At 41.4% G+C, this 72089-nt stretch overlaps 3 protein-coding genes across 3 annotated transcripts; 1 reads left to right on the top strand and 2 right to left on the bottom strand.

The window, feature by feature from the left end:
- Positions 1-14600: 14600 nt before the first annotated feature.
- Positions 14601-27105, bottom strand: LOC128735010 (tubulin beta-1 chain). The gene is made up of 2 exons (XM_053829462.1): positions 26745-27105; positions 14601-16014 (listed from the first exon to the last, which is right to left on the bottom strand). The coding sequence occupies exons 1-2, from the start codon at positions 26799-26801 to the stop codon at positions 14728-14730; spliced, it is 1344 nt and encodes a 447-aa protein (XP_053685437.1). The 5' UTR covers positions 26802-27105; the 3' UTR covers positions 14601-14727.
- A 15840-nt stretch (positions 27106-42945) lies between these two features.
- LOC128734990 (uncharacterized) lies at positions 42946-45613 on the bottom strand. The gene is made up of 3 exons (XM_053829434.1): positions 44836-45613; positions 44505-44753; positions 42946-44404 (listed from the first exon to the last, which is right to left on the bottom strand). The coding sequence occupies exons 1-3, from the start codon at positions 45104-45106 to the stop codon at positions 43890-43892; spliced, it is 1035 nt and encodes a 344-aa protein (XP_053685409.1). The 5' UTR covers positions 45107-45613; the 3' UTR covers positions 42946-43889.
- Positions 45614-54052: 8439 nt separating this feature from the next.
- On the top strand, positions 54053-68150 carry LOC128737672 (uncharacterized). The gene is made up of 3 exons (XM_053832363.1): positions 54053-54435; positions 67196-67933; positions 68008-68150. Exons 1-3 carry the CDS (start codon positions 54053-54055, stop codon positions 68075-68077), a joined length of 1191 nt encoding a protein of 396 aa, XP_053688338.1. The 3' UTR covers positions 68078-68150.
- The last annotated feature ends 3939 nt before the right edge of the window (positions 68151-72089 follow it).

Here is a 72089-nt window from a genome sequence, read left to right as displayed (position 1 = left end):
TGGACCGATGTCGTTGGCCGAACGATGAGCAATCAAATACAATCTAACCGCAACCGCGGACAATCTCTACCTTAGAGGTCACACGCGCTCGTGCCAAAGGCGGTGACAGGCTTGGATATAACAACGATCCTGTTACAACCGGAAAACTTAGCCCGCAATCGCGGACCAACCCCACCTGTGAGGTCACTCGCACTCCAGACAGAGGCGGTGATGGGCCTGGATTGATTCGAAGCCGAAATCCTGCTGAAGATAAACGCCTAAGCAAGGCCAGCAGTTCCACCCCGCCTTCGAGGTCACGTGCACTCGCGCCAGAGGCCGGGACGGGCCTGCGTACACCAGAAGCTGCTGTCCGATCCCACACAACCGTCGCAGTCCACCGTAGTACGTCGAGAATATTTCATCATCAAGTGAATGGTCGGCCGACCCCGAAGAAAAGAAAAGTACAGTGAGTTTGTAATTTAATTAATAAAATTTAGTATTGTAAGCAGTAAGTAGAGTGATTTTGATTCCGTGATCGAAAATTAGACCCGGAGCCGACTCTGAGAGCCTTCGTGCTCCTCACAGGCGAGCAAGCCAGCGAAGAAGCCGTGAGAGCCCAGCCCCTACACGCTTCCCAGTGGATCGACCAGGAACTTGGGGCGGACTCAGCTGATGCCCCTCTGGCATCTGTAGATGCTGTTCGAAGCACTGATTCCACCTATCGTGCACCTCGCCCTCGTTCAAGATCAGGTTCCTTCCTCGTCTCTGAACATTGCAGGTTTTACTACTAAGCATTGGCGTAGCGACGTGGGGGGTGGGTTTGGGGGTTCAAATCCCCCCAGAAGAAAATTTGTTCCACACTTTTAAGCTTGAAATTCAACCAGCTGTTTAGAGCACATGAAAATGTTCGAGGCTGGTTGTACAATCCTCGTCGGCGTCGTCAGCAGCTTAGAACCAGAATAGTTCGTGCTGTTTTAAGCTCCATTCAACTCGATCTTGGATTATTCGTCGCCCATTTCCCAGCGTCTCTAAATTCGCAGCTTTTTACTAAATAAATGTCGCTTTAGGCCTTTAGGCCATCTCGCACGTTGACCCCCTCTGTGCCGATGCCGGCAGGGTTCTTGTGTAGAACCGTTTTCCTTACGACGTGTCCGGTTCACTGTAGTTTACCGACTTTCGATAAATGTACGTTGGTAATCTCCCCAAGCAGAGCCTGTACGATTGATTCCTCAAAGGCCAAAAGGTCGTCCTCAAAGGCGCGTAAGACCTCCGTGAGCTACTTTACTCGAAAATGGAAACAGAAATCGATTTGTATTACTGGTGACGACCTTTAAAATACAAATCGAAACATGGAATATACTACTCTTTGCCCAGCAGGGTAAGCCTAACTTGCAAGTGAAGCTAGCCGCCTGAAGCTTGAAATTCTGAGTCTCAGCGAAAACCGTTCGCCGGATCGTCGGGGTAATTCTTGCTCTACTCTGGCATACGAGGTGAAAATGCTACTCGAGAAAGAGGAGTTGGATTCCTACTGAGCCCAGGGGCACATGCGGCTCTGATGAAGTGGGAATCAATAAATGAGCGAATAATCGTTGCCAGATTCAGAACACGGGTTAGGAACCTTACAGCAATCCAGTGCTATGCGCCAACAGATGCTGCCGACCTGCAAGGAGTTTTTACAGCCAGCTGAACAGCGTGGTTGAGAAAATCCCGAAGGGGGACATCCAAATCCACATGGGCGACCTCAACGCGAAGATTGGCTCAAACAACGCGGACCTTGAACGCCTCATGGGACGTCATGGCCTAGGAGAGATGAGTGAAAACGGGGAGCTGTTTACAGAATTCTGTGGTAATAAAAAATTTGGTCATATCGATCGCACTTCCCCCATAGACCAGTATATAAAGTCACGTGGGTTTCCCGCGACGGCCGAACAGAAAACCAAATCGACCACATCTGCATCAGCCGGAAATGGTGAAGGAGCCTTCTTGATGTACGCAGCAAACGCAGCGCTGATATTACATCCGACCATTATCTTGTTATCGCTGAGAATACGTCTGCGCGTCGCACGTGTCCAACGACGGGAGGAAAAGTTGAGTGCCGCTACGACGTTCACCGATTGGAGAATCCTGAGGTGAAAAGGGCCTTTGTCGTGCCTAGGAGCTGCCACCTGGTGGAACCGTCGAAGAGCAATGGACCGGTATCATCACGACCAGTGATGAAACCCTCGGCAAAGCGCGCAGCGGGCGGAGGAAGTGGATTTCGGATGAAACTTGGAGGAAGATCGACGAGCGGAGAGAGGCGAAAGCCGGCATTGAGCGAACGCGGACCAGATCGGCTAAGACAGCTGCCCGTCAAAAATACGCCGAACTGGAGAGGGCTGTTAAACGTGCTTCTAGGCGGGACAAGAGAGCCTGGACTAACTCCCTAGCCGAACAAGGAGAAACCGCCGCCGCCAATGGTGATATCCGTTTGTTGTACGATATTTCTCGCCGCCTTAGTGGTGCCAGCATGAATACAAAGATGCCGCTAAAGGACAGAGCTGGTCCGCTACTGACTGACCGTACAGAACAGCTTAAGCGATGGATTGAACATTTTGAACAACTCTTCCGAGTTTCAAATGTCAGAGGCCAACAAAACCAGCAGCGTACAACGCCTACAATTCGTCGAATAAATCGCGTCAACGCTGGATGAAATTGTAGCCATCATGTATGAAATCCAATAGAGCGCCAGGGATAGACTGTATTTCAGCCGAAATGCTCAAAGCTGACCCATCCTTGTCAGCCCAGATGATGTATCAGCCTTTCAGCAATATATGGGAAACCGTAACTTTTCCGGTGGACTGGATACAGGGCATATTGGTCAAAGTCCCTAAGAAAGGAGACCTAACTGAATGCGGTAACTGGCGTGGCATCACGTTGCTCTGTATTACTCTCAAAGTACTCTGTAAGGTAATCCTCAACCGGATCCAGGAGAAGTTCGACGCTACTCTCCGGCGGCAGCAAGCTGGATTCCGTACTGGCCGATCATGTGTATATATTGGAGCATTATATTGGAGCAGATCAACGAATTCCAGGACTCTCTTCTGCTGGTGTTCGTTGACTTCGACAAGGCGTTCGACCGACATAATCACGAAAACATCTGGGGCGCACTTAGGCGTAGAGGAGTTCCAGATAAGCTAGTCCATCTCATTGAGGCTCAGTACGAGGCGTTCTCGTGCAAGGTTTTGCACGACGGCGTCTTGTCCGATTTCATCCTTTTTTCTGCCGGACCGGCGGACATGGACACATAAATAAGTAAGTTAGTATCGTTGTTCAACGTTTGAAATTGGAAATTATCATCAGTCATCATCATAAACAGTATGATTTATATAGTAAGAATGTAGGTGGACCAGTTTTTGTACAAAAGCAACAAATCTTAATAACATGTTATGTTTAACTATTGTCATGTCATGTCTACCTTATGCCAGATGGTAAAAGTTATTGTCAAACGAGGTTAACAGCTTGCAAATCGGTCAAAACAAGCACACGTACAGACAGGGATGGCACGATCACTTTGACTCAATTCGCATTCATTTGATAGTATCGTCTCAGCCAAGCAAAATTTGACAAAGTGATATTTGGGAAATTTGTAGAACTTGTTATTAGGTATCTACAATTTTGCTGAATGAATTTTCGATGTATCTTTTGTATTTACGGTGCTACAATGCTAGTACCCCTTTAGTAACTAAGTGAACGTTCATTTAGCCACTAATGAGTTGCTAGCATTGTAGCGCCGTAACTACAAAAGATGCAGCAAAACTATATTCAACAAAATTGTATATAATAACTAGTTCTACAAATTTACCGTACATCACTTTGTTAAATTTTGCTCGGTTGAGGCGGTACTGTCAAATGAATCAAAATTGAGTCAAAGTGATCGAACCATCCTTGCATAAGGGTACTGACTAAATTATTGTATACTGATGAAAAAAAGCGTTTTCAGCCAAATTTTATTTGTTGTTGTACGTATAACATAAAAAGTCTTGTGGCATCCAAGGCCAGTATTCTAAATAATGCGAAGAACTCCAAAATAAGCAATCTGCCTCCTAACACCTGGAAGTAGCAAGCAGTATAATATATATTGCTTCCCACATACTGTCTCGATGCGATGAATCCAAATCTAGTGAATATAATTTTACCTGTACATGAGCCGGGATTGTCAATCCCGAAAATTGCCCAAAATACGTGCCCAAGCTAAGAACTTTTAGCGTACCCCAATATCTAAAAATCACATTAATGGAATACATTAACGTTGCATTAATTTTCTAGTTAAAACGTGAATACAATACAAATATTGGATCAAACAACCTCAAATCATTCATCCCCTCCAAGAAGGCAAAGGAGAGTTTTTTTTTGGTTTTGCACGTCACACCCGCCCATTCTAAGTAGGTAAAGGTAGCAGCAGAGAACCCGCCAGCCAGCGAACCAGTAACAACGTAGGTAAATCGGACCACTCCAGCCGAAAAAAATAAACTTTGCCGCCTCACTGACTGCGGGTTATTGTATGGCCCATGCTGGCGGGCGGCGTGGCGTGTATCGATTTTGTAATCATACTCAAGGTAGGCTACCGTAGCGTAGAGAGGCAAATATTCTACACTCCAAGCACCGCGGCTGAGATTTCCATTCGTGATTCCATTTTAAGCCCGGTAGGGTTGAATGACTTCCGTGCGGTTTCAATATTTTGTCGTAGGCACGATAAACATCGCATAGTTCTCCCGAAGCTATTATTATCGATTCTATGTGCTTCTAGCTTCCTATATAGGAATACCATACGGTTGCTATTAAAAATGCATAATACCGAGATAGTCATTGCTTGCAAGAGAGCTTGTCGAGCGTCGAACGACAGTAATGATGATAATGGTTTCCGTTTCGAATTTTTAGGTCTTCAAAGAGTCCAAAAAGAATAACATCCCAGCTATTTGCGTTTGACTCACGCCTAAGACTGCACTTTGCATAATTAAACCATCTTTTATTTTTGAACCAGCTGAACATCTTCCGAGCATATTACTATCTAAGCCGCTTCCAATTTGACAAAAACGAAATTCTGCTGCCCAAAACGATGGATTGGAAAACAGATGGTACCTCTCGATGCCCATAGTTAGTCATTTTTTTCGTTCTGAGACCGGCTTACCCACGGCAGCGGTAAACCTGGCCTGGAAGGTTATTTAACTAACGCCTCCTCACGACCATCGTCGTGTCGCCAGCAGGAAAAAAAAGATCATATTAACCAGACGAAGAAAAAAAAAGATATGCACCGGGTTGAATACACAAACAAACATTGTCGATCAAATCACCGCACGGCCGCCGCTGGAAGGCATCCGGCACACTTGTACCTGCCTACCCAGCTCCAGCTCCTTTGGTGGAAGAGACCGGTTTTTGCTACTCACTGAAAGTGGAATATTTGTACAGTCGCATACATATACGTGCATACACACACGCAATTGATTGTCACCCACGCCGTCAGGTCGGAGTGATCAGCCACCGGTGTCTAGTCGGTAGTACGGGGTTAAAAGTAAAAAACTTGCAACCGGTGTTTTATATCAATGACTTGAACTTATAGGCAATAGGTTTTAGTTTGGCTTTTTCTATGATTTTTATATTTTCATCTAAACCAAACAAAATATTAAAAGACATCAGTTAGCTGAAAAAAGGATTCTCATAAATATAAAATATTAGAATGACGTTGGTTCTATGACTAATATTCAACTTGCTTTTCGCAGTTTAATTCATTTCAGAGTACCGCAAGGAAGCATTTTGGGAACCCTTGTTTTTGTCTTGATTATTAATTATTTACTGGTTGCATTAATCCGTCGATTCTTGAAATGTAAACAAACTGAGGGAGAGTATTTATTTGTACGCCATTCCAACAAAGCCAAAGTGGTTGCCCATTTTAACTGTAACCGAGTCTATATCGCGGTCCTAGTAAGGTAACTTAGTTAAATACAACGACTGCGAGCAACGACGAAAATTCGGCATGGAGCCTGGCACAGCTTGTGATTTATTCTTCTTCTCTACACACCGTCAAAAATAGTCCAAAGCACACGACTTTCAAGAACGGTCAGTGCTTTGAAGTCCCCATCGAGTATTGTCCACGTTTCGTGCCCGTAGCGGACTACTGGTCTTATTAGTGTTTGTACATGGTACATTTTGTGCGGGGTAAACCTTACCAGACCTTAGGGGCTTGTTCGTAGTTCGTAGTAAGCACAACTTCCGGCAAGAATACGGCATCAACGACACAAGGTATACAAGTTGGTTCACCATGAAGCCTTTTAAACTGCTTAGTGGGAAGGGAAGTAAGGGAATAGATATTAAAACGGCTGGAAACGGCAATTGCTAGATTCAATTCGTATTTTCGTCGCAAATAGAAACCGCTGTAAACGAACCACTAATCAGGATAATATCACAGCTATTGATATTGCCAGGAACTCAAGGATCGAGATTATATGAAGGTCCAAAGAAAGCTGAAAGATCTGGACTGAAAACTTCTTTCGAGTTCAACCACGAAAGTTGCAAGTGAAGCGGAGACAAAATTTCAGGATAATGACGCTGTCGAAAAACCTTGATTTTACATATAGCTAAACGGTTTATTTCCTTTTTCCCAACAATTTTTACTTAGAAATAGGTTACTTGCGCTTATCTAAGGCTGATGTATCTGTCTTATCCTCGACCATGATAATTTCGACGATCTAAATGGCCTCGGCCACTGTAGTTAGATAGCACGCGGTGTGCGGTGACGTGCTTCTCTCGTCATGCCAAAATCGACGACTAGGCTACCGATTACACTCTACTACGATTCTACTTGCAGGCGACAGTTAACCCACATTGGGGCTTTTGCTGCTAGTACTAGAAGCCGGATGGTACTGGGTCTTGGTTTCTATCCTAGAACCGATGGCAAAGAACACCGATTCTATCGCGCTGCGTCGAATGTTGACTGGCACGCAGTGCATTTGAATGTACATTTTACAATAGACTATTTATTTTACACAATACACTTTTTTTAATTTAACAATTACCTAGTTTAGTATAGACCTCCCAGTTGGCTTCGAGGTATGACGCTGGTCTAATAAGTCAGTCGTCGTATGTTCGAATCTCGACTGGGAGAGGCTGTTAGAGTCAATAGGATCATAGCAACTGGTCCTGCAATTGTCCTGCACTCTAACAGCTGGCTGCGGAGTCTGTCGTATAAAAACAGGAAGTCAAGTTTCGATAACGGAATGTAGCACCTAGGTTTTGCTTTACTAATTACCTAGTATTTTCCTGTTAACTATGCACAACAAACGACATTATATTCATTTTATCTCAACAATAGAAATATTAATTCTTTTAAAACAAAAACAAGTTATACGATGCACCCCCACCGATCGTTGAGCTTTCCAAACAACGAATGATATCCTTTTATCGAGCCTGAGCCCTTTTATAATTTCAGTCAGTTAAAAATTGGAATCTCTTAAAAAATTCCACTTTTTAACAATCTTTTGAACTGGCAACCATCATTTACTGGATAATACCCTATGGCTTTGGATACCTTGGTTGTATTCCTCATGGTATCTGTGAGCAACCCTTTAGAGGCGACCGCTCCGTCTATGGACGTGGAAGATTATCACACTTGCAGAGGAATCTTCTGATTGTATTCGAAAAGGCCTTCCCGAGAGAGTCACTACTTATAGACTTAGGAAATTTTTGGATTGAGAATTATGAGCAGATTGAAAATATGTAACCAAATGTTACAACCAGCTCGAACTCATCCCCGTCGGTTACCACAAAATTGCTATGCGAGTTTCATCACGCCCGGTTGCTGCTAATAAGTACTTGGTTTTAGACGTATTCACCACTAATTTAATCTTCATTGCAACCGTCTGAAACGTCCTTCCGTAATCTCCACGTCTTCATCGAAATAGATAAATTAGAAATTAGAAATCTTGTCAGCTTCCTGGGAAAGTCGTTTTCGTCCATAATTTTTCATTGCTCTTCACAATCTACAGTATCGTAGACGGCCTTGAAATCTATGAATAGATGGTGCATAGGGATTTCGTATTCGCGACACTTTTGGAGGATCTGTCACAGCACAAAGATTTGGTCCGTTGTTGATTGCCCGTCCATAAAATCGGATTGATAACATCCGATGAAACTACTTGCTAGGGGCGATTGACGGCGAAAGATGATCTAAAAAACCACTTTATAAAGAAGTGGCGTATCGCGTATGAAAAGAACGTAATATGTTTAACAAATGTAACCTGCAAAATACAGTGATGCTAAAGCCAATATTTGTCTAGGTATTCTAAAGTTTTTTCGTGACCACTAATTTTACCAAAACAATGGAGTTTAGAACGAGTTAGGAAACAGGTTTATAGTGTTGGGTTGAAAACAAGTTCGCATAACGGACTTGAAAGCGATCGATGAGAAAATGTGTTTGTTGAGAATAAATAGACGTTTGGTCAATTACAGTGAAGTGAACGTTCCTGGCCACATGAAGATAAACTCAACGACGAGAAGAATGCATTCTACATGCAGCTGGAAACAATAAGCAATAGCCACGGGACTTCAAGATCGTCATTGGGGATATGAACGCTGAGGTCGTCAGGAAAGCGATGTATACATGGAGATTGGGCTCATAGACTACACACCGATGAAGCAAATCGATTATGTTTTCTTCGATGGCCGGTTATTTCTCGAACATCACCAACATTAGCTCTAAGCATGGTGTGGACATTGACCTTGACTAGACTTTCGATGGCTGGTAAACGGCTGAATAATGCGTACCGACGGTGCTTTATGCACCTGTAGGCATAAAATAGACCCTACAGTGGTTCATAGCATCTTATTCACCAAATCCTATCTCTACCTCCTCGTGGTACCAGCCGGGATACGAGCAACCTTGGTGGAGATCGGGTAACCAACCCCGGTGGAAGCTAAGGTCGTATACCGACAGGGAAGAAGCGCTCTTTCGAGCTTCAGGGGGTTGGTGTAGCAGGCTTTGCAAGCCGCCACCACGAAAAGTACTAAAGCACGAAACGAAGAACAACGAAATTCTTACTGGAACAATTGAAATAGACCCACGCGACGAAAAATGACTATGGATTGGAAACTCGGGACGTGGCACTGCAGATTTCTCAACTTCCAAGGAAGCAATCGAGTGCTCTCTAACGTATTGAAGAGCCGTAAGTTCGATGTCATTGCGTTGCATGAGGTGTGCTGGAAGAGCTCAACGGTACGTACGTTCAGAGATGAACATATCATCTACCAGAGCTGCGGCAACATACACGACCTGGGTACAGCTTTCATAGTGATGGGCGAGATGCGGAAACGGGTGATTGGGTGGTGGCCAATCAACCCTTGAGTGTGCAGGTTGAGAATCAAGGTCCGATTCTTCAATATAAGCATCATCGACGTGCACAGCCCTCCCCTCAGAAGTACCGATGAAGACAAGGATAAATTCTACGCGCAGTTGGAGAGTGAATACGACCGCTGCCCGAAACATGATATCAAGATCGTCATCGGGGATTTCAATGCTCAGGTCGGCCAGGAGGAGGAATACAAACCGGGGATTGGAAGGTTCAATGCACACCAGCGGACCAATGAAATGGGCCTAAGACTTATCGACTTTGCCGCCTCCAAGAATATGGCCGTACGTAGTACCTTTTTCCAGCACAGAATCCACCATAAGTACACCTGGAGGTCACTAAATCACACAGAATCACAGATCGACCACGTTTTGATCGACAGTCGGCAATTCTCAGGCATTATCGACGTCAGATCCTATCGAAGCGCTAACGTTGACTCGGACCACTAGCTAGTAATGGTTAAGATGAGCTCAATCTCTGTTGTGAACAACATTCGGTACCGACGCCAGCCTCGGTTAGATCTCGCGCGGCTGAAGCAGCCAGACGTCGCCGCAAACTACGCGCATTCACGCGAAGCTGCACTGCCGGAAGAGGACGAGCTGGACGAAGTCCCTCTCGAGGACTGTTGGTACACTATCAAAACAGCCATCAGCAGTATAGCGAAAAGCTCCTTCGGGCATGTGGCCCGGAACCAGCGGAACGATTGATTTGACGATGAATGTAGGAGGGTGATGGATGAGGAGAACGCTGCACGGGCGGCCAAAATGCGCAGTGCCACACGTCAGAACGTGGAAAGACACAAACAGAAGAAGATGCAGCGAAACCAAATCTTTCGGGAGAAAAAGCGCAACCTGGAAGAGCAGGAATATGCAGAGTTGGAGCGGCTGCATCGTCCTCAGGAAACGCGGAAGTTCTACCAGAAACTGAACGGATCCCGCAAAGGCTTTGTGCCGCGAGCCGAAATGTGTCGGGATAAGACTGGCAGTATTCTGACGGACGATCGTGAGGTGACCGATAGGTGGAAGCAGCACTTCGACGAACACCTGAATGGCGCCCAGGCGGAGAGCCATGGCGGCGGGGAAAGCGATTTCGACGGTGCAACAAACGGAGAAGAGGTGCCAGCCCCAACGATAGGCGAAGTTAAGGAGGCCATCATGCAGCTAAAGAACAACAAATCAGCTGGAAAAGATGGCATCGGAGCGGAGCTTATTAAAATGGGACCAGAAAAGCTGGCCGTTTGTCTACACCGACTAATTGTTAGAATTTGGGATACGGAACAGCTACCGGAGGAGCGGAAAGACTGGGTTATCTGCCCGATCTATAAAAAGGGCGACAAGTTGGACTGTGAGAACTATCGAGCGATCACCGTTCTCAATGCCGCCTATAAAGTGCTGTCCCAAATCATTTTCCGTCGACTATCACCAATTGCGAATAGATTTGTGGGAACTTATCAAGCCGGCTTCGTCGAAGGTCGGTCTACAACGGATCAAATATTTACACTGCGGCAAATCCTCCAAAAAGGCCGTGAATACAGAGTTCCCACGCATCATTTATTCGTTGACTTTAAAGCCGCATATGATACCATCGACCGGAAAGAGCTATAGAAAATCATGGACGAGAACAGCTTCCCCAGGAAGCTAATTAAATCTACGATGGATGGTACACAGTGCTGTGTTCGAATTTCGAGTGGATTGTCAAGTTCATTCGAATCACACAGAGGGCTTCGTCAAGGTGATGGTCTTTCAAGCCTGCTGTTCAACATAGCGCTTCAAGGTGTTATGAACCGAGCGGATATCAACACACCGGGCAGGATCTTCAACAAATCTAGTCAATTCGTCTGCTTTGCCGATGACATGGATATTATCGGCAGAATATCTGTGGCGGTGGCTGAACAGTACACCAGACTAAAGCGCGAAGCAGAAAAGATTGGGTTAAAGGTAAATACGTCTAAAACAAAGTACATGCTGGCCAGCGGAACCGAGGCCGAACGACACCGCTTGGACAGTAGTATATTGATCGACGGCGATGAGTTTGAGGTAGTCGATGAATTTGTCTACCTTGGCTCACTGGTAACGGCGGACAATGATACCAGCCGTGAGATTCGGAGGCGTATTATCAGCGGAAGTCGTGCTTACTATGGGCTCCATAAGCAATTGCGGTCGAGCAGACTAAGTTCCCGTTCAAAGTGCACCCTGTACAAGACGCTTATTAGATCGGTTGTTCTCTACGGACATGAAACATGGACAATGCTCGAGGAGGACCTGCGAGTGCTCGGAGTTTTCGAACGACGAGTGCTAAGAACGATCTTCGTCGGCGTACAGGAAAACGGAGTATGTAGGCGGAGTATGAACCATGAACTCGCACAGCTCTATGGCGAACCCAGTATCCAGAAGGTGGCTAAAGCTGGACGGATACGATCGGCAGGGCATGTTGCAAGAATGCCGGACAACTACTCTGCAAAGATGGTGTTCGCCTGAAATCCGGTAGGAACAAGACGACCAGGAGCGCAGCGAGCAAGATGGTTAGACCAGGTGGAGCGAGATCTGGCGTAGAGTAGTCGGTGTCCGAGGAATTGGAGAGCGGTTGCCCTCAACCGAGTTACATGGAGAAACTTTGTTCAACAGGCTTTGTTTTAGGACGGCAAGCCACCTAAGTAAGTATGTATACTATAATAACACCAAATCAGTTTTTCAACTTTGAGTGCGATTTTCTCATTTTCGTGTTTTGTAACATGGGACAGATATGCTTCTTCCAGGGGCAGGTTAAGCTATAAGTAAAAATGCCTAAAATCTATATTTTTTTGCTCGATTAAAAAAATTTCTTTGTTTTTTTCGCCTCCCCACCAGGACAAATACTTTATAAACACGGAGAACATATGCGCGTTCTTGCCGTGTTCACGCGGAAGATACTGCGGATGATATTTGACGAAGTACGGTAGGCTACCGTGGACCGGACACATCGTAAAGATGCCGGACGACAGTGTGACGAAAATAGTTCTCTTCAACACCCCCTCCGACACCAGGAACAGAGGGGCTCAACGTGCAAGACGGGTCGAAAGTGACTTCTGCGACGAAATTGGCGACGAATGACCCAAGATTAAGTTGAACGGAGACGATGCTTGAAACAGCACGAGCCACCCGAGCCACCCCGGCTCTAATCAGCTGACCAATTTATGTACGGCAAGAATACATTTTGTTTTTGCTAGTTTTGCACCAAAACTAGGTCGCATTTCGCAAAAAAAACGCGGATACGATACAGTTCCGGATACAGCGGCTGTGCGCTGTTATAAGAGAAAACAGAGAGAAAAATGTGTGTTGCTTGCTGAAAAAGCATCATAAAAAGGTTGTGATAAAATGGAATAAATGTTGCTTTAGTATCAATTAAATGCTTTACATTCGCTGAATAAACATTTTGAATAACGTTATATGCCTAGCGCGCTTGGTTAATAAAAATGGCATAACATATCGCATAATGATAGACATTAAAGAGTTAAACGTTTCATAGGAATGCGTGAACATGATTTCACTAACGTTTTTACTAGTCGAATCGTTGACAAATTTGTTGAATAATCATCATCATTTGCGGTTTGCACGTGCAGTTTGTTGCGTTGGTAGAAGTAACCTAGAGCTTATATGTATTTGATACATTTATTTATTACAATTAGGCTTGATATGCTCATTTTAACTCGATTTTGCTCCTTTGTAAAAATAGTTAACTGTAATTGTAGTGCGAAGTATGCACTTATGTCTTTTATATTTATGGTGTTGTAAGACTGCAACCCCGTTCGTCGGTAGTAAAATGGGCGTTCTGTAAAATCAAACAATCCAAATTGAATTGAAATGAGTGTTCAAATCCGGATCATAGCAAAAAAAGCTCTACGACCCAGGTGCAGTTATTCTGCGAGCATGCTCCTGTGCGAAGAGTGTACAAAAGCCCGAAACCTTATGCTCCACCACCAACTAAAAAGCAGGAATCTCCTTAACAGGCTTTCGCACAAATCGCACACCTTCGAAAGGTGCGTCACGCAATGAGACGGCACCCGCGCCCACTCTCTGATATCTGCCGAAAGGTCACCAGACTACTGAGGCACTTCATCGAACGGCTTCGTAAAATCGCAACACCGGAGAATCAACCCAGCCAACTTACTTACCTACTAGCGAACAAACCAGCAGCAACCAGCGAAGCGTAGAGCATGATGCTAACCCAACCGTTACGTTACTCGCCGAACCGGGATCGATCCATCGACCGAGTTCGTTTGGTTCGTTGGAGAGCGATAGTATAGTGGAAAGTGGAAAGGAGGAGAAAAAAAAACTTTTGATTTGATTTCTGAGACTGTTTTATTCTACCATCATTTCTGCGCTTCTTTTATGCAGATGTTCACTTGCGAAACAAACGGTACAAATAAGCTGCGGACACACTGTTTTTTTTATATATCCACTCTTTCGTGCGGCAAATAAGTTAAACTTTACGGCAATCCTTCGATTTCAATTGATCGGTTTCGAATAACAATAGTTAAAGCATTTTTTATTTCAATCGAATTGTTTGTTTAAATTTAGTTTTAAATATTTTTTTCCTTATCGATAATATTAAAATTAGCATTAGAAAGGTAGTTTTTTTTGTTTGTTTTGTTTGTCAACGAGATTCATCGCGAAACGCGCAGCGTTAACAGCGCGAAGCGACGACAGGCAGATAAATACTTTCGAACCCATGCATGGCGTAAAGGTGAAAACGTAACGAAACAGAAGTGAAGGGAATGAACGAGAGATTGCGTGGAAGAAACTAAAAGTACAACAACCGGAGAGCCGCGATAATGATACACCCCGTATCGGATAAAAAAAAACATTCGGGAGGTGAAATTGTGGAGAACAAAAAAAAATGAAACAGAACAGAGGCTGATTTTAGTTGCCGTTTTTGACATATCTGCAATTGTTTTATTCTTTCTTTTGCTGAGCTGGCAGTGGTTACTAGAGTTTGCGACTTTTTCCTGCTTCTGCTGGCTTGGCTGTTGTTGTTTGTTGTTTAGTTTTGCATGCTATCTCTCTGCTTCTGGCTTTTTTTTTGTTTGTTATATCCGGCTGCGCATTTTGTTCTTCACTTTTGTCTCTTATCTACAATCTGGCCTGGTGATACTTTTCGTTTTTCTTTCCGAAAAAAGAACGGTTCATTTTTCCATTGACGTAACTTTACACCCTAAGGTGAGAGCGGGAAAAGAGAGGGGGAGGAGGATTAGTTTGCATTGCATTGGTGGCAGAGAGCACAGGAAAAAATGTTTGGAATGAGCGAAAGTTCTGTAAGAAGATGGGAAGGGGGAAGTTTGGTGTAGAAGGAAGTCAGGTTCGTTTGAGTGGGGGGTTTTGCTGGAGAACTAGATTTAGTTTTCGTCAACTTCAGCCTCCTGCTCTTCGTCAAACTCGGCATCCTCGTCGGCCGTGGCCTCCTGGTACTGCTGGTACTCAGACACCAGATCGTTCATGTTGCTTTCCGCCTCAGTGAATTCCATCTCGTCCATACCCTCGCCAGTGTACCAATGCAAGAAAGCCTTACGACGGAACATAGCGGTGAACTGTTCGGAAATACGCTTGAACAATTCCTGGATGGCGGTAGAGTTGCCGATGAAGGTAGCGGACATCTTCAATCCTCGTGGAGGAATATCACAGACGGCGGTCTTGACGTTGTTCGGGATCCATTCCACGAAGTAGCTGCTGTTCTTGTTCTGGATGTTCAGCATCTGTTCGTCGACTTCCTTCATCGACATTCGGCCACGGAAGACGGCGGCAACTGTTAGGTATCGGCCATGTCGTGGATCGCAGGCAGCCATCATGTTCTTGGCGTCAAACATCTGCTGGGTCAGTTCCGGAACCGTCAGGGCACGGTATTGCTGCGAGCCGCGGGAGGTCAATGGGGCGAATCCGGGCATGAAGAAGTGCAGACGTGGGAATGGTACCATGTTGACGGCCAGTTTTCGCAGATCGGCATTCAACTGACCAGGGAAACGCAGGCAGGTAGTGACTCCGGACATGGTCAGCGAGACGAGATGATTCAGATCGCCGTAGGTTGGAGTGGTGAGCTTCAGGGTGCGGAAGCAGATGTCGTACAGGGCTTCATTGTCAATACAGTACGTTTCGTCGGTGTTTTCGACCAGCTGGTGCACGGAGAGGGTGGCATTGTATGGTTCGACGACGGTATCTGACACTTTTGGCGACGGGACAACGGAGTATGTGTTCATGATCCTGTCGGGGTATTCCTCGCGGATTTTCGAGATCAGCAGTGTTCCCATACCGGATCCGGTACCACCACCAAGCGAGTGCGTCAGCTGGAATCCTTGCAGGCAGTCGCACGATTCGGCCTCCTTGCGGACGACGTCCAGCACGGAGTCGACCAGTTCGGCACCCTCAGTGTAGTGTCCCTTGGCCCAGTTATTACCGGCACCGGACTGTCCGAAGACGAAGTTGTCCGGGCGGAAGATCTGTCCGAATGGGCCGGAGCGCACGGAATCCATGGTGCCCGGTTCCAGATCGACTAGCACGGCACGTGGCACATATTTGCCGCCGGAGGCTTCGTTGTAGTACACATTGATGCGCTCCAGCTGCAGATCCGAATCGCCGTGGTACGCGCCGGTGGCGTCGATGCCGTGCTCATCGGAGATGATTTCCCAAAACTGCGGAAAATAGGGTAAACGGAGAAAGAAAAGAGCAATTAGAAACGGTACATTGGATTTAGCGATTTAATCGCGTTAGGATGCGTGTGCTTGTGTCCCACTTGAAAAGCTTTGCTAACGTTGATTGGATTTTGGCTTAAGTTATTCGGTTAATTTTTCATCTCTCTATACTAAAGCATTTCGCGTTTTACGATTGTTTCTGTGGTAGACCAAATTTCTAAAAGCTTCGTCCTTGGAATCAAATAACACTTATCCAACGAAAACTTTCGGAAAGTCCTTCAACCTGACGCAGCGGAACCACGATGATTCATCGCCCCATCCCTGCTCATATCCTTGATAGAAGTACAACACGCGATCGGCCAGATAGGAGTCTAACCAACTGGGCCAGTCCAACCCCACCCATTCACACGTTTTTCTTTTACATCCCCCCCACCAGGAGGAGTAACTTGGCTGAGGCTGATGTTATGAGTCATGAATTTTTCATGTTTTCTTTCAGACAACCCCGTCCATCACCTTCTCCTCGCACTTATCCTACAACAACAAATGGAGGCCGGTATAAGAGAACTCGGTTTGGTCGATGAATGTCGCATCTCAACTCCCTTCTATGCCCTCCCGCCCCCATCCCTTGTTGGCGCGCCACCAGTTAACCAACAACTCTGTAGTTCCTACTGCGCACGCTTGAAAAGTTTCTTGCTTCCTGCACACGGCAGGCAGGCAGGCAAGCAGAGAGACCACACCGAAGTGGGTCTATTGCCGCTGCTGCTGTTGCCATGGGATTAGGGAAAATGGGCCGATGAACCGCAAGCAAACGCTCTCGTCGGAATCAAACCTTCCGATGAGTCATCGCCGCCGTTAGACGATAAAAAAATGAGACCAAACTGAAGGGCTGGACACGGGGGGATCCTTGGTTTCGTTCGACAACCCATTATTAACTACAATCAAACAACAAACGAGCGAGGTGGTGGTACTCGATTTCGATTTGTTTGCGGAGCCTTTTTCACTATGGTTTTAATACGAACCCTCGTTTTTTCCGCTAGATTGAAGGCAAAGATACGAGGAAAAAATGCCAAGGAGAATGGACTTGTCGAGAGAAAGGAGAAACTATAAACTAGGAGATTGAAAAACGGCGTTTCACAGACAAAAAAAAAGAGCCACGTCACCCACGCCCAGACTCTATAACGTTTAAGGACAAGTTTTAGAATAAAAAACTGTACCGGAAAAACATGCTCCCTCCCATGACCATAAACGGAGGAAATGGAAAGAATTTGCATTTAGCTAATAGCTGACACAGACAAACGATCGCTGCTGCGAGCTGTGAGATGATGTCATCGGATGATTCGCACACGCAACCACGTCAGCCACAGTCAACCTTCCATGGGCAACACAAGCCGCGGACCGTAATTTTATTATCTCATCCATCAACTAACGAACCATATTTAGCACACAGACAACGAACACAAAAAAAAGAGCGTCTAAGTGTGGTGGATAGAAGGAGGTCAATCGAGAGGGACATTACACGAGCTTGGAAGAAACACCTCGTGGCTACAAATTGTCTCCCCGTTGCATGGCGATTAAATGACATTTCGCCTTTACCGAGACTGTTCTACTACACTCATGTGTAGTAGGCATGAAACGTATGATGCGCTTGCTTGCTGCCAGTTTGGCTTGAAAATCATTTTAATTGAATGCAGCCGTCGTCCGTCATCGGTCGCTACGACCGACAAAACACAGCTCGTTGTCATGGGTTACCACCGCCGTGGCTAGTGAGTTGTTCGACAATTATTCCGCCGATTGGGAAAGTTATTAAGAAGAAAAAGTGACGCCATTTTTTTTCGTGGGAGGTTAAACGGGATACACTGCGGACCAAAGTACTAAAAGTTTAAACTAAAAAAATGTTATCACAAGTGGTAGCGTTTCGTTTGTTTGTTGCTTAGCGCTGGAAGAAAAATAATCACACTACGTGTTTTTGCTAGTGTCATAAGCGCTAGTCGTGAGTGGTGATAAAGGTGTAATATAAAAATAAACAAAAGAATGCACACGAGTTGTTTTTTCGTTTACTTTCCAATCGAGCAGCTAAAGATAACAACATTCGCGCTCGGGTGCTGTAGAGGGAACAACACTTTATCAAGAAATTCTTCGTACTGCAATTGGTTTGATATGAAAAGAATGTTCAAACAATCGACACAAGAAGCATTATGTCAGATTTGTTTATTTCTGATAGTAAAATATCTTCTGATTTTCAACCAGAATTCAAAACCACGAGTTCATGATAAGTCCAATTTTCGCAGTCGTCCTTTGAGACATTGAACAGTAAATTTCACGGCCCATACCTTGCATTGCATTGATTGTTCATGCCGCTTAACTGAATCATACGCTGCCTTGAATTCTATGGTTGGTTGGGTTGTAGTGCCGAAATTTATCGCGGATATGTAGCATGAATCATTAGCTTCTTTCACTCGATGCAAACGTTTTATCGCTTTTTGTGTAGGATATATTAAAATCCCTACGATTTAGGAGCAAATTTTATTGCTCAATTGCTTCGACAAAGTTCGGAGCATTCAATGATTCAAGTTATTAGGTCAGAGATAAATAGCCGGTTAATAAACTGACAACGGTCTGGATAACTTGAAAGACTTACTGGATCAGTCCATGGCAGCTGACGCAAGGCGAAGGGGATTTTTGTTCAGTAATCGCAGGTATTTGCGTTAATTGGAAGGGTACCCCTAAAACAGCTTCGGATAAGGGAGCAATACACCGTCGTATTGAGGCAATAAACGTTGATAAATCCAGATGCACGATGCGTACAAAACCAAGCACTGACCGTGTTGTTACTTTGGCAGTGATTAGCCCCTTGCTTTGATCCCATTAAACCTCAGCTTCGAGTCATTTGTAACACCTAGATCGCGGTGTTAACATTCCGATCCTATTTTATATGGCTGATTGCAAGAAAAAGCTTACCATCCAAAGTGCACAATCGCTCGTAAAAGTGTGCTATTTAAAATTTAATCGATTCAGGTTCTTCGGTACACTTTTTCATTATATTTCAAACGAAAAGTGCACCAAAGACACCAAAACGATTCAATCTAAAAATAGCACCTGTTTTATGAGCGATTGCGCACTTTTGATGGTAAAATTTTTCTTGCAATCAGCAATGTTACTGATGAGAAACAGTACTGCAGCGAATGTAGCACCTTGGAATGCATTTTTCGCAGTTAACACGCATACCGTTGTCACCGCACCAAATAAGCAATCGATTGATTTGATATCTGCCTGTAATGCAACGTCGTAATCGACAGGAGTGGCAATCACACGAAAAAAATTTAGGTTGCCGGTAACAGTTTCGATTAGATCATAAACATAAGAGGGCCAAAAACACTGCCTTGGGGTACACCAGACGAAATACAAGATATTCATTCAGTAAACCATGATGCGGATCCCATGCGATTCATTCAATTTATCGATGTCGAGATTGTGTGGCATGGTAGCATATCCTGATACATAGTTGATAACGGTATTCTGACATCCGGACTTCTGAATTGGAACGATGGATGCCATTTTCCATGTAGCTGGGAATATTCTTTCAGCGCCAGTTCAGTTAAAAACAGCGCCAATTGGTAATGCAAGTAAAAGGGCACTTTTTCAGAAAAATTGGAGGTAAGGCTATCTGTTCCGGGTTCTTTCGTTGAGTCGAGATCTTCCAGAACTTTCTGAACTTGGTCTGCAGTTCTGGCACTGGACGTGTGATGCTTTATTATATACGCTCTTAAAAATGAGGCAAACAGATTAACTTTGACGACGTCTAAGGGCGAATCATGGAAAACAAAGAGCATCTGGTCAATTGAACTGATTAAAAGTTGTACACAGAAAACTCGGACATTTCCGCATTTGGAACCTTTGCTCGAACACGGCAAATCATTCTTTCATTTTCATTTTTAGTTTCTTCATCTTTAGTTTGCATTGACCGGATTCCGCCCCTTGAGAATCATAGGGACGTCATTGTCGTTGCACCACTGTTCGGTCGAGTTTGAATAGTGATGGGACTGAGTCTGAGTCTGAGACTGGGACTGGGACTGGGACTGTGTTGGGCTCTTCTATTCCTGATGCCCCTGGGATTCTTGAAGAGGATGTATTTCACTACACAGTCGTCTGGCCTCTTTGCGACGAGGCTGGCCCACCGTAGCACAGTGGGACCATTCTGGAAAAAGGCGGTCAAAAGTCTTTTCTCGCTTTTCCTAACGTTTTCGAGCTTAGGTGTTTTAGGAAAAGTTAATATAATTAGATATTAAGGGGATAACAAATTTGAAAAAATATTTTTTTATGGGAACTAGATAACATGGTGATGTGTTCGGCAAAGTCGTAGAACTTTGAATTTCATTAAACTTTGCCGAAGATACTGAGTATGCGCATCACATGGTTTACGAGATATAATTGACTTTCGGTCGTGACCCCCTTAATATCAGTTTTTTAAACTTTTTGTACACAAAACCTCATCTAACAGGTTCGACATGTTCTACAAACTTTTGGATACTATCAAAATACGTAACTTTCTGGAAGATGTAAATATCATATATTGCTTTATTTGCTATAAAAATTGATTTGAAGCATGAATTTTACCGTTTCTACAAGTAATTTTTCCGTAAATAGGCACCTGCTGGCATATCGATATCAGCCCTAAGGCTGTCGATATCAGCTCTAAGCAATGTTTCCGTAAAGATAGTTACAACATACTCACAAACGGGTAGCAATAAGCATAGTCAACCAATTTTAATACGAAAACCTCTGACGTTCTGATAGTACACAAAAACAGTGTGATGGAAGGTAGGCGCTTGTGCGCTACACGCACTAGGATGCGGCGTACAGCTGCTGATTGAAGTATCCGCAGGGACGGATGGTCCACTATAAGCAATGGAATTTGATTCAATTGCAATAATTGGATTTTCATTTGTAAAAATTAAAAATTGAATTATTTTTAACAAGCCGAGTACCAGCCTTTTACCGGCAGAAATTTTTCGATTGCATAATAAGCAAAACGCCGACTTAAAATATGATAAAATACAATCACTTTACAAGCAACTTCATGAGCGCTGGCTAGACTTGTGCACAAGTTCCCGTTTTTTTTCCTCTCGGAACGATAGGTGGATTCGGTACTTTCCCACCGAAGTGCCCCTTCCGAAAGAAGAAAGTGCGGCGCACGGCAGTAGCATGCGGTGCATTGCAGCAGCATTTCTCTTTCAATCAGTTATTTTTATCAATTAATTGCGCCGCGCCCGGCACCGTTGTGCTGCTGCTGCTGCAACGCTTCACTACCTGCTAAATTGGGCTCCGCGCTACAAGTCACGAGCAGTTTCCCTCTTCTTGGTTGGTGTCTTGGTCGGCCACGTTGTCAGTCAGCAGGTAAGAGGGAACCCTCCTCTGCGAAAGCAGCCACAAGTCGACACACACGACCGCCGACTGACTACTAAAATTGATATATGGCCCACCATTATGGCTCCTTTCTTCCGAGCCTTGCGCTGCTGCAGCGCACCGGTCTTGAAAAAGCTGCGCACAGAAGATAGATAGCCTCAAGCGACACGAAGCATTAACTTTTTAGCTGGAATTAAATTGTGGGTTATTAAATTCGATAACGAACCACATCATTTTCGCTAGTTATATTTTATGTCTATTCAGTACGTTCGATTCGTTTTCTCTACTTGAACACCTCGTTTTTAGAAAACCCACCACTTTTTACAACGTGGGCAGGCAGGCAGTTCATAACTGGAAATATGAATTAAACTTCTGCCACAGGCTTCGCATTGCAAACATTAATTGATCTTAAGAAAAACACGTCTGACTTACTGGCCTAAAATTCAACCTCCACATGCAGCATCGAGCGGAAGAAATAATCAACCGGATCACAGCCTTTCGTGGTTGTTGTACTGACTGAAGTCCGTCTTTCGAAGGCTAGAATAAACCACTTACAGAGATCTGCGCTGCTGGGCGGATTAACCCGCGCGTTACTAACAGAGCGTCGTCGTAGGTGTTTAAATATTTTATTGCCTGTCGCCATCAATAAGCAAGCGTGGGATTGCCGCCTTAAAGCGTAGCCTCCTTAATCTAACAAACAAGCGTTTGTACTCGAACAACTTGAAGAGCCGAAGGAGGAAAACGCGGCCTACTTGTTTATTGCAGAAATAAAAAAACTGTAGGATGCATTTTGCAGCGGCAGCTAACGCGTGAAAAAAGGTTGCAATAAAATAAAGTGTTGAACGACAGCTACGATTAGCAATATGTATTGATCGAAATTTTCACCGGCAGGTTCGGCCGCCACCAGCGCATACGACGACGATCGGCGATGTTTTATTCAGCAAAATTTCTACCGTAAACTTTCCCGTTGTTAAAACAGTGCGCGCTCTCGCATCGCAAAAATCGTTCCACGTTTGCAAAGATCTGTGCCAGGCTGGCTGGGGCTGGCTGGCCGGCCGGCCGCGTGGCAAAACATGTTATTTTATTTTCTTCCGTCTTTTCTGCCAGTCGTCGCCTGCTGACATCAGCAGCAGCCGCTTACAAGCGATTGTGCACAGAAACTGGCAAAATTTTCAACCGTAAAGCATGACACACTCTTACATGGCTCTTCTTCCTTGGTCGCCCAAAGAGCTGGAGGAAATATTTATGGAATGTACTCCCCATAGTGCGGAAAAAAACGACGAAGTCGTGTTGTAGGTGAAAGGTTTCCTCCTCGCGCGCCAGTGAGTGGCAATCTACCCGACCTTCCACCTCAGCAATTAGTGGATCATTTCTCACCAAGGTTTGCATCGAACTTTCTCTTTCCATCGCGATCGATATAAAAAAAAGTGGAAAAATTGACTTTCCAACAAAAAGAGACTGACAAAATTTTTAAACGTTGCATAAGTTGACAACGAGAGAAACGGCGCAATCACCCCCATAAATTTTCACCGCTGTACAGCGGAGATATTTTCCCGCAAAGACCCAATCAACACCTTTTCCGACGATGATCGGATGTGCGCGGATGAAAAAAAAAGGAATGTAACTAAATGAAGCTATTATTCGGAAGCTTAAAATAAACCCAATGACTACAGTTTCCTGAGACCGTTCAACTGCACAAACATCCAGAGCGCGCGCCCCGCCGGGTGTCCGTCCGGACCGGTGTGCAATCAAGACACACAATCGACGGCGGTGCGACGCGACGATGGTTCGAGAAAAACGAATCATTCCTTTCACAGGTACCTCCTCCTCCTCATCCTCAGAGGGGCCCCCCTCGGCCGGGTACTGAAGCGAGAAATTTGAGTCTGTAAAATTTCATTTTAATGAGTGTGGTAAGTGGGCATGGTAGGGCCGCGCCCATGGCAAGCGCACAACAGCTAACCAACAACCAATCAATCGCGGTATTCGTGGCGGCAATGCTCTAATTAATCCACGACATATGCGAACGGAAAGAGGATGGATTGTAACTGCTGCTGAGATGAATGGAAAACCCGGCCGGCCGATGACGTTGATGGATGGGGTATTGAAAATCCTTACAGTAAGCCCAACTCGGGATGGAACTTTTTCATGGTACAATTTTCATTCCAACTCTCCGGAAAATAAACATTTTATTCGCAAAAGTTCAGAAACACATACTCTTGAATTTGGTTCCCACGAAACCGAGACACGACCGGAATTGCCAGTGCTTTGCAATTCGTTCGAGTCAGGTAGGAGGAAAGCAACTCAAAAATGACGGACACAACATACATCATAATCCAACCCGTATAGTTGCAAGAGCCATAGCAGCGGGACCGCGAAGCTGTCGTGATACAACAGTCACAAGTTTGCTTTTCCTCTGGTCTGGAAAGCGACCGGTCCAGCGACAGCAGAGATCTAGCACGGTTCCCCACTGGTGTGGCCAGGCTTGGGCACCCGGGGACGTTCTCCACATTCTGTATAAATATACTTTGGAAAAAGTCGGCGCCCCACCTTCGGTTTATGCCTGCGAACGCCAGTTTCCCCCCTTTGGGAGAATGAACAACCTTTCGCAAAAAACATCCATTTTTTTATATTTTCATTCAACTTTCCATTTATAGCAACATTTTAATCGCAGCGCGACGTGCAATTCAGCTTTTCCACGTAAATAGACGTGGGCAGTTGTCATAAACACGTCATGCCTTTTTAGAGGGTCGGACTGTCTCCACAAGCAGCAACATTCGAAAAGCTTTGAACGAGAGACCCAGCCGCTCTTGGCGCTTCAACAGGTTCGTTCGAACACAGTGCCGACACAGCCCAACGCCCAGACATGATGGGGGAGCAGCTCTAATGTACAGTTATCTCTCCGTACATCCAACTTAATAAGGTTTGCCTGTCAAAGACGTGCCGAAGCGCATTCCAGCGCGCTGCAGTCATCGCCGGGTTTTCTTTTCTAGTACGAAACGGAACGCGGCGCAGCGCAGCAGCCGAGCACAGCAAAAAAAACCAAGGCCTCTCGAGAAGAAAAACAACGAAATAACTGTCTGACTCAAACCCGCTGCATGTCGAGCCGGGCCGGCACGGTTTTGCTGCCGCCTCTCGTGCGATGATGCTGCACTGGCAGCAAGCGACTTTTAGAGCAGCGTTCATTACGGTTTGTTGATTGAGTTTTATGTTTTTCCTCTCACATTGGAGATTGATTTTAACAGGCGCCCTCATGGGACGAAAAGCAACCATCCATGGTCGTCATGTCGATTTCCTAAATGCAGCAGCAGAGCGCTAAATTTAGGACCATTCACGTTACGGTCAAAATCCAATGGGATTAAGTTTCCCATTGGGGCTCCTTCTGCGGCTGTGGTTATTTCCGTTTTATTCGGTAATTATTTGAAAGCTTGAAAAAGATAATCGATTCTACGGAGTCGACATGAGCAATGGTAAGCTAACGCTGTAAAGGTTTGTTTGGTTTTTTGGCATCAAAGCAGATTTGCTATTTTGAGAATGGTTTCTTAAATAACATATTTTTCTTATCCTCAAATGAAATTTGTTTCGCTGCCATCTAAGCATGCCGAAACAGTCCGACTTTTTACAGTTATGCTGTCACATTTGAACCACCTCGATTGCAGCCGTTAAATAATGCTCACATCTGGCAGATGTTGCTATCCCTTCATCTCCTCTACTGTAATGTAAGTACAGAACAGCAAAATAGAACTCGTCAATATCCCATTAGCCCGCAGGGACGCGCTATTAATTTCAAACTCTATCTGACAGCATAGGCAGCAGTAATAAGCGTTAGCAAACAACAACGGAAGCACTTCACAACGGTCAGAAACCCTAACTTTAATTGACGCATTCGCTAGAAGCATACAATACTCGAACAGCACTCTTGTATTACGGGGTGAGATTGCCATTGTAATGCGAAAACAGCAAAAAAAAACCCATAACAGTGTAAGCTTGCAGCCACTCAACGCAATTTAGCACATAAATTTCGCACTGAATCGAGCGAAATATGCTGCTGTAAATGTACCACATGAAAAGAACTTTTCAGTTCCATTAGGGGAAGCAAAACTTCGAATAGATCTACGGTCGTACTGGACCTTCAAAATAAAAATTTAATAAACTGACAGCATTCTGTTTATATTAATTAAATTTTATTCCAATTGGAAAAGTTTTCAAATTGATTTCTTCATTCTACTACTTTTATACTTGATGCAATTAAAATTTGAAATTACAAAATTATAAAAAACTATTCATTTGCATACTTAATTAAAATTTCATATTATTTTTAACTAAACGAAAGCAATAAAAAACATACTGCTCATTGATCAAAAATTCCCGATTGGACAAACGCAACAAACCCTATTATTCGCGCAGCAATAAACACCGTTGCGCACCGCGAGAGCATCAGCAGCAAAGCCTACTCTACTACCGTCCGTGGTGGTATGTGTGCTGCGCAACGCAAACCCAGGAATCAAACTTAAATTTTAACGGAAATTTTCCAATTGCGTGTGTTGGTGCCATCCGAAGCCTAACTACACACCGTGCTGGTCTTACAATATTCTAACTTCTATTCTCTTCTTCCTATTATTATTATATTACTATCAAGCCGCGCGCGATTCACCGGCGTTCCTTTTCACCGGACGCAACGCAAACGCTAGCACAAAATAGTTGGTTTCCAGTTCCACCTTGCCTTGGAAACTCGACCAACCAACCAACCGACGGGATAAAAGTGCTGTTTCGGAAGAAAAAAAATTCCAACGTTCAACAAGCACATAATTTCATAGTTTATCGAGGTAGAGACTAGGGAAGTTCTAAACCGCACTGCGGATATCTTTTGCAACTTCCGTTTTCATCTGTTGAATTGCAATACACACCGAACGCAGATGGCATAGAGAAATGTGGAAATTTTACACCTGGAATAAGAGCGCGTGCGCTCTCTATATAAACCGTTAGAAAATCTTCGCCGGAGAACGAAACTTGCACAAAGGATTTTTTTTCTTCGCCACGTATCCTTTCCGGTAAAATCGATCGACACACTTAGGTATTGCAAAATCGCTAACAAAAAAATGTTTTTTTCAAGTTTCAACTAACGGGAACATTTTTGCAAATGGCGAGAAGCCATTTTGAGCTTCCAGTGCCCGAGATGCCACAATCGATTTTTTTATACAAAGAAACTTTACACCAGCCACTTAAGTGTTCATCCGTTTCTTTTTTTTTTTTTTGCTTTGCCAAGCTCAAGTAGGACACACCAGTTTTTCAAGCGAGATTGAAATTTGCATGCAGGAAAATCGACTCACCTTAGCTCCAATTTGGTTTCCGCACTGACCGGCTTGGATGTGAACGATTTCTCTCATGGTGCTGCTGGGTAGGTCTTCTGAACAAAGTTCGAATAAAAAGGTTTGTCGTCCGCTTAGAACACGGGCTTACTAAAGGTTTTTAAAACTTTTCGTCTTTTTCACGAATCGCGAAAAACTTGTCACTTTGTTTCAGCTGTTGGTTTCTCAACAGTCAAAAATCCAACAAAATTCTGTCCACTCTCTTCTTCTTTTTCTGCTTCTCTCTTCAAAGCACAGAAAACGGGAACGTTTAAACACCGAGGACTACTGTACTCGTTGACGATCACACACTAAATGGGCTACTATTCAGTAGACTGCTCGCTTTTTGCTCTCTTCTCGACAACGCCCCAGGCTCGGTTTTTATGAAACCACACACCAGCGTAACGAGGGCACCAACACGACCGTACGCACATCGGCCAGCCGCAAAATCAAATTCCGAACGAGTACGCAACGGTTCAATGTGTAGTGTTGCGTGGAGGGTGCGCACTTACACTGGCAACTAGCCAGAAGTCGACAGCCGATGATGGAAATGTGTTGATGTTCGGCAGTCCTGCAAAAGCCGGTACAACCAAGGGTAAACTGTTCATATTGGCCTTCTACTAAAAATTATTATTCAATATTCGTATTCTTAATTAGAAAAACTAAATTTTATTAAAACTTGATTAATCTTGACTTGAAAAACCTTATAAAAACATCTAATAAAACTATTATAGTAAAGTTATTTTTGAGTGTTTTCAAAAATGGTTACTAAATTTAAAGTGTAAATATATAAAAAATCTGTAGTATAAACCCCTGCAAATGCAAGCTACTCCGCAACATGCATAACAGAGGGAGCTAGTGTGCAAGTAAAATGTGCAGGACGATGGTTTTTGAAGAATTTTCTATTATGTGTCATGTCAGTTCGTCAGTGCTTATACAACCTATTTACTGGAAACAAGGCGCACAGAAGTTTTATAAAGGGCGATTTAGTTGCCTAACAAGTATTTTTTCTGCCGCAAACGAAATAGGTTGTATAAGTTCTCCAATTTCGGCTGAATAAGTATTGTAGAATTGTTCGCATAAATCTTATTCGATGCTATGGCTGAATAATACTGGCTGCTAAAATGTTTAATCAGCGCATAAATGTTTCGTGGGAGGGTTGTTTATTAAGATGACAAATCGTTTATTCAGCTAGTATAGTACAATTATTGAGAATATTGACGGGGTGTGGAGAGGTTGAAGATGCGCCTAATCTGCTTGTGATACTATTATGTGAAGCAGCTGATTTACAGCGCATTCGTTGGCTGCTTGAACACTTATATAATACAGAGGTCTTTGCTTAAATTTATTCAGCGTCTACCACCTGTATTCAGAGTTAAATGAGCTGTAACCAAATCAGTAGCATTTTAATTCAGCTTCGGTGTTTGTTGGGCGCTTTCCTTTGCTCTCTAGCACCGAATCTCAACAAAAGTCTTTATCTTCTGCATGTCCCGCGCGTCGCTATATCAATCGCTGGGTCAGGCATCGATTCTTTGCTGCAGCTATCAAACCAACAGTAGCCAAAAGTTTTCGTTGCTTTGGTTGCTATTTATAAAACCAAAGTAACGAGAAAAAGCTGCAAACTTCCTGCGTTGTCCTGCGCAGCGTGCCGTTTCCTGCCCAGCACAACAAAAGGTTTTGCTCCATTTCGCCTACTGTTTGTCATGTTCGTTTCATCATGTCTAGACTTACCATGCTTTCAACATTAACTTGCCTTGTATGTGAATAAATACTCTTTCAGAAGACATAAAAGCAGTCTCGCACATTTTCCAAAGAAATTCCAAACTCTTGTAAATCCTCAAATGTTTAAAGTTGGAGCATTAAAAATTTTAAATTTTATTTGCAAACACGCTCTGGCCTGGCCTCCCAGTTGGCTGCGAGGTATGACACTGGCCTAATAAGCCAGTCGTCGTATATTCGAATCTCGACTGGGAGAGGCTGTTAGAGTCAATAGGATCGTAGCAACTGGCCATGCAATTGTCCTGCACTCTAACAGCTGGCTGCGAAGTCTGTCGTATAAAAAAACAGAAGTTCAAGTTTCGATAACGGAATGTAGCACCTAGGCTTTGCTTTGCTTTATGAAAAACACGTTAATACGTGTTGGTTTATTCCATAGGAATGGAGCCCTCCTTGGAACACCCGTCTTGAGAATCGCGGCTAACACAGGGCTAACGGACGAATAACGTAACGTGCAGTGTCATGTAAGTAGCAAGTGCCTGCATAGCTTCATCGTGCTGGTTAGTTTACAAGGTAGATTAAACTTCTCGTCCTGTAGTTTTACTACAATATACGGAGGAAGAGGCATAATTTGTGTCTAAAAATAACTCAAGTCGCCATTGTTGGCGGTGTTTGAAGTACGTCGCACGCTTGATATGGGAGTTGTGGAGTTTCCCTTTTGTCTAGTCCGCTGTGGTTCAAAGGATCAACTTTAGCGATGAACAACAGAGCCTGGCAAGGAGTAGTGCGTTCAAATCCGCTTGTAATGCTCCGATTATAGCTTGATTCGATCCATGGACTTTCCCAGCTGGGCCAAAAGGAGCGGCACACAACTTTCTTAACGAGAAATTAGCAGTCATTAACTTTTCGTCGGAAAGCCCAATTTCGGAAGCAGTTGTTAGGCTCAAACGCGGGGTTCTGTTTGAAAAAATGTAAATACTGCTTTCTTGTCAATCTGAACACAGCGAATATATTTTTATGAACAGTATTTTTGTTTCAAACACAAAAACTGCTTTTGAAATTGGCAGAATCGATGACTGCTAATTTCATCTTAAACGTTGCTTCAATGACCCTCCCTGTCCTAATTTTTCAGCTCTTTCCCCCTCACACCCCCACCTTTGCATCCTATCAACATCTTTGTTTCATTACTTTCTTCTACCGTACCCTACGTGAAAAAGCAAAGCAAAGCTAGGTGCCTCATTCCGTTATCGAAACTTGACCTTCTGTTTTTATACGACAGTCTTCGCAGCCAGCTGATAGAGCACAGGACAATTGCAGGGCCAGTTGCTATGATCCTATTGACTCTAACAGCCTCTTCCAGCCGAGATTTGAAAATACGACGACTGAGAGGAATCCGTGCCTCGTCCCCTACGTAAATTTTACAGAAGTACCGTTACAAAAATATTAATTGTGAGAAAGTGATATCCCGTCCATCAATTTTTTCATCATCGACAGGATACATTTCCATCACATGGCGGTCAATAATCTACGGCCGACCAGTGTCGATTGAACGATCGATCGGACTCAGATTTTTTTTAAAGAAAGATATTAGACGTTCTGAATTAGACTAGATTAAATATATATTTACACTCATGTCTCTTTTTACACATTTTTACGATTTTCGGATTATCACGGTTTCTATGACGATTTTTGAATTAATGTGGGTTTTTACATCATTTTTCGAATTCATGCAGTTTTTTCGTTTTATAGAAGAAAATTTGCTCAAGATGAAATGTAAAATTTGATTGTATTTGGATTTTAGAAAAAAAATGTAAAATTTTTAAAAAACTCAAATCTCGTTTTACGTTTATTTTACGTATTAGGCCATTACAAATATTTTTAAAAGTTTTTGTCCCTGCGGTGTGGAGTCACTGAAGGGGGGCAAAAAAACAAAGAGAATTTTGTATTCGAGCAAAAAAAATGTGGATGGGCATTTTTACTTAAAGTTTAAACGTGAAAACCAAATCTATTCTTGCTTTTAATATATATGTTAGCTTATTATACGTTAGCTACCAATATCTCCCCCCCCCTCTTCTCACCTTTCCGCTCTTCCCCCTCCTTCACCAAAAACTTCATTTCTTTCTCCTACACTCAAAATATTCTGCACATAACTAATAGTAAATTTCCATATGAAATCCCATTTGATTATCATGAGCCACAATACTCCCAGAAATACACATAAAAATTATACGCGTATGAATAGTATGTGCAATTATACACACAATAATTATACGCATATGAATATTATGTGCTAATTTTTCGCTTGCACATAAATGATAACTGTTTGGCACATAAAGAACATTTACTGGGCACATTGCAAAAATCTATATGTGGGGCTCATAGAAACTATACGAAAAGTTTTCTCAGTGTACCGTCCCTTCATCGATTGTAGAACCATCGTTTCAAAAAAATATTAATATATATGACCGCATTTCAAGGTCAAGACTAAAAAAACTTGAGATTAGTCTAATATATACGTTATTATTTTCCATGCAAAAACCCACAAAAAGACAAAAACGTAAGAAATTTCTTTTGGCCGATTTTCGGAAATTTTACTGTATTAATTTCCATTTCTATTTCGTGCTAGAAGCACAGAGAACAGACTACCAGATAATCAACAAAAAGTGTGTAAAAGGTTTTTATGTAATCTACGAGTAATCCTTCAATAGAGCACCCCTCGAGCAGTAAGTGGCAAACTAAATCTTGATGTCGCTGCCATCGCTGCTATGTAACTCCAGCACAAAGTAATATTGATAAAGGTACATGGATATTTTTGATGCGTTTGGCAAACTATTTCTGGAGGGCGCCACCGACAGCTTTTACACACAAAAATTCGATTACTTCCTTCGAGCCTGTTAATCTGTTCTCTGTGCTAGAAGCGTTAACAGAAGACGTGCACTCAGTTTTCGAGTTTTTCAGGCTATAGAGCCCACAGACAATTGATTTGATAAAAAAAATTAACTCAAATCCTACAAATTATTTTTTTGCCCCCCGATTTTTCAAGCTAATTTCCAAGGTGGGGGGGGGGGGACAAAAACTTTAAAAATATTTTACAATGGCCTTATTGGTCGTAAAATAAGAGGATAATAAATAGGAGGACTTTAATTCTAATTTTGGACGTAAAATGAGAGGACGTTAATTCAAATGTCGGAGGTGAAAAAGCGGAATTACGTAAAATGAATGGACGTAAAAAGAGATTCCAGTGTATTTTTTTAAAATTTGTCAAATATCAGATTTAAAAAAAATCTGCATAAACAGCTCTTCACGATTTTAGGGCACAATCGCACAATATAAGCTATCTTTCAAAAAATGGAACATCTGAGGAGACGTGTTTTGTACTCTTCACGAACAAAAATTTTTTTTAATGGAAGATGAATGCCTGCGTGGTATCCAACATATTAACAGAATTTCATTCCAATTAAAAATGGTTGAAACAAACCGTTTTGTTGAGAAATATATAATCTATTATAAGCGATCAAAAAAACTTTGTATTAGCCCATTATGAGGCAGGCCACCCTTTCCCATTAAATAAGCCAACGCCTTCGCACTAACCCATACTTATATAGGGTCGAACGGCCACGTTGAAAGGTAACGCTTGTTGGTGTGCAATCCATATACGGATACGGCTCGTATACGTACACTCAGTACTGCCAACAAAACCGCCTTCGGAAGCCGAACCGAGTCGAGTCCGAGTGAGGAATTCGTGTTTGAGAAAGCGCGAAGAACATAATTCAATTCACGAATATTGATTGATGCTCGTGTTTATACTTTTACGATCGCCTGCGGGCCTGCGGCCTGCGGCTCGCCGTCAGAGCTTTTACTCGTGTTTTCGAATATTTCGCTAAAGTTTCGAGTATCCGCTAGGAAAGCTTTCAGTTCCACCGGGCGGTGCTTCGGTGTACAATTTAATTGTGCAACATAAAATATTCACCCACTTCTGCCGGGGATGGGCTTTCTGGGTGCAGCTTTCGCATAGGTATTGGTGCAGATGTGAATGACAAATGCGGGAAAATGTCCTATTTTTGCCGAGGGTATCGAATTGGCGTGCATATGCTGCGCCAAAAAGAGGTAGGTACCGTCGAAATGAAGAGTTTGTTCCACTCTTAGTCCACCTCCCACGAAGCTAATTTCTTCGGCTGACTTATGGAGTTCACACTGCATGACTCCGACATCGACATGGGAACGGGGTTTCATAGGATGTTATATTTGGGTATTACATTATATTCTTAACTATACCGCGGACGCAGACAGACAAAATCGGAGCTTTAAAGGCTTTCAGCTACCCCTACGCAAACCGGTTCCGACTTCCGACAAATGGTTGTCGAGAAAAAAAATGATTAAATTCACATAGTGGAGGAGTTTAATGACTAATCTGGCTCATTTGTTATTCAATTCCTTATATAACTATCGGCTGTGTAGACAGGGATTGGCTGCTGTTTTTAACTTTTTAAACTAAATTTTAAAGATTGTAGATTTTATTTTTAAATGATTTTTGTAAGGTTAAATAGTTGAACCTGTTTTGCTAACCGGATATCCTAGCGCTTTATATTCTTCCACTGATGTCAGTTATGCTGTGCATCAGCCTAACGTGTGTTTCAGATGATTCTCATGCAAAATAAAATAAGTCTATTCAATCGGATTATTCGAAATTTATAGCTTTGGTAATTAGATTTCAAGGAAAATGATGATTTCAATGAAAAAGTGGATTGTTGACTTCGTGCTGTGTAGAAACCATTCCTCATGAACCAAGCATCACAGAACGAACAGATTTTTACGAAAATGTCAAAGAAAATGCATCTGAAAAAGTTTTTTCCGAGATTTGTCACTGCCTTTCCCCAATGAAATAAGGAGAAACTATTCTATCGCACGCACATTTTCTAAAATATAAATTTTATTAGGCTATGTTGCTGCTTCGTCGTAATTGCCTATTCCCGTCCTATCCAACAAAAATTATTAAAAATATCGCCGATTTTTTTGACACACAATGCAAAATTAGTTATTTTCTAATATTTTAGTTTGTTGCCTCTCATACGCGATCAATCAAAGTGAGCTGAGATTTATTTAAATGCTTTTTTTCATTAAAGAATTCCTAGTTGCCAAATTTCCGTGCGACGAAGAAGAAAATGTCGACTAATCGTTTCAATTTCCGTCATTCATAAAACGAAAATAACTCACTCAATGCATTGTTGTTATTCTGCAGCCGGGAAAACTTGCATAACCCGCAGAAATTTTGCAGAATAACATTTGTCATACTGCCTTACACAAATACATGCGCGCTAGCTTCGTAAACATTATTGTGATTTTTAGATCGGACGATGAAAAATTTTGATGGACGGATTTCAAAACGGTACGACAAATTTAAGATATAAAATCAGTTGCGTAATGTCAATCAAATGCTTTATCAATCGCTTTTTAGTTAATTCAAAGGGCACCGATCGGAAGGTAAGCGTGTTTGAGTCAAATCAGCAGCAGATCTTTTGGAGTATGTATTCATTAAGGTGAAATTAGCAGTCATCGATTCTGCCAATTTCAAAAGCAGTTTTTTAGTTTGAAACAAAAATTCTGGACATGAAAATATATTCGCTGTGTTTAGATTAACGAGAAGAAAGCAGTATTTATATTTTTTCAAACAGAACCCCGCGTTTGGGCCCAAAAACTGCTTACGAAATAGGGCTCTCCGACGAAAAGTCAATGACTGCTAATTTCCCGTTAAATCCATCTAAGAAATGATGAAAATTAAAGTGTCTTTCCTTATTACGACGGGAATTAGAAATAAACCCTTATAAATTTTCTTTTTCGCCAATTCATAATCATTCAGTGATAAAAATGCAGGTTTGTTCTATTTCTCGTTTCTTAGTTATTGAGAGTTTACCTAATACTCTGGCCACTAACCTAATACTTCTATTCATATTTCGCGCTTAAGCTTTAAGCATTATTTTTAAATTAAACACACTAATTATTGGGTATCTTACGGATGTGAGTCTCTTATCGATGTCTTAACTTAATAACTACAACGTTATTGTTAAACAAGGCATCTGCTTCGAATCGAAATTAAAAGGGGACGCATGGTGTTCAAAACATTCCACATTAGGAATGCCAAAATTAAGATTGTATCGTGGTTTCAAATATTCAATTTTTCTTTTATATAAATTTGATTCTATTGTGAGACTGTTCATCATAGTAAATTATTTGACTTTCTGTTAGATTACAATTTATTGGATGAGCTTAACATTTTTTCTGTCATGAGACAACGCAGCCAACTGTTAGAGTACAGGACAATTGCGGGGCTGCTGCTACGATTCTACTGACCTTAGCACTCCCTCCCAATCGAGATTCGAATCTACGACAACTCGCTTGTTAGACTAGTGTCGTACCAGCGTTAGTGGGGTTTAAAACAGATTTAAAAAGGATCCTTTTCATCAAATTTCAACTTTGAAATTAGTTGCGATTCAAAACAATGTAGCAATATTTTCGGTCCATATTCACTGCACCAATCTAATGATCTCAAACAGTACCGCGTAAGCCCACAGCCGCAGCACTGATGCGTCATCAGTAGAAATCGATTAGCGTTTTCTTCTCGTGAATCCGTGATGATGCGACTGAATAAAAAAATTAAATTTAATATAAACGGAGGTAAGTAACGCAGTGCATCGAAAATCTTGCGGTGGTTGTCTGCCGGCTGCCGGGGATGTTGTCAGCAATGGGTGGAGACGAGAGACACGGTTTTACATCCGACGAGGAACGACAACCGCGCGCCGTGGCCGTCGACTGTACCTACAGTTTGTGTGTGGGTTTTGGGGGAGGTTATCGTACGAATGTAAGTGTATTCCTACCGGTTTGCGATGCGAATCGAGTTGCAATTTCATGGACAAGTTTGGTAAATACTCTCGACGACGAAAAAACAGCAACGACGAGGATTACTCAGCCAGCGTTGCTGTATAGGGTTCGAGTTGGAGTGTGGACATATGAGTCATCATCGCATCATAACCGGGCAGGCCACACGACACGGGGCACACTGGCGCATATTGATCTGTAATGAAAATTTATGAGATACTTTCGGCGGATGCAGCAGAGTGGAAGATATCGTTTGCTTTCGCTGTCCGAGTGCTTTAAATATCGGTTGTCGATTTCATTTGTATAGTTACAAATCTCACAGTCTAAAAATAAATGCAACTACTTAAAAAAAAGTCAGAATTTTTCAGGCACGTTCCTGTGAATAATATCTATTCAAAGTGATTAATTAATTGGTGTAATTTTATAATGTGAACTTAAACACTATGACTTCAATTAGTTTCAGCGACGAACCTTCAAGTTAACTATTATTTTTCTCACGATGGGCATATTTGAATACAATATTATAGAGAACATTGAACGAGAGGATGTATCTACAGAATGAAACTTGATCGCTCAACATTATCTTTCTAAAGCCTGGCTAAAAGGAAATTTAGACGCATTGAACAATCTATAACTAGGGACTGGAGCGTCGCAGAAAAATTCATAAAGGGCTGGATTGCAGTATTTTTATTCAGTTTAAGTTTCACAGTGTTACATTATTGCATTTCTCTGGTTCTGATAAAATCTCGAACTTTTTTCTTAATAGAACTCATCACAACCCTGCACAGTTGTAGATGCGACTGAATCAGCATATTTCTTCCACTTTGAACTAATTTCTTTAGCACTGCTAACTGCCCCTAAAATTGTACTTGAAATCAGAGTTTAAACTTGACCTAAACTAAACTTGGAATTAAATTATACTTGAATTTGAACATGGACACGAAATTAGACGAGACTAGACGCGACATATTTTATCTTATTGGCTCACACGTTACTCCACTTTTTGTTTCGTTTATTTTTCTTCTATTTTGTATCGTTTCCTTGGCTTTTGCTCACACTTTTTACGTTCGTGTTTCCTCTTTCTCTCGCTTATCTTATTGTTTTTCTATATTTTCTGTTCTATTGTTCAGTTTTTTTCGATTCCTGTTCCATTTTCTCTTATTACTTACTTTTTAGGCGACAATCCACTTATCGAATCCATGCCAAATTCAGCAGCCGTCTGTACACTTCTCAGTCTTGGTCTAGAGTACGGGGTCTGCCTCGAAGTCGTCGGCCTCTGTCGGGTTCTCTGTTAAATATTGTTTTCGCTGGTCTCTCATCCGGCATCCTTGCTACGTGGTCAGCCCATTGTAGCCTGCCGTATTTTAATCGCTTCACAATATCTTCATCTTTGTATACTTGGTATATTTCATGATTCATGCGCCTGCGCTACACTCCTTCAACTAATATGCCGCCAAGAATTGATCGCAGGATCTTACGCTCGCAAACGCCAAGAGCTCGTCGGCCGCTCTCTTTCAACGTCCACGCTTCGTGGCCGTAGAGCACCACCGGGAGAATTAGCTTCTTATAGAGCACGAGTTTTGTACGGAGTGGTAGGCTACGGGACCTCAGTTGGCTACGTAATCCGTAAAAGACCCTGTTGGCAGCCACTATCCGTCTTTTTATTTCACGGCTCACATCCTCGTCACATATCACTTGCGTACCAAAGTAAATATATTCGTCAACCACTTCAAAAGTATCTTCATCTACCACCACCGCAGTTCCAACACTCGAAGGGCTACCACGCTCTCTACCAGCCACTATATACTTTGTTTTGGTAGAAGTTATCTAACTTCGCAGCTTCCTCCTTAAGATGGGTGTACGCTTCTTCCATAGCTCAACGGTTAACACGGATGATATCGATGTCGTCCGCGACCCCTAGGAACTTATGAGATTTCGTGATGACGGTACCGCTTCTCTGCACGCCTGCCCTTCGAATAGCACCTTCCAATGCAATGTTGAACATCAAATTCGATACTCCGTCACCTTGCTTCAAACCATCTAACGAACGTGACAAACCAGTCCGATGTCTCACTTGCTGTCCTGACGCTTGATTTTGAACCATCAAGGGTAGCACGTATCAGTCAGTTCAGTCAGTAGTAGTCAGTTTTGTTGGAAAACCATGTCCAAGCATAATCTGCCACAGCACACTTCGTTTAACTGAATCGTACGCCGCCTTGAAGTCTATAAACAAATGGTGAGTCTGCAAGTTGAATTCCCGGAATTTATCGAGGATCTGTCGCAAGGTGAACGAACATTTGGTCCGCCGGGGAGCGTCCCTCTCGAGAACCGCACTGGTATTCGCCAACAAAGATTTCCCGCTACGGCCTCAGTCTGAGAAACAGGATGCGGGAGAGAATTTTGTATACAGAATTGAACATAGTAATATGTTGATAGTTGCTGCATTTTTTTATTATCAGTCCTATTTTCCCTCTTGGTTTTCACTTATTGCATTGAAATTTTTTTCTTTTCATTATATTGAAAGTTTTCGTCAGTTCCGTTTTTCATCTCTTAAATGACCCGTTTTTTCTTGTTTTCGATCACGTTTATTCTGCTTTCTGCTCCCTTTTCCCTTTGCTTTCAGGTGTTCCTTTACAATCTACGTTTGGTCCGTTTATGTTTTCTTCTTTTTCTGTTCCATTTTCCTATTCCATACCCACTTTGTCCCTTCTTTCTCCTTATTTATTTATTAACGTCAACAGGTAAAATATCACCCCAATGACAAAAATAACTAACTAACGTATTTACAATACTCGTCTGTTTAGATTATTAACATAAAACACGTCTAAAATTACACTTTTTTGTTTCTCGAGACACATTAAAGTCAAATACATGGTAACATTGATTGAGTAGACGAGACATACTGCGCACTGGTTCATGTAGACCATAATTCGTCCTAGCTGGAGTAATACTGAGGAACGAGTGATTGATATATTGATAGCGGATGAACTTTCGCTGAATAGCTTCGATGCTTTGAATTTCATTCTGGGAATAAGGAGACCAGACGGGAGACGCGTATTCCAGTACAGGTCGCACAATTGAACAACAGAGTGTTTTCAGGCAGTAGATGTTTTTAAATTGTTTCGCGAAGCGAAATGAAAAGCCCAGCTGTGAAGAAGCTAGTGCCACCACGTATGAAATGTGATCCTTGAATGTTAATTTTGCATCGATAAAAATTCCCAAATCCTTAACTGTGGATTCACGCAGTAAACGTACGCCTGCCAAGGCATAGTCATAGTGGAATAGTGAATGTTTTCGTCCAAATGAGATTACCGAGCACTTAGACACATTCAGCGACAATCGGTTAATTTGACACCATTTAGCGAAGTTTTCCAACTGCTCCTGCAGAAAACTCATATCCAGTGGTTGCTTTATCGTATGGTATAGCTTTAGATCTTCAGCGTATGAGAGTTTCGCGCATTTCAAAATGGAATTAACGTCGTTCATATACAGCAGGAATAAAAACGGTCCTAGGTGGCTTCCTTGTGGAACACCAAAACAGGAAATGGCGAAGAAATGTGGTCACCAATTTTCACAGACATGCTACGACCACAAAGGTAAGATTGAAGCCAGAGTAGCAAATGTTCGTTCATGCCAAATCGATCGAATTTGGCAATTGCAATTTGATGATTCATTTTATCAAATGCTGCAGATAAGTCTGTGTATATCGCGTCCACTTGATGACCATCCTCAATTTGGCGTGTTACAAACGAAGTGAAGGAAGTCAAGTTGGTTGTTGTAGATCGTTTAGGCATAAATCTGTGCTGATCCGACGAGATATAGTGGTTATATCTCTGGGCAAGCTCCTGGAGAATAATCAACTCAAACAGTTTGGAAGTGGCACATAATGCAACTATTCCCCGGTAGTTCGAGACTACTCGTTTACAACCTTTTTTAAAGACATGAAAAACATATGACTGTTTCCAGCAGATTGGAAAAATGCCTGTGGCCAAAGATAGGTTGAATACCGCTGCAAGCGGTGCCGCTAGCGTCTCCATACAGCGTTTCAGAATGATTGAAGGGATACCAGCAACGCCATATCCCGTGGAGGATTTTAATCGTTTTCCAGTTGACGTAACCATGTCAATGGAGATAACAAACTGCTACAAAGGTACAGAAAGTCGAGGAACATTTTCGATGGCGACGGCTATATCCTGCGGTTCGAGATGTTCATTGGTGAAAACGTTATTGAAATGCGAACGGAACAAGTCGGCAATGTCAGCGGTGGAGTCGGCTTCGAACAGACCATTCGACAGCGTAGAGGGTAATCCCGATTCTTTACGTTGCTGATTCACGTAGCGCCAAAAACTGTTTGGGTTTGCATTGAGACGGCGTTGCAGATTGTTCTGATGGGCGTTATACAGGTGATCATTGAGTTGTTTATAGGTAGTATTTATTTCTACGTATCTTATTCTCGTGGCATCAGTGCCATACTTGCTGTGTCGTCTAAGGGCTGCACATTTAATCGTTTTAAGGCGCTTGAGATCAGCGTTCGCCCAGGCTGGTTTAGGCAGTACGCGCTTAGACTTGACGGGCACGAACTGGTCGACAGCATATGCTAGAAATGGTCGATGCAGCGAGACTAGCGTCGTAATCGCGGAGAACCTCCTTCCAATCAACGTGGCCCAGAAAATCGTTCATACCGTTGAAATTGGTTTTACTAAACTCATATGAGAGGCTTTCGGAAGTATCCCGGAAGCGTTGCTGTGGCCTGATCTTTAATTACGTTAGTAAAGGAGGAAGATGCCTGCAGATCTTTAAGATTTGTACCGGAGCTTCTGTAACCGTACAGTCTACGCACAGCTCTTCACTAACGAAGCACAGATCAAGGGTCCGATGATTCTCGTTTTCAATCCCATTCATCCGTTTAAGTCCAGCGGTGCTATATGTATCAAGCAGTTTTCGCGGGACTATGCCTATGGACGATCGAGAGGCGATCGGGAATAGAGAACCGTGGGAATTACGCTGCCAAGAGCTCGCGCTTAAGTTAAAATCACCCAAAATAACAATTTTATCTCTAGGCTTTAATTGCGACACAACCCAATTGATAGCTTCAAGATGGTTGCCCATCAAGTTTTCGTCGTTGACTCGATCGGGAAGGATGTAAACTACGCAGAGATAGAGTATTCCGTCAACAGTGGAAGGATTAACTGTGCAGGACTTGAATCCTGAGCGAACAGCTAACAAAACGCCACCTCCAGTACTTTTACAACTATTTGAACGCGTCCGATCCTGTCGGTAAGCGGAGTAAGAGTCGTTAAACAACTGGCTTGTCCTCGTATTTTGATTCAACCAGGCAATCGCTGAAGGCTAACTGGTACTCAGCGAGAGAGCTGTTCATTCCTCCAACGTTTTGATAGTATACCAGGACATTCGAGGTAGCAGATGCAGCAATACTTGTTACGGTTGATGTCCTGAGAATTGAGGATGCGTCAGAGCGATGGATACCGTTACTGATAGGATACTTGCCATGGAAGGCGGCTTGGAAAACCCCTTCACCAGCACTAGACTCAGGGGCGGGACAACTTAGATGGCAGGAACGAGTCAATTGCAGTTGTAAATCGGTGTCTACGGCGGGCTCGACTGAACTAGGCGGATCAGGGGTTTCCATATCGCGTTGTGGTAGGCGTCCCGGACCGGGTAATAAGCTTAATCTTGAATGACTTGTAGTGTTTACCAAAGGCGAGGTGTAGAAATGCGGCAGAGATGTAAATGTACGTGTAGAATAACCAGAAGAGAGACCAAATAAATCCGCGCTGGAACCGAAGGAGCGTTATTCCGTTTGACCTGTTTTGCTCGTTTCCTTCGGTTTTCTATTTTTTCTCTCGCTAGTCTTCTTTCGCCTTTTGTTCTCCTTATGTTCCGTTTTCCCTTTCTTGCCTCTTCTCACCCTTTTTGCTGTCTCATGCTCCCACCTTTTCTATCACGTTTTTATGTTACGTCTTCTTTTTATTTGTTTCGTTTTACCTCCTGTTCTCTCTCGTTTTTCCTTTTTTCTACTTCCTGTTCCATTTTTCCCTACTTTTTCTGTTCCGTTTTTCGCCGTTTCTAGACCCTTTGATTTTTTTTTCTGTTCTGTTTTGTTTCCTCTTTTCCAGTCTCGTTTTTTTGTTTTCTATCTCGTTAACTCTTTTCGTATTTTTTCGTTTTTGACTGTTCCATTCTTTCTCTAATTATGTTCTGCTTTCCCTCCTTACTATCACGTTCTGTTTATTTTTGGTTTTATCCCTATTATCGTACATTTTCAATTTGGTCCTTCATTTTCCTCTTTTGCTGTTCTTCTATTCTTCTATGCCCGTATTTTCTTCTTTTCTTTTCCTCCTTTTCTGTATCGTTTTTCTCCTTTTTGCTCCATTTTTTGTCCTTTTCTGTCTAGTTTGTCCTCATTTACCTTGTTTCCTTTATCGCTTTTTCTTCCTTTCTCTAATTTTCATTATTTTCTCTCTTTTTTTTTGTGTAGTCTCGTATCTTTTGTTTTGTTTTTTTTTCTCGTCATATTTTTTCCCCTTTTTAGTTTCTTTTTAAGTTCCGCATTCTCTCCCATTCTGTCACGATTCTTTTTATCGTGTCAGTTTTTCCCTTTTTCTCACTCTCTCTGTCTCTCACGTTTTTTCCTCTTTTTCTATGCCGTTTATCATGTTTTCCCCCGTGCCTTTTTGCGTTATTTTTTTAGAAGCAGCCGACTTTTTTTGGAGTTTAAATTGGGTTTAAATTGGACTTGAAACTGGTTGAGGCCAAAACCCATAGAAAATTATCAAATTTCCGTGTCGTATTAAAATCCATATGCATTGTGCTTGGCCCATTAATTTCAGTAAGAAGCTTACTCAAGATTTGAAGCAAGTGAAGAATATTTTGTGTCATAATCAGCCAAGATACCCATTAGTTTTCGTTTCCTAACCGAACGAAGTCAACGTATAAAACAGGCCATTATTTATTTAGATTTCATAATATTTAAACTGTCAATATTTCTATTTTTTATCCCACTAGTTACCAACCTCTCCGTTTGGCAGGGTTCGGGATATTCCTAATAAATTGATGTACAGTCATATTTTCTCATTTTAGTCTAATCTGTCTATTCAAATACATAGTTTGTTTTATCCTATTAAATTAAAACACTTTTTTCCTACAAAACTTAAAAATATCATGTAGGTAATTGAAAAAAAATTGGCCACCGACGAGTTATTCAAATTCCATATGAAAGTTTGCCAAAGAAATTGTTAGGCCAAGCGTATTGTGTATTTTCGATAATCTCACAGGCCTCGATTTGACTCAGGCAAGTGTTCATGATCAGATAAAAATGTACCGTTAATTATTACTGCGTAAATTACCGACTGCCAATATCATTAACATATATGGAATCAGACTGACTTGCTCTCGCGAGTGAGAGTAAATGTTTATTTCTCTCCGTTAATGTACTGCATACACATTATACTTTTTATAGAATTATAAAAGTTTCCAAATTAAACTAGTTCTCATTCTTACCAAGCCAGAATGTTTTTTTTTCAAATTTGTGATGAATCGCCTACAAAAAAAAAACAAAACGCCGCCATAAGGTTGTTTTAGGAAATTTATTTTTAATGGTTACAGCGCCATACAAAACCAAATAAGTAAAATCGCACATGGATATGGGTTCTAAACCTTTTTTTCACGTCTTCTACTTCTACATCGCTACATCGAAATATTATCAGTTGTCCCCTTAACCTCTACTGGAATATTTGTGTTTCTTGTTTTTTATTTTTATTTTTGCTTCATTTTATCGTTATTCATTGTTACACAATTGTTTATCAATAGGTAGAAAATATGTATCATGTTTATCATTAGTCACTGAGATTTAGTTATATTCGTTTATGGACTCATCATATAGTTTGCTTGTGTTTCAAATCGATGTCTTCTAGTAACGCACCGTTTTGCATAGGTGATCAGATATTCATACCATTTAGTTCGTAATTTTTTTGTTCGAATAGAATCAATAATGATCAAATAAACTTATATTCTAGGAAGTATAATGCTTCATAATTCATGTAATGTTCATATTTTGGTTATATAATCAAGTTCAATATGTTGGGTTCATAGTATAATATTCATCATTTATCGTGTCTCATATATAGGGTTACATATATCATTGCAAAACAAAAACCATTCAAATATAATAATTGGTTTGGCGAATCTTTATATAAAACTAGAAACTACATCAAAACCCAAAACCACAATAATAACTAGAAAAAAAAACATTCAAAAATGCATCATGAGTTGTAAGGATTCAGAGTATTGTTCGATTTAAGCTAATTGTAACATAAATATTTAAACACTAAATAAAAATATTAGCTCACACTATTGATTAAGTTACGTCATGAAATAAATATTGTGAAAAAAATGCAGTTGCTGACCCGTTGTCACTGGCAACCGCTTGTAACTCCGGATATCAACAACCGCTGTCAAAAAAGTAAAAAAAAATCAGTAGTATGAGAATCCAACACCTTGCTGAATAACCCGTCACCACTAGAGTTTAAATTCCGAATCGTAGTCCAAATCCGTTGCAAAGTCATCATCACTCGACTTCTCGAAGTCGGAGAAATCGACCAGTGCCGTCCGGCTGTCTTCCGAAGCGTCGCTCGGAACATTGAATGGGAACGATGCGTACGTTGGCGTGTACAGCTGACCCCGGACCTCGCTTTTCCTCATTTCCATGTATCCCATTCGGAACCCGTCCGGTACGTTGTCTGCTTCCTGATCTAGGGTACAGTTGTTTGCATTCATTTCCACGGGCAGGAACTCGTGCTCGAAGGCACTGTTGTAGAACAGTGTGCAAACACCGTGGGATCCGTAGGCGGAAAGTGGAGCAGCCTCCTGGCGGGTGCCGCAGTCACCCAGAATCCAATCCTGGTGGCAGCTGCTTCGGTACTTGGTACCGTACTGCCGGCTGGTGTGAATGCACTGAACATTTTTCGCTGCCTGCCGATGATTCGGTGGCTTCGAGTAGCCAGAGTCAAAAGTTATGCCGGCGATCTCACATACTACATACACAGAGTAGAAAGTGGAAAGGGGTAAACGGAAAAATACACGACAGATGGATTATGCCATGACCTGGTTTTAATAGCAATCTGTTCATCTTACCGTCGATTTCTCCGATTTTCTTAGCACCAAAGCTCTTGGCCGCCTCTAGGACCAGGTTCGCCCCGTAACTGAACCCGTACAGGTAGCCATTGTCCGGATCGAAACCTTGCTGCTCGAGAAAATCGAGTTTTTTAATCAGAACATTCTGGATGTCTTTAAAGTTTCTCCTCAAGCGTAGATACGGGGTCACTTGGGAGAAATTACTGTAATTCATACATATCACACATCCTCCCCGGTACTCGGTGAGATCTGCGAAGAAATAAATGAAACACGTGTATCACATTAGAATTTTCACTCCGTCAATTCGAGACCACCGAAAAGTTGCACCCACTTGCTATCAAATCTCGCACAAAGTACTTCTCACAGTCGATTTTCCATCCGAAAACGACTACTGCGAACCGCCCGTCGGGGTTGCAGGTCTCGTCGTACGGGTACGAGTTGTTTTCTACGACGTTGTACACATGCACCAGCTCGCCCGTGGAGTTGTAATAGTTGAAGAATATGTTGTCTTCGAACTTGTTCGCACACACTGTCCGGGTTGCACAAACACAAGCGAACACTGCCAACACGGCTCCAACCCAATAAGTCCTTTCCTGTCTCATCTCGCTCGGGGCTTATGTTATGCTATACACCGTACACCCTACTCTGTCTAAAAAACCTTCCCCTATGCTCTGCACCTAACCACCAGCACGACCAGCACACACCACCTCCCGGGTTCGTTGCTGCTTTTGATCGGCCACTGCTCTGCTGGCAGCAGACGGTCGTGAACTTTGCAAGTTGGAATGTGCGTTCAGGCAGCTTTCTTTCTATTTTTGGTCGTCCTCCGGTTGGCAGAAGCGTCGAGCTTTTTGTTTATTCAATCATCGATTGGGACCCGGTACGACTCGGATAGAACTGAGCCCGTCCCGTGATGCTGTTGTCATATTTATATTTTGGCTCTGTTCTGATCTTTCCCAATTTCTTCTAATACTTTCACCTGAGCCTCCTCCTAATCAAGACACACCTAGCTTCCAAAACAAAGAACGGTAGAACCACATCGAACGGGTACAGTATAGGCCAGAAAAGGCATCACTTATTGCTACTTAAAAACTCGTTTCTAGAGATGCAGCTTTTTTCAATTTTTTCTAAAACAAAATGTGTTCCAAAAATGCTAAAATTCAGTAAGGTATAAATTTTTGTTTTTAAAAGACAATTTATTTGATGAGATTAGGTTTTGATACTCCAATGGAGACGCATGGTGTTTTTCTGCAAGAAAACAAATATTTTTAACAAGAAAATTAAACCTTTCCGACAAAAATATTTTTTTAAAAATCTTTTAGGTAGACCATAGTTTGTCCTAGTTTTCTTTAAAGTTTCCACCGGCGTGGAAATTATTGTAAAATTTTTTTCTGGATATTTGTCAAGATTGCTAAAAACTTTTCTTACATTCTTAGAAAAAGGCGTTTGTTCTACGATACTGATGAGATGAGATGAATTTTTTAAAACATTCGATGTTCGAGGAAACAGGAAATTTCTGGATAAAATTCTAGAACCATTCTGTCCAATCTTGTATGATAATTTTGAAAAATCCCCAACTCAAGCTTTATACATTACGAATTTTTAAAACAAATCATACTACTTATCTGTGGTAAAGTTTGTCCGTTTGGCATGAACAGTTTAGCTAGAAAATCTAGTAATGTAATAATTTAATAATCAGAATATGCCTCACGCATTGATTTCTAATCATTCTAACAAAAAAATAATTCTTCCACGTCGCAAAACAACACGATAAAACGCATTTCTTAGGTCAGTTACTGTATATCGTTAGGTAGATCAGTTAACAGGCCGCGCCATGATCGTGTGCGTGCTGTCCGAATTGTCTTGGCAAAAGTTTCTCATCTCATTTCAACTGGGTGGTGGAATACAAATTAGCTGAATATGTGATATATAGTTTTCACAATTCTCAACCATCCATACAGGGACCGGTTCTCGATAACTGTGAAATAACAGAGACACACTTTGCTGATGGTGACGCTGACGCTGTTGATACTGAAGCTAGAATAAACCACACCGCCTGTTCGTCGCACTTTGTGGTCCGGGCCGGGGTATCGAAATATATTGCACAATCTTTCATTAGAGGTATGATTACACCAGTAACTAGATCCGACCGGGTTTGTCTACTCTGGGAGTCGTGTGCGAGTGAAGGAATAGAATCATTTTAACTATTTCACCCTGCTTTTCTCGGAGCACGAAGATGTATTGATCAATAACTCTGGAACTCGCTGGTATAAAACCAATATTCTTTCACCTGCGACAAAACAAGCCATTTAACTTTAATTTTCTCAATAATCGTCGCGAAAATTAGGGTCTCATGTTCTTCATGTGGCTAAAACATAAGAAAACTAACAGGTGCTGTAAACAAACACCAAACTAATAGAATGCATATAAAAATATCATCTTTTTTGGTGAAAAACGATGGAATTTAGCCCAGCAGAATGTAGAAGTATTTGCATTGAAAAAATTAGGGTAAAATTCCGTCCATTTGACCAAAACATCAACAAACCACCATGTGCCATAAATAAATACCCTGCCATCGGATTCCCCATGACAAAATCATATTTGTGGCGAAAAAGATCAATTTAATCCCAGCGGAATCCGGTAATATGGAATTTCAACTCTCTTCATAACAAGAGTACTAAGCAAAAATACACATCTTTTGGCAAAACTTTAAGAAACAGACGCGTGCCGTGAACAAGCACCACACTATTTGATTTTTAATAAAAATATCTTGCTTTCGATATCAAAAGATAAAACCAGCTCAGCGGTATTTTGAGATATATAAATAAAGGACTTTTTTTCAAAAAAAATCTCGGCTGTGCAGTGGGACGAAACAGATAAAATACGGATATCGATATTTGTGACGAAACTGTTAAAGGTATCATATTAGTGTATCTACTAGAAATCATATTAGACCCTTCTGGAAATTGACAAAAATTTTGTAGAAACTTTCAAAACTTATTCCAGCAATAAGCAATAAGTAAACTGTCACAGCGTCGTTGCAACTCGTATTATTGTCGTAAACGTTGCTTTCGCCTCTTCCTACCATATATTCGGTTTTAAACACATTGCATTGATTTGTAATCCTATCCTCCGAGCCTCCGTTTGTTAATCTGGCGTAGATTGCCTCCGCCGTACCAAAGTTTCTAGTAATGATACCGAAGTCGTCTGCGAAGGCTAGGAGATGGCTACTCTTGCTGAAGATCGTACCTCTCTTTTTATAGCCCGTCCGCCGGATCTCACCTACAATAGCGATACTGAATAACATTCAAGAAAGGTCATCCCGTTGTCGCAACCCCCTGCGCGATTCCAAAGGACTCGAGAGTGTCTCCGAAACGCGCACGTAGCACATCACTCGCTCCAGGGTAGCTTAGATCAGCCGTGTCAGTTTGTTCGGAAAACCGTACCCGTGCATTATCTGCCATAGCTATTCGTGTTCAACTGTATCGTTTGCTGCTTTGAAATTTACGAAAATATGATGTGTAGGCACGTTGTACTCGACATTTCTGGAGGATTTGTCGGAGAGTAATTCGTAGTAGCACGGGCCCCCATAAAACGCGCCTGATACTGCCCTCCGAATTCTCTTGCTATTGGGGATAGACGTCACAACCAATTCTGAGAGAGTACCTTGTAGGCGGCGTTGACCGCAGTAAGTACAGTCAATCGCTATTTTATCAAGTGTTGATGTTTTTTCAAATGCGACGACATATTTTACTGATAGTGAAGTGTCCCGTTATGGAAGCCGGTTACGGATTCATAGTCTCCTCCCGAATCCGAATAGCGCGTACCATGACTCGTAACTGCAGCGAAGTAACTGAAATGACCACAGTCGATGACTTGTTTAAAAAAATTAATTTTTGTATGTAAATAATTGTGAACAAAATTACTTACACTCAGTGATGTCGATATTCCAGATATGTATTCATGTGGGGAGGCCACAATAGGCCTTGCCTATGCATGTGGGTAGACTTAATAAGTAAATCCAAATTGGTTATTAGATTAATTAATAATTTCACACTAGTGCTGTTGTATAAGGGCCAAAAAGGTTTGGTCAGACCCACAAGCAAAAACGCTTGTGCACATTTCGGGGCTATCTTGTGCCTTTCCATCACTCGGTCTTGGCATCTCTCAAATTGTCCCGAACACACATCGACATGGCACACACAACGGGTGCGGGGACTTTCGGCTTCCTTCGGGTTCTCTGCTGAATACTAGATTGTGTCTTTATCCGGCATTCTTATTACGTGGCCAAGCCTTTGGAGCCTACTGTGTTTTAATTGCTTGATAACATTTTGGAACTTCGTTAGCTCTAAAAGGAAATGTTCTGTAATCTCTTCCAACGTGTACTACGATGACATCGAATCAAGTTCAATTCCTGACCCTTGTGAGTTGTTCGCGATGTTTTTCGCCTCCGTTTTTGCTGATGGAACTGCCTCTGACGGTGATGCTGATATTACTGCTGCGCATGTCCCAGCCAATTTGGTGGATTTGAGTTTGTCTAACATGACTACTGATCTGGTGATAAATGCAACCAAAAAATTGAAGCACTCCTTCTCTGCAGGGCCTGACGGTATTCCCGCCGTAGTTTTAAGTCGATGTATAGAAGTGTCGGCGAGTCCGTTGTGTTCAATTTTTAATAAGTCTTTCGAACAAGGTAAATTTCCTGGCATTTGGAAACAATCGTATATGTTTCCGGTATATAAATCTGGCGATCGTCATTATGTACGCAATTATCGCGGAATAACCAGTCTCTCTGCGGCATCAAAGTTGTTCGAAATTATCGTGAGTGGTGTAATACAGTCCCGCACCAAGAACTACATTTCAACGGCTCAACATGGCTTCATGCCTGGTCGATCGGTCTGTACTAATCTCGTGGAGTTCACTTCGATGTGCATTTCGCAAACGGAAAACAAGAAACAAGTTGATGTCATTTATACAGACTTAAAAGCTGCTTTCGATCGAATTGATACTTTTGCGGAAACTTTCCCGACTTGGTGCTTCCCAACAAATGGTCGAATGGCTAAACTCGTGTCTCAGCGGTAGAGTGCTACGAGTCAAACTTGGATCTAGTATATCATCGGAATTTACCAATATATCTGAAGTCCCTCAAGGCTGTAATATGGGACCTTTGCTTTTCCTACTATTCTTTAATGATGTTGAGTTACTGTTGAGTGTTGGCTGTAAATTAGTGTATACTGATGATTTGAAACTGTTTGCTACCATAAGTAATAAAGGCGACTGCTGCCGCTTGCAAGATATACTTGATGTGTTTGTTGGTTGGTGCAAACTGAGCTGGCTTAGTTACCCGATAAACTTTAATTATATTATTGATGGTACTGAGCTGCGCAAAGTCGAACAAGTTAATGACCTCGGTGTCTTACTGGATACTAAACTGTCATATAATTTACACTGTGAATCAATCATCTCTAAAGCATCCCGGCAACTTGCATTTATCTCCAAGATTGGAAGAAACTTTAAGCACGCCCACTGCCTTAAATCGTTAAATTGCGCCCTAGTTCGACCGCTTCTGGAAAATTGTAATCTGGTTTGGTTTCCGTGGCAGCTTACTTGGACCATACGAATTGAACGCGTACAAAGAAGATTTATTAGACTTGCTTTGCGTCATCTTTCTTGGCAAAATCCAGCAAATTTGCCACCCTTCGGAGATAGATGTCGTCTACTTGATCTCGACACACTGGAACACAGAAGTAAAAGGCAACAGGCGATATCTGTAGCTAAAATCCTTAAAATTGACCACAACTGTTATCCGTGCTCCATTTCCGGGTATCGCACCGAACTTTACGTTCAACGGGACTGCTGCAGACACCGTTCCATCGGACGGCATTCGGATCTTGCGAGCCAATGACAGAATGTATAAGAACGTTTACAAAAGTGGAAGAGTTGTTTGACTTCGGCGAACCATCTTGCGTGTTTGCAAGAAGATTAAAAAGATCAAGCTTATTGCGGAGTTTCCACCTATTTAGAGTCCTACGCGAAAATTATTAGCGTGGTTATTTTCTGCGTTTACCACGCATGTTTGCAATTTAGTAATTTGAACTATCAGTTTGTCGTTATTGCCTCCCCACTGCACCCCTTCTTGCTTGGCAAGCATATTTTCAATGTTTTTAGTAAGTACAGGATAATTACTATTAAAAAAAGAATTTGCGTAGGACTCGTTAAATTACTGCCAGGTGCAATACTTTAAGATTTTTATTCATGTATTCTATTTTATGTGTCAGATTATTAGAATTACCAATTCATAAATAAATAAATAAATAAATAAAATAACATTCCTATTTTGATACACTTGTAAACTTCAGTACCGCCAAGTATGGTTTTTTTGTTATATAGATTAAATTCACTTTAACCAGTTTTGGGTCATTCGTGACTTCTACGGGGTTGGGATTTGAATCCGGGTCCTCGGCGTGAATGTTAACCACTACGCCGGGACTGACCCCCTACCGCCAAGTATTGACCGCAGGATTTTAAACTCGAATATACCAAGATCTCGGGGGTTGCTCTCCTTCAGTGTTCTCGTAGAATGCCACTAGCAGAATGAACATCTTGTTGATAGTTTTGAGAATGTTTGTTGTTTTGAGTTTTGTGCGAATTGCTGGACTTTAGCTGGTTACTCAGTCATTAAAGGGCATCCATTGCAGTCGTTATGTACCTCTATACTTTTTTACTAACAGTATTATAACATGTCACCTAGGTTCAAAACTCGTTGACCACGTTGATTGTGTCGCCCGCGGGGCTACCACGGTTTTTGTTATCCACCTCGAGTAGCAACTTTCAACGCTATGTAGAAAAATAGATTTGAAAGTTCGTCACCTTGGCTCAAACCTAACGGCACAAGCGATACTTATTTCGTTTTGCTGTATCGTATGCTGCCTGGAAGTCTGTAGACAGAAGGAAAATCTGCAAGTTGAATTCTCAAATTTTGTCGAATAACTGTCAGAAGGTCAACATTTTATTCGTTAAGGAGCTTCTTGTTAGTATTCCAAATTGGATTCTCCTGTAGCGAAGACGGCCTATGAAACAAGATGTAGAAGAGAATTTTGTACGCCCAGTTGAGGGAGGTCATACCTTGAAACTCGCTGCTTTTGAGTTGGTTCTTGTAGATCGGGAATATGAGATCTTCCAACCTGTCCACCGATAGTTCCTCGTCGGACCATGCCAGTTGTACTAGATGAGTATCCAATCTTGATCAGGGCCACTTCCCATTTGGGTCCCAGCCGCTTGTACATCTGTTTTCGTTCGGGAAATTCACATAATGCAAAAAAGTAAGGCCATTTTTTATCCATTTGCCATTTCTTCCTCCTTATCAGGTCTCCTTCTCCTTTTTGGCATCTAATCTTTCCATCTGCCATAACTCCGAAACGCCTGAACGATTCTTAATCAAACTTGACACATATGTTCCTTGACATGACGAAATCAGCATTGCGGGGTTTACAAAATGGGGTCCCTAACAATAGGGTGAGGTCCAAAAGTAAAAGGGGACCAGTAATGAAAAACTTAAAAAAAATTCTTTTTGTTCAGCTTTCGTATCCTGCGTTTTATTCAGATATTTTTTAAATCAAATATATTAAAATATATCAAATTAAGCTTGTGAACTACTCAACTATTTCTAGACAATCTTTTCACCCAAAATAAAAATGACGGAATAATTTTTTCTTATTATTCATATTATTGAAAAAATTTGATCGACATAAAAAATAAATCAAACAAAATCAAGACAGAATAAATCAAAATTGTACAGAAAATTCATTAAAATTCATGACCTACGACAGAACTGACAAAATATAAACAATAGGATTTAGTAAAAATTATAAGCAAATTTCAAACATAATCTACAAAAAACGGACTAAAAGGTCTTAGCAACGGCATTCTACTGGACAATTTCCAGGATTTTGAACGAAAAGAGGAGGCGTGGTTTGTTTCATCTAGTAAAAGGGCGATCGGTTGGATTGCTGCAATTATCGCGCCGCTTACAAGACAGCGGGGCTTTGCACTTCGTCAAAACCTCCAGGAACGAAAGAAACGATCTTTAGCTAAAGTAACCAAGTCCTGCCATCGCAGACGACCTCGATATTATTCAGAGTTAAGCCTGTTTGGAGTCTACTAGAGTTAAAAAGGTCCTATGAGCAATATTACTCTGTTGATGGGAACGTGATTCGTGTATGTTCTGACTAAGATTAGAGCATACGTATATCATAGTTTCCCTGAAAAAAAATTTGACTAGAGAAGCAATTTTATAAAACTCCTACTAAACACTACTAGCCAGTAACAATTTTAGTTTTATTGCTCTCTTGTTACGGATTTTAAAATTTATTTTATTGTTTATTGTTTTCTCCATCGGATCTAGAGTCTAAATGAAAATTTCAAATGTGAATGGGAAAAGCCGATTTGAATTGAGATTTTACTCATTCTCAAATCGGCATAAAACCCATTATTTTTTCGGTTAATAATAATATAGTGACCTAGAGCCGTCGTAAATGTGTAAAAGGATTGTATATGAGTGTTTCTTTTGAAAGAAATTAATTTATCGCAAAACTCTATTAACATCTGATTTACTAGCCCTCTAGAAATGCCAGTAATTAAGCAAATCGTTGTTGATCAGTGTGTAGGCTTTATTTCGAATAAGAAATTTAGTAGTTAATTCAAATTTAATTAACTCTTTTCAGTTATTCCAATCTAATCTCAACTGTCAGTTGCTTGCGCAAATTGGAACATCCAATTCAAATAATGGCTTGAACGCACTTTCAGCTTATTTTAAGTTACCAATTGCGATTGAAGGTGTCTTACCGTATACTCCTCAGTTAGTGAAACAGGTTTCATCTGCATGATTCGTAAAATACTTTCCAACCTAAATTGATTGCTCACTTATGCAACCCTCAACAACCACACATCATAGATAGTATCGTAAACTACAACTAAATACACAAGGAACCACCTTGGACAAACTAAGTTATCGTACCTTTATGTCATGTTGAGCACCAAGTAATTAGCAATTCATCAAACCTGCCTGCAGAAATTTATGCACTTATTCCTGTATACGTTTATTTTGGAGCTGTCACAAAATTAGGCAGGTGATAAAAGTTACATTTGTTATCACTGACTAGGGGAGGAAAAGTTCTGCAATTCAAATGCAGATCTCCTCGAAACTCATCAAACAGTGCGTTACGAAAGTTGTTTCTATTAACATGATAACCTCCAATCGAATTTCAATAACCCTCATGTATTAACTTGTTTTAAGCCAGCCATCCAGTGCAAGGCTCTCTAGCATCACTTTAGATGAGTTAGTCGTGAAATAAAATTTCGGTACGGAGCAGTCGAGTCTCTGCGTTCATAAAATGAATCCTATCGCGATCGCGACGTCGGTGCTGCCGTCACAAAAACTTCGACCCCCCATTACCACGGTGCGCGTTGTTGATTTCAGAAAGCTTCAGGAGCTTTACCGTCAATACTGATTCTTCAGCGAGTGGCAGGCTAGTCGCTCCTCGAGTTCGCAGATGATACGGTCGCAGTTGATATTGTTGGTGCTTGGTGCATTTTCGATCGCCGCCATCGCCGCCACCACTTCCGGTCGATTTATTGAACGATGGAAAATACGCCGCGACGAGCGCGTGGTTCGCAGGCATCGGTTGCGCGAGTTAAGTGCATTAACCACGGGAAACGTTATCCGGCTGCAGGATCCGGCGGAAAGCTTCAACAGCAGCAACAACGTTACATTACTACTAAACAGTCTGCAACAATTGGATTCATCTTCCGAGGATTTCTCCAACGCTAATATCAGTGAAAACGATCTGGAACTGGCTGCCTTGGGGCAGCATCAACGAACCTCATCTCGGGGAACGATCTTCAGGCAAAATGTGATCTTTCGGTTCTACCACGGGTAACGAGAACTTGTTGTTACGGTGAAGGTGACTGGCTCATTAAAAAGCCGGCCAGTTTTGTTTGTGCTTCGTCCGTCTGGTTGCGTTTGCTGTTGAAACTAACACTGACGGGTAATGCAACGCACCAAGAAGGTTTCGCATGGATTCAGCTGAAATTTCAAGTTTCATAATCAAGTGCATTTCCTTTTTGGTGTGTGGTAATATGATTTAATTATTCACATGAGTGCAGACTGCAGTGGATTGGCCCATTGGGTTTCTCTGTATGAAAAATTAAAGTAGGCAGTAACATACAAAATAAAGCTCTGCATTTTCCACATCAACGTTTTAAAATTATTCTGAACTTGGATTCTAATAAAGAATAGCTAACATTTGCGATTATTATTCTCAGCTCTCATGACAAGGTCAAGGTGCCTTCACCGTTAATCTTTCTAGATTGCTACTGATTATCTATGTACTCAGGTAATGGCTAACAAATTCTTAGTGTCAGCTGAGTTCATTTATCATTTATGCGTCAGCTTCATTAATCAACTCAAACCTCGGATATTGCATCTTCGTCACATTATTCTTCGTTTCATGAAAAATACTTTTGCTATTATTAAACATAGTGGATTTTTTTTTCAGTGTTTATTTTTTCATGTTTAAATTTTCAACAACTCACGTTTAGGCAAAATTTTGGAGTAAACCTAGTTTCAAGAGATACTGCTAAAATTTGAAAATTACAGAATGTGTTTTGTTCCGCATTCATAAAATGGTAAATATCTCAGCGAGATTTGAAGATACGTCCCTACTTTCTTCGGCAAAGTTGTTCGTCATAAAATTTCCCATCTAGACAGTATAGCTAGCTCTGAAACACTATTCGATACCCTGTTTTGATGTTTATTTAAATGAAATTTTGAAAATTTTAAATTTTTGCCGAATTCAATAAATTTTTGTATCCAAATATGACTATAGACATGCAACCATAATTTTTTTTATGAATGTATCAGATCTCAATGATTGTGAAAAAAATAGTTAAGTACCTTGCTCCACCTGCTTTAACATTTCTAAAAATATTTTTTTGAATTTATTCCTGAAAAATGCCATTTTTTCATAAAACTAACATGTGCGACCCCTAAATCGCGCCAACCAATGTTGACGTCATATAAAAGTTTTGTTGTGATACCCTAAGCCAGTGGTGCCCAGGCATAGGCATGGTGCGGACCAAATCAAATCGCCCATGAATGCCGCGGCCCACTATAATCTCAGGCCATTCCTGTGCATAACAAAATGTAACATAGGCGACAACAAAAACCATTTTCTAGGAATCGCCATAAGATTTAAACTGGAAAGCATTCAGATTCACAACTTGCAATAGGCATAACGATTAAACTGAGGGACTCCTATGTCATCAAAAAATTTCTCCTAAGTCCACCACCATCACTGCCCTAAGCTATCATTTGAGGGATGAGCCCCCGGGTTTTCTGACATAGTGTTATTTTGGGACACATACTTAATAAGTGTTGCTTTAATGACCTTCCTTTACCTAATTTTACAATCTTATCCCTTCACGTTTTGTCACACTCTATTTGAACACTATCAACACCTTCTATCTTCTATCGTCCTCTCCGCACTGGTGTAGCTAGAGGGAGTGCCTGGGGGATCAGGCCCTCTCCAAAAGATTTCATCATTAGAATTTGAGAACCGGCGAAAAATTCACAGTAAATGTTCCCAAAAATATTTTCCTGCTTATTTTTCTCGCGCAAAAGCCTAACGAATATCAACAGCTTTGAAATTGCGATATAACTCACCGAAACCGCACATATGTAGGGACAAGCAAATAAATCACAAACGAGCGCAAGGTGGTCGAGAGGTTTAAGCAGTTCTTCAATGAACACCGCAATGGTGAAGCTGCAGAAGAAGGTGGAACGGCAATTAATCTAGGTGTGGCCATGAAAGTCCAGATCTAGCAAAAACGCATCACATCTTTATTGATCAGCTATGGAAGATAATGCACAAATACGGTTTTCCGGATAATCTGACGTTATTGATTAGAGCTACATTGGATAGAGTGATGTGTTTCGTGCGCATCTCGGGAACACGAACACTCTCGTGCAGTACGTAAGACGTACTGGTTGGTGACCAAAATCTGAAGACATTTGACATTATTTCTTGCGAACAGACATTCGGCAGATTTCTAGTACACACGCACCGAGAAGAAATACCAGAATAACGATAACATGGCTTGCTCGTCGTGTCATGCACACTTCGGAGCGGCAAAGGCTTCTTTCGTGTGCCTAGAGCTTTTCCCTAAATAATGCGGATTCAAAGAAGAACGTTTCCAAATTTGAAAACGAACTCTACTGCATCTATTCTTACAAGATCTTTAAAGTAGTGATCAGCCACGAAACCGTACCATAATGCAACAATTATCATTCCCTAAAGTTCAGGTGAAAAACGCATTAATAATTAAATTACACCTTATTCTCTATCGCTTGTCTATACTATTCCAGCTAGTACTGTAAGCAAAAAGCGGCGAATGCCTGTCATTTCTATACAGACATTTTCTGCGACTGGTCACAGTGCAAATAAGAATGTTTGCTTATTGTCATGTACGTATTCGAGCTGGTTTCAACGCATCAAGAGATACCCAGCTAGCATTTTCATATGTATATAAAAGATGAAAAATCAGCATTACGTACAGATATACATGCTAATAAATCGTATTTAATGCGCATAATTGGCTTATCCGTACTATTTTGGAGGCGATATACGTGATTAGAAATAGTTATAAGCGTGACATATATTATTTACGATAATATTCGATTAAGTGCGACTCGCATCGTAATGCTATACGACTTTGTGCTGCAAATCGTATGTATGTCCGTTATTAGCATTACATACGATAGAAAATCAACTTGGGCCCATTTTATCAAGCTTTAATTACGATTTCGAATTTGTTAAGAGATATTTACGATGATTTTCGTACATTGATATACGAGTTGGTGCTAACTGGGTAGACACTCGATACAGACAAAATACGAAGCGATGGTATTGGCTGTGATTATGATATGGCACGGCATACTGGCAAATGTATAGAAAAAATGTATCCGTTTTGGTCCGAGTGCCTTTGTGCCTTTGAGACGCGGCGAGGGTTGACAGTCACGTAGCCAGGGGGTGGCCTGGGGGCAAGGCAACCCCCCCCCCCCCCCCGAAATATTTTGGCTTGCATTAAAAATGAGTGCGCCTTTGAATAACAATATAACCGAGCCTTAGCCTTTGAAAATTCTCAACTATATAACTATACGTTATTCGGCATTGACACAGGCGACGAACTAAGCATATAGAATAGAGACTTTGTACCTGGAACTGCAAATCGCTCAATTTCGTTGGTGGCGACAGGGTGTTGCTCGATCAGTTGGAACCCTGAAAGTTTGGCATCGTGGCACTGCAGATCTGTCGAAAAAGGCGAGAAGGTGTGGAGGATCCGTTGCGGCAAAGCCCAATTTTACCAGAGCGGTGGAGCGATCAACGAGCTGGGAACGCGCTTCGTTTTTTTTGGGCAAAATACAGGACCGCGCAATGGACTGAAAAGCGATCAACGAGAGGATGTACGTATTGAGGATAAAAGGCCGTTTCAACTACACCATCATAAACGTATATTGTCTACACGACGGTAGACCCGACTACGAAAAGGAAGCGTTCTATGCGCAGCTGGAGATAACGTACGACAGCGGCTCACGACAGGACATCAAGATCGTCATCGGGATATGAACGCTCAGGTCGGCAAGGAAACAATGCATAGACCGGTGATCGGGACACGAATGACATCGGCCAGCGAGGCATCAACTTTGCAGCTTTCCGAGACTTGGTGATCAGAAGCACTTTCTTTTCCTACAAAGATATCCGCAAAGCCATCTGGAGATCACCTGCCCAACGAACTTCGGACCAAATCGACCATATTCTCATCGAGGGCTGGTTTTTCACTAACATAACATCACTAACATACACTCCCTACGGCGTGCGGATATCGACCATTACCCACTAGCAGTACACGTGCACCTCGCGACAATCCACCCTCCTCGGTTAAATATTCGGCAGCTAAACACGCGCGCGTGCTGGATAAATCTCTGCCTTCTTCTGTGGCGCTAGATACTTCGACCCTCGAAAACGGATGGACTATGATACGCTCGGCCGTCAATGAGGTCGCAACCGCGGTGCTAAGAGTGGAAACCTCGAGCTCACGAAACGATTGGTTTGATGGAGAATGCCAACAAGCGGTAGAGAGGAAAAAAGAGCTTGGAAAAACTGTCTGAGCATATCCACGAGAGAGAATTTGGCCAAGTATCGACGAGCGCGGAATGAGTTGACCATAATCCTAAGGAGAAAAAATCACCAAAAGGAGGACAGAGATTGTGATGAGCTGGAACAACTATTCTGGGCTAATGACACGGGCAAGATTTACAATGAGATAAACCAAACTCATAAGGGCTACACACCTAAACCTGCAGGAAGGGGATTTAATCACAAACGAGCGCGAGGTGGTCGACAGATGGAAGCAGTATTTCGAGGAGCACCTCAATATATAGCGATATAGCAATAGGAGACGCAACGGAAGTTAACCTCGGAGTGCCTATAAACGACAACTGCGTGCCGGCTCCCGATGTCGAAGAGATCCGGCGAGAAATTCGTCAGCTGAAGAATAGGACTACGGCCTACCGGTCTAATTAGCGCTTTGTACATCGTCAGCTTTATGCCGCATATGCTCCTTGATCGAAGCGTCTTGCGGAGGCAAAAGTAAGCTCGATGCGAGAGTGCCAGAAGCTATACAGTCTTTAAAAATCCTGTAAACATTATTTTCAACAGCAAGCTAATTAGCAGAAATCAAATTGTACGCACACTTTTGAACACCACTAGAAAGTTACTTGTGTTACATGAACACTTAGTTTAATAAATTAATTAGTTAATTCGAAAGAAAATTCTGTAACATAAGCATTAAATATATAGCTTAAACAAATGGTTTTCTGCATAATAACTTGGCCTCCTTCCAGAGGCGAGTGAACCTCTTAGGTTTAAAACTTCTCTAATAAAAAAATGGCTTGCCCCCCCAAACAAAAATCCTGGCTACGTCACTGGGTTGAGACAAGGTGGCGGGTTTTCCTGCAAGCTGTTTAACATCGCTCTTGAGGGGGTGATCCGACAAGCGGAAATCGAAACGATTTTCATCAAGGGTAGTTAACTCCTAGGCTTTGCAGATGGCTTTGATATCATAGTCAGGAACTTTGCGAAAAATGCGTCGAAGACCAAATACATGAAAGGAAGAGACTGAACGGAAACACGCGCGGCTCCAATCGTTGACGGCGACGAACTAGAAGTGGTTGACGACAGGCTATCGAAAAGTACTCTCTTTTTCATGATTGTCGTTCAAAGCAGTTTCTACTGTTTGCCTGCGTTCGCTATGCCTGCACGCACCACTGTGACGAAATCCCATTCAAAACGTACTGAAAACAGAGAAGCACAATGCTAAACAAGAACAGGCTGAAGTCTACAATCGGGGGTTTGTTCAACCACTGTCGTTGGAAGTAACTTATGCCGGATTGTTATGACTGCATCATTTTCATTTTTTTATGCCTTCTTCGGCATCTAACAGTAGCGGTGACAGTCATCTTGCAATTATGAGAGTCTTCCAAGCCGTAAGATATTTGTCGCGAAACGACTGTTATGAATCGACTGTAGCACGAAAATTTTAATCGGCAGAAATACATATCTATTAGGGAACGATAGCATATTTATTGAATCAAGAAGCCAAAGACTGATCTTATGAGTGCAAATAGGTCTTGTTCGATCACTTAGAAATGTGATTGAATTAACTATTCAAGTTATAGCCTGATTCGAAATCTCATTTGGCTTGTTTTGATGTAATATATTTTGAAGTTTATATGTATGCCGCAGTAATATATAATATTGAAGCTACAGATATATGCGTTTTTAATTTGATATAGGGCTTTGTGAAGAAAGCTAATATTTACGGTTCTGTATCCCAGAAATGTATGTAATGAATGAATGAATGTATGTACGGTTATGTAACGCTGGACCGGTTGTCACCACCTAGTAGGGTAAAAGTGCGATTCACGGACGGGGCAAAAGTTCAATTAATGGATGAGGCAAAAATACATAGGTAACTTTATACAGTTGTGAGCAGGGCTTCGACCGATCCTTTTTTTCTACCGCAGTCACACCAACGCGCATTCAAGTTCACACCGTCCGTTTAGAGGTGGAATACGAACGCTATGCATAACACAACTGGCAGTTTGCTCAGTCAAACGCCGAATGCACGCAACAGTATGAATGCGTTATAATGCTTTTTGACATTTTCGTTTCGATCAAGTTGCCTTTACCGTTTAGAGCAGCGAATGACTGCAAAACAGTCAAATGACTGGCAATCACCACGCTAACGAAAAGCAACCGCACAATCGTATAATTCAATACTACAAAAAAACAACCACTACATGTGCATGGAAGAAGTCGGTCGGACTCCGTCCAATACAAACGAATATTTTGCTTGCGTCGGACCGACGTCCGGGTGACAAACTATTACTGTGAGCAGCCGATTTGGAGACAAAAAGAGAAACGAAAAAATACGTCACCGTATGCTTCCAGTCAGTTTGCAGTTTATATTCTCAAAGCGCAAAGCAAAACGGGAGATTGACTGTTTGCTTCTGCAGAGATGCCGCATGAATTGTAAGACGGCAGCAGCGCAAGCGGGAGATTGACTGAATTCAAAAAAACAGCAAATGATCGTTCAAAAAGCGGAGTTTGAATGCGGAAAGTTCGCATTCACGGCAGTCACATTCAACTTGCGATCCCTTTTCAAGCCCTGGTTGTGAGCACTGTATTACAGATACTAGATATGGTCGGTGTTAAGGACGACACCCCATCAGCCATATATACGTTTGCCATACGGACGATTGCCATACGTACGAATGCCATAGAGACGAATGCCATAATGTATGTTTGCCATAATGGATGGCAGCCATACAGACGAATGGCATGGCAAACATACATTATGGCATTCGTACGTATGGCAACCGTTCGTATGGCTATCGTATTTATGGCTCCCGTCCGGTCACCGGTTTATAGCTATTAATTGTTCGAAATCATCTCATAACTCCGGCTGTTCACAACATTGCTGTAATCTGATTAGAGTAAAATATAGCTTAGAAAATTCTGGATCGTTTGCTGTCATTAACTCATTTTATTAAATTTTGCGACTTGGTCCGGTCTGACTTAACACCGACCAAAAGGAAGATCTGCAGAATTATTATATTCTGTCTGTTGAATTTTATGTAAAGAATAGTTCGTAAGGCTAAAAAAATGTTTTATAAGTAAATCTACTGCATCGCGTAATATTATTTTTGGGCGAAAAATCAGACGTAAGTTAGGTTACATCTATATATGACACATTCCGCCGTGACGTTACAACGTTTTGACTCTTATTTGCACCGTATTTGTGTTTGAACTTGGAAAATCGTTGAGAAACCCCCGAATATTATTATATATTTGGAAAGAGCATCAAATTTTCTATTAAAAGTGAACAAATTAATAGCATTTTCTTGACCTAGATTGTTTCGGAAAGCAAATACAGTCAAGATTTGTAAACGCGGATTCGAAGAACGCGGATTTCTATAGCACGGATACCACAATATTTCTATAACGCGGTTAACAGATACGATAGTGGTGTCTTTTAAAAAGTTGTAGGGCAGAAAGTTACGGGTTGGCCTGCTGGAGGTGCCGGAATATCCGTTGAAATTTTCGTATTGGTAAAATTGGTAAAAATTGGTAAATTGGTGAATTGGTGAACTAACTTAAGTCGAGTTAATGATACAATTTAAATAAAAAAAAATAATTCAGTGACCTTAGGAAGCCGTCGCCCCCCAATTAGTATACTTGTATAACGCGCTTAATATAACGCGGCCCCAATTAACCGCGTTATACAAATATCTACTGTAGCGTGACGTTACAACTTGCCAGAAATTCGTCTTTTGGTTCTTCTCTTAAAAAAATGAAAATTCTGCTCTCTTTCAAATTTATCTAAAGTCTTTGTTCTATGATTTGATGAGAGATAAATACTGAATAACTTGCCATATTCAGAATTCTTGAAAACTTTTCTAAAGCAACCATCATGCTGTGTCTTACGGTTTCGATGCTATTACTTGTGTCTCACTTTTTTGAATCCATCCCGCTGTGCGCCACGAGCTTCAATTAGTTGTAACTTAGGTTCTGCACACTTACTAACTTATTTTCATTATTTAGGCACCGCTTTAAAGGTATTTTTGAGTACATAGAAATTACGGATTACAAGATTGTTTGAAGCGAAAAAGTACATCTTTTCCGTGACGTTACAACGCAAAAATGGCCTTATTTCATCCACTCGAAATACAAAATAACTGCAAAATTACATCCAAACCTTTTCAACGAAGATTTTCTTTTTCCAAAATTGAATTAAAAGTATGTACATACCAAATTGCGCTACTAACAAATTTAGTGGTTGGCGGTTAGCATTAGCTTCCGCTAAATTTTTGGTATCGAAGCTAACGTTTTGAATTAGCGGTTTAGCTGTTAGCGATGCTAAAATTCCGGTTAGCGGTACCCACCTCTGCCGGAGATATCCTGAATGTTCCAAAGGTGTATCAAAAATTGATTTTTCCATCGCATGAATCTTTTCCTATAGTATGAAAATTCATTCACATTTATATTTTTCTAAAATCTAAAATTAATTTGTAGTCAGTTGGTGAAATAAGAATGAGAATTTGTTGAAAATAACATAGATGTGGTCATTGGCCCAGAATTACTCGACTATCAACAGACGGATACATTTTAAACATTTTACATTTGCTGGTAGTTTTGCTGCATACAGACACCATTTTTCCATATGAAGAAACGAGAGAACATTCCAGTTGGGGCCAATTGCGGTACACCTCACATGCTACTTGCTTCGTTTCTGTGATGTTGGTTTACTTGACGAGTTCGTCTATTTGAGATCGTTGGTGACCGCGGACAACGACTCGAGTAAGGAGATCTAGCGGCGCATTCAAATGGGAACCCAGGTAACCAATTAGCATTTCCAATGCAATTTAAATGCAAGCCAATAAGCGTTTAAGTTGCCTTAAATGCTACTTAAATGCTATTTTGCAGTGTTGGGCACCGCTAATTCGCTAACCAATACAATTTGTTCGATAATCGTGGTAATTTCGCTAATCACTAATCGCAAACTGCAAATTACCAGTTATTGTTTATTTTTGAACATATCGCAATGACTTGCATTGTAATCTATCACTGTACAAATTATTTGTAATTTACATTTATTACATGGCTTTTCTTAATTTACCTAAGATCAAAACCTATTATAATGGATAAAATGATTACAGTTTATTAATTTTTAAAATAAACAGCGGCACTTCATTTAGAATCATGGCCCAGCAGCAATTCGGCTAGTTTGAGTATAAATTATAAAGTATAACTAGCGTTTCTCGATTGGTCGGTTAGCGAATTAGCGAATTAGCGGTGCCCAACACTGCTATTTTGGCAAAATATGCGGCTAGTTTACTGCTAGCACTCTTATAGTGCTGACAATGCTTATTTGCAGCTAGTTACCGACAAGAAGAATTTAAATAGAATTGTGGATGCCAATTTACAACAGCTATGCAGTCAAAAAGCTGATAAACAGCATCCTGCAGTATAAAACGCCAGGGATGCTAATAAACGATTGATTTACTGCTTATACTAATGCTTATTGGTTACCTGGGAAATTGGGCCTACTTTGCCATTTGAAAAACGGTACGAACAAGAAGCATACGTCGCCATACGAAACTGACAATGTACAAAACCCTTTTTAGACCGGTAGTTCGTTAGGGATTTTAAGCTGTGGCGTTGCTCACAGAGGACACACGCGCCCTGGTCGTGTGCAAGCGAAAGGTACTGCGGACGATATTAGGTGGTGCACGCTATGTCCGAAGGCACTTATTATTTAGCTTTCATGCACCTCAGATTTCGCTTCACAGGATGTTAGTATTTGTCAAAACAATTAGGAGGATCTACTACCACTAATTTAATGGAATTTGTCAACTTCTCGCTTGCTTCTATGGACAGATGTAATACCGTGGAAACTCTCTACACTGATTTTAGTAAAGCTTTTGATAGGGTTGATATCGATATGTTATTATTTAAGCTTAATCGTTTAGGGTTTGAAGCAAATCTCCTAGAATAGATCAAATCTTACTTGACAAACAGACTGCAGATAGTTCGAATCAAAGGACGTCTTTCTGACCCAGTTAAGGTAACCTCCGGAGTTCCACAGGGCTCTCATCTAGGCCCTTTGCTTTTCATTTTATTTGTTAATGATGTTACCCTTGTGTTGAATCGTCTCATTGATATTGATTCATGCCGATGATATGAAATTATACATGGAAATAGCAACTCAATTAGACCTTCAAGTATTCCAACAAGAGATCGACATTTTTTACAACTGGTGCATCAAGAGTCTTCTTGATTTGAATATTAAAAAAATGCAACATCATTTCATATACAAGAAAACATACACTAAATGACTTCAACTGTACTCTTGGAGAACAATCTGTAGAAAGATGTAGTAAAGTAAGAGATTTAGAAGTGATTCTTGGCTCAAAACTGACATTCGTAGACCATTTTAACACGATTGTTAAAAAGGCTACTAACATGCTGAGTTTTATTAAAAGATTTAGCTACCACTTCAAGGACCCTTATACTATAAAAACTTTATACGTTACATATGTTAGATTCATTTTAGAATACTGTAGTGTAGTTTGGTCTCCTTACCAAGATGTGCATTCCTGTCGTATCGAATCTGTACAAAAACAATTTTTATTATATGCACTCAGAAAGTTGGGTTGGAATTCATTTCCTCTTCCACCGTATGAATCTCGTTGTATGCTCATCAACATCTAAACACTTAAGAAAAGAAGAGAGATTGCTATGCTTTTGTTTGTAAATGACATAGTTTCACAACGTGTAAATTCAGAAAATATACTACAAAACCTTAACTTCTATGCACCGGTGCGTTCGGTGAGAACCCGTAACATCTTTATGTTAAACCACTATAGAACAGATTATGCCAGAAACGGTCCTATTAATAGAATAATGAGTATTTACAATAAATATTATGAAACCATTGACGTAACTATGTCTCGAATCATGCTTAAACAGGTGTGAACAAGAACAACATGATTTAAAGGCCAGCAACGGATTGCCAACCATTAAATTAAAGTAATACAATATTAATATATTAATTAAACTTTAGGGTAAGAATGTAGTCTACAAAGTTTGACGAAATCAATAAATAAAAAAAAATAAAAAAATAACCTTGAAAATTTAATTTTGTAAAAAACGCAAGATAGAATTAATTGTTTTGACCAATACTAACATCCTGAGAAGAAAAATCTGAGGTGCATGAAAGTTAAATAATAAATACCTGCGGACATAGCGTGTGGTGTACAAACTGATAGCGGAAAGTTACGGAGGCGTTTGAATCACGAGCTACAGGCACTGCTTGGAAAGATTCGCATCGTACATCTGATGAAATTCGATAGGCTACGATGGATGGTAGTCTGAACCGGAAGACAGTGCGATAAAAACGACGTTCTCTTCAAGAACCTCACCAGCACCAGAAACAGGGAAGCTCAACGTGCAAGATGGCTCGACCAGGTTGAAAGTGATTTGCTACTTCTGAGAAAACCGGGAAATAGTCGACGAGTGACCCAAGATCGAGTTGCCGCGACATTCCGGCTCTATGCTGCCGACGACGAAGGATGTGAACGGCCAGGTCGGTAGTGAAGCGATGTATAGAGCAGTAATCGTGCCCCGCGCAAATTCAACGAACCAATCTCGTAAAGAATGCATATCGAAGTCTGACATGTGTATGGGCGAGAAAAGAAACCTAATCACAAACGAGCGCGAGGTAGTCTATGGAAACAGTTTTCCTATAGGCATCTCAATGGAAATATAATAAAAGGACACGGAAGGAAAGTTAACCTAGGAGTGTAGCCTACAAACGATAACAGCGTCCCGACACGACCCAATGTAAGCTGAAAATTAAGAGCCGCCGAAAAGGACCGACTCCAGATAGAACTCTACAAAAATGGTAAGGAACCACTGATAGTGGCACTTCACTGGATAATTTAGAGGATTTGGGATGGAAGGTGTGGTTTGTCCCATCTACAAAAAGGGCGATCGGCTTGAATGCTGTAGTTACCGCGGCATTACGCAGATCAACGCCGCCTACAAGGTGCTCTCCCAGATCTTGTTACGTCGTCTATCCCCAATAACAAGAGATTTCGTAGGGCAGTATCAGGCGGGCTTTATGGGACCCCGTGCTACAACGGATCAAATTTTCTCGCTCCAAATCCTACAGAAATCTCGGCAATACAACGTGCCCATGGATTTCGTGGATTTCAGGGCAGTATACGATACAGTCGAGTGCGAACAGCTCTGACAGATAATGCACGAAAATGGTTTAACGCAGTTGATCAAATCTAGCCTGGAGCAAGTGATGTGCTACGTGCGTGTTTCAAGAGCACTTCCGAGTCCTTTCGCGCAGAGGGCTGCAGGATGTAAGGATATAACCTTTGCAAAAAAAATAAAAGTTTGTAGATTTTGGGGTCCTTGTTTTGATTTTATAAGAGTTTATTTTACTGACAAGCAACCATATATTATTTAGGCTTTTAAGAAAACCTTCATTTCATATTACAGCGAAAACCTCACAAAAACTACCAACGTCAATGGTCAACCGCTACTGTCCGGAACCACGTGCTCTACAACGCAAAAGTTCTCGTTAATAGTGCACGGATGGCACGAGAATTGTTACGAAACCTTTTGGGTTAAGGATCTGCGGGAAAATCTGAACATTTACCGTGGTGGCTGCATCATCTGTATGGACTATTCCGTCTTTGCAAGTAACAACTATCCGTACCTGTTCCGGCGGTTCAACGACATCAGTGTAGTGCTGCTGAAGTTCCTACGGACACTGCAGTACGAGGGAATGCAATTCGACAATCTGTACATGTTCGGATTTAGCTTCGGTGGTCAGTTGGTGCTGGATGCCGGTAACCAAATCGGGGTCAATGCGATTGAGGCCATAGACACTTGCGACATGGCGGGAGTGGGTTTCGATCAGGATCGCTTTTTCAAAAGAACTCACTTTCGAAATGCGGCCAAAAATGTACAATGCATTCACACTAGCACGGACAAGGGCACCAAACTGATGGACAAGTGTCATCAGGATTGGCGCATGGGCCAGTGCGGCTTTCGGCAGCCAGCCGCCGGGAAGCCTCCGCTGGGATCGCATGGGTTGTGTCCGGTTTTCTACAATTTGGCGTTTAAAGTGAAGTTCTTGGCAGAGCACAAACCAGCCGAATGTAACATTTTGCGAGAACCAACGGCCGGCTATCCGAGCGGATACCAAATGGGGTATTTGGAAAAACGAAAAGGGTGAGTAATTGTTCGGTTGGGTGTTGTGATTTGACACACGTGCGTTAATTGATTTCTATTTTCATTGTTTTCAGAGAGGTGAGGGGAGAGTTGTTTGCTCAAACAGCGGAAAAGTTTCCTTTTACAACATTCAATGATTTGTGATGCTGCTGAGAAACCGATCTTGCGATCAGTGATGAGTCATCTGTTAGTAAAACTCACTTAGATCGAAATTTATTGCGATATTCATCATTTAAAATGCAAACTAAGATAAACTATATTTTACAATATTTGATTGTTAAAATTTGATTATCAATTAAAATAATCATTCATTGACATATGACGCATGTTGTAGGATATAAGCATAAGTAATCATAATGTCCCAGTGCTAGTTGAGAACATTTCCGACTCAACTAATTTGCCCGACCTGTTATCTCTACCATATTAGAGCTAGAAAACTGAAGACAGAAAACCGTAGCTGTTTAATAAAAAATATCAATCTATAATGAAAGCTTCGTTTTATCATTGTCATTAAAAACGAAATGTTTTCCTCAAACCTTTTAGCAATAATAGGCCTTCTCTTGATTACACTGGTGAACAGTAGTATTGCCATCAAGACTGAATGACACATAAAATATGTGTTCATTGAAAGTCTTTGAATACAGAGCCTGGTCTTTAACTTAGGAGTCCAATGCATCCGCCTTCGAACCGTAGATAATTCACAATAGGCAGGACTGGGGCTTTCACACCCTGAAGTTTACAATTAATTGATTATTTTTATTTTGTCATCTAGTATTGTGTGCAACGGAAAGACGAGCAAATAAACTAATAGTTTTTATATTTCTTTCTAATTGCGGTCGCGTTTCTTATGCAAATCCAGGCCAATTAAAGATGTTTGTATTTCAGTTTTATTATCCCATATTTGCATAATGTGTTTTGAAGCCATGCAATCGTACTGGTAAGATACTCATTCATATTCTGAACTAAATAAGTTCAGTGGTTTCTGTATTCTGTAAAAATACATTTTATTGCAAGCTCATATGCAGTGCATCTTTAGCATTTCTCTTTTTTTTTTTCTTGTGACGATAAATTGTTTAATCCCCTTAAAAATAATTATGAAATTCCGCATGATGTGTTGGGATGGGAGCATAATAACGCTAATTTTAACTCACCACCATCTCATCGTAGCATTTTGACTGAGATTTCATAAGACCTTGAAAGATCTTTCATATGTCAGTATACCCGCTACAACTTTTTCGGTTTTCAAACCGCCGGATTATAGCCTAGTCAGAGATTGGCCATCCTAATATTGTAAACTAACTTTATTGTTGTAAGAGCCAAAATATCGTATTGAAAACAGTAAAACAAGTTAAATGTTTTAATAACTACGATTTCGCCAAAGACAGCATTTGAAGTTATCCAGCAAGCCGTTCTTGAAATGACAGAATTAAAAGGAATTTCTCCAAAATTTTCAACGTTTTTTCGCCCTTGCATGTCTATTTTTGAAACAAACAATTTGGTCAGTGTGAGTTGGCTTATTTTTTGTCTTTTACCGTAGAAGTAGTCACTACTTCCTTTCATCCTATTCAGAAGTTAAGGCAAAACAAAAGCCGTGAGCCAGCACACACTCTGATCATCAATGTGCGCCGACAATTCCATTTTCGTTTTGTTGCAGTTAATAATTTAATTTGGCACTTGACCAGTCCAACGCGCAATCAAGTTTCCATTTTTGCGCCAATATCGTTTGACCAAATCAAGAACTAGTACCTACTGGACTAATGTTCATGTCTCACCACAGCTCTCTGTTCTGCGTTTAACCCCTCTAAGGTCTACATCATTTTTAGCACTGCAAAATTCACTAAAATGGCCGTAACTTTTTTATCTTTCAATATTTTTTCACCAAATTTGGGAATTTTGCCGAAAATATTTTCTATTTTCATAATATCTATAGATAATGGCCATATGTCATATGGTCCCGGAGTTATTCCGGAGTTCCTTGGGGGACCGAGATAAGGCTTTTTTAGATAAAGTTGCCAAATATCTAAAATTTGTTTGAAATCTGTTGATTTTTGTAAACATATCATCGACTGTGGACATATCAGTTACTTTGCCGCAGTTAGGAGCCATGGTGCGCACCATCCAGGTTCGGGGGGACACTATAAATCCGGAACCGGTTCCCGTAACGGGACATTTCAGCATCAGTAAAGCATGTCGTGTCGCATATCAAAAAACATCAGCGTTCGACAAAATAGCGATTGGCGATCATCTCATGTCTCTCAGAGGCCATATGGCCGATTCTAGGTCCCGGACAAGTTCTTCCGAAATCCGTTCCGTGCTTGAATCAGAAAAGAAACCCTCCCCGGACCCGGAACCGGTCATACGGCCTCTGAGAGACATGAGATGATCACCAATCGCTATTTTGTCGAACGCTGATGTTTTTTGATATGCGACACGACATGCTTTACTGATGCTGAAATGTTCCGTTACGGGAACCGGTTCCGGATTTATAGTGTCCCCCCGAATCCGGATGGCGCGCACCATGGCTCCTAACTGCGGCAAAGTAACTGATATGTCCACAGTCGATGATATGTTTACAAAAATCAACAGATTTCAAACAAATTTTAGATATTTGGCAACTTTATCTAAAAAAGCCTTATCTCGGTCCCCCAAGGAACTCCGGAATAACTCCGGGACCATATGACATATGGCCATTATCTATAGATATTATGAAAATAGAAAATATTTTCGGCAAAATTCCCAAATTTGGTGAAAAAATATTGAAAGATAAAAAAGTTACGGCCATTTTAGTAAATTTTGCGGTGCTAAAAATGATGTAGACCTTAGAGGGGTTAATTAGTGAAGGCGTCCATGCATGACGACGACGACGAATGCGGTGGTGGAAGCAATGCTATCAATTTTCAATAACAGAAACTTTATACCCCTACACATTGCAACTAAATATTTCAGTACACCAACGCTGAATCGTCGACTGCAACAAATTTGGAAACATCATCGGCGATTGTATAGTATATGTAGGTAACAAACCGAACTTTGTATCGAATATTGTATGTACGGTGACCTTTCTAGTGATCGATTCTGATCGATTTGAAGGACGCCAATTACAATGGTCAATCAAAATACGGCCAGCCGCGAGTGTGTTGGCTTCAATGACTTGAAACGGAGCCAACAAAATGGCTTTATAATATTTTAAAGTATTTTGCATACATATAATTATATCAGACTCTCAAAAAAGTAATCTCAGAATTCGGAAGGAAAAGTTTTTCCGTGGGTTTTCTGTCAAATTTCCGCATCGTAGTAAACTGCCTAAATCGCTTATCAGTCCCAACTGCAATATCATCGAGTTGAGAAAATAGCGTTTGAAGGTAGTTTTCTTGTTTTGGTTATTTCACCTGTTGAGCGCAGTTTATTCCTATTTTTTCAAAAATAGGGGGGGGGGGGTGGCAAAAAAACAAAGAGAATTTTTTAATCGAGCAAAAAAAGTATGGGCTTTAGGCATTTTTACTTAAAGTTTAAACGTGAAAACCAAATTTATTCTTGCTTTTAATAAATACGTTATTTTTCATGCAAAAATTTACGAACAAAAAGACAAAAACGAAAGAAAATTTTTTTGGCCGGTTTTCGGAAACTCCACTGTTTGAACTTCCATTTCTATTTCGTGATGGAAGCGTTAACTCAACTCGTACACTCATTTTTCGCGTTTTTCAAGCTGTAGAGCTCACAGACAATTGATTTTATAAAAAAAAATTTAACTTATATCCTACAAATTATTTTTTTGCCCCCCGATTTTTCAAGCTAATTTCCAAGGGGGGAATGACAAAAACTTTGAAAATGATTTGCAATGGCCTTATCAAAACATTGCATTTTTGTAAAAATTGCAATGAAAAATAAGGTAGAGACTGATATGTGATTACCATTGCCATCGAGTAGCTAAATAATAGCATATCAGTCTCAGCTCTTCTCAGTCGCAACCGTTCTGTGATAGTAGTTATGCTACGAATAGCATTTTTTCTCAGCTTTCCAATGGTGGCTTTAAAGTGAAAATCGGTTGAGGTGGTCATGGTGAAAACGGCGATTTTTGTCATAAAATCCAATAAAGTGACCAAATCCAAGATGACCACCAAAAAAGTTAATTTTAACTTCAAGAATTTCAACCTGT

This window comes from Sabethes cyaneus, chromosome 2 (genome assembly GCF_943734655.1).
Source record: "Sabethes cyaneus chromosome 2, idSabCyanKW18_F2, whole genome shotgun sequence".
Taxonomy (NCBI): domain Eukaryota; kingdom Metazoa; phylum Arthropoda; class Insecta; order Diptera; family Culicidae; genus Sabethes; species Sabethes cyaneus.
This window is presented reverse-complemented; position numbering and strand designations above follow the sequence as displayed.

Excerpts from the sequence above, each read along its gene's own strand:
- LOC128735010 (XM_053829462.1), bottom strand. The coding sequence starts at position 26,801 with ATGAGAGAAATCGTTCACATCCAAGCCGGTCAGTGCGGAAACCAAATT. Across the intron at positions 16,015-26,744 it reads GAAACCAAATTGGAGCTAAG|TTTTGGGAAATCATCTCCGA; the intron begins GTGAGTCGATTT and ends TATTTTCCGCAG.
- LOC128737672 (XM_053832363.1), top strand. The coding sequence starts at position 54,053 with ATGATACGGTCGCAGTTGATATTGTTGGTGCTTGGTGCATTTTCGATC. Across the intron at positions 54,436-67,195 it reads ATCTTTCGGTTCTACCACGG|CGAAAACCTCACAAAAACTA; the intron begins GTAACGAGAACT and ends TTCATATTACAG. Across the intron at positions 67,934-68,007 it reads TATTTGGAAAAACGAAAAGG|AGAGGTGAGGGGAGAGTTGT; the intron begins GTGAGTAATTGT and ends CATTGTTTTCAG.
- LOC128734990 (XM_053829434.1), bottom strand. The coding sequence starts at position 45,106 with ATGAGACAGGAAAGGACTTATTGGGTTGGAGCCGTGTTGGCAGTGTTC. Across the intron at positions 44,754-44,835 it reads TGTGCGAGATTTGATAGCAA|ATCTCACCGAGTACCGGGGA; the intron begins GTGGGTGCAACT and ends ATTTCTTCGCAG. Across the intron at positions 44,405-44,504 it reads GAAAATCGGAGAAATCGACG|TATGTGAGATCGCCGGCATA; the intron begins GTAAGATGAACA and ends CTGTGTATGTAG.